Below are 72,089 nucleotides of genomic sequence, written 5' to 3'. Positions count from 1 at the left end.
CTTTGGGATTGAAATGAAAGCTGACCTTTTCCAGTACTGTGACCCTACAAAGGATAGTACTTTGTCCACCAAATACTCCTCAATAAAGCTGCTGAAATCTAAGAGAATTAATTAAACTTTATAATGAAATTCACCATGGTCTTTGATATGGTGTATAGGTCTGAAATTTTCCTTAATGTCTTCCTCCCTTCTCATTCAGAAAAATATTCTCCTACAATATTTCCTATTAACTTTGAAAATTTACGTTTACCTTGAAGTCTTTAATATAGCCAGAATCCACTTGTATATATGAGTTTACTTAGGTAAACATCTTTATCTTTTCACTTAATGAACCAATTTTCTTAAACCACCCATACTCTGCTTAATTCTGGTGTCATCTTTATCAAGAGTTAAACTTTCACATTCAAATCAATCCATCTTTGATTGCTCTACCTGATTCATTGTCCTGCGGACTATTCTTGAGGGCTAGTAAATACATGTATTTTACCAAGATTTCAAGTGTATCTTAACGTTTGGCAGGGCAAGTCCTTCCACTTTGCTCTTCTTTTGCCACGTTGACTTAGTCTCCAATAACATAATGTCATATTTGATTTCAGCCCTTTTCCTTGAACATATTTCATATGTAAAATTAGCAATAAATTTGCACATATTTTAACCAAATTTAGGTCACGCTGTACATTATTTTGAGTCTAGTCCTCTCACTGTCATTTCCTCATTTCATTTGGTATTCTTATACATCGCTGCTAATCATTCTCTTGAATTTCATCATAGTTTATATGTTCCATATTTTAAAATCCAATTTCTTATTGGCAGCCATTTAGATTGTTTCCAATTTTTCACTGTTATAACTTATGCTGTGGAGAACAGCATTGCTCATGCATCTTTTTAAACATCTGTGATTGATTTCTTAGGACAAATTGCTCGAAATAAAACTCCTTTATCAAAGTGTGTGCTGCTTTTTTGAGGCTTTCTCCTCATGCTACCTAATTGCCCTCCAGGCAGTTTGTCCTAAATTATACTTTTATAGGAAGAATATGGTAGTGCCCATTGCTCTGTACTCCCCAGTACTGAGAATAATGATTATTGCAATTGTTATAAAAGTGAGGAAAAATAGTATGGGGACCTAGTATATTTCTAGTAGATGTTGAACATTTTAAGAATATTTATTGGCCGTTTGAGTTTATGTGTGCATTTATTTCCTCTATTCAGCTTTCTTCAGAGATACGCATATATTTCTTATTTATTTTTAAGAGATTTTGTTTACAGTGTTTAAGGGATACTATGATATACTCCCAAACACACACGCACAAACATATGTTCCTACTGTATTTTCTAGTTTATGATTGCCATTTGTTCCTGTAAGATATCCTTTCACATCAGTCCTAAAATTTTGTCTAATTGGGTTTGTCATTTTTTTCCTTTTTCTCTTTGTGTTGATATTTAGAATGCTGTTTTCTTTTCTGAGATCTGTTGATATGAACCATATTTTCTTCTGATGTGTGTAATGCTTTTAATATTTAAATGATTTCAATCTCAGTTTCATTTTTATCTCATATACAGATTTTCCCCCCCAATTTTCTCTACTTTTATCATTCAAGTGTTACTTTTTACATTTGCACTTAAGTTTCATTACCTGTTCACAATGCTCAGACACACAGCCCTACACTTAACTTTATCATGTCTCTGGGGCAATCTTCTGGGTCAACATCTCCCAATCTTGAATTATTCAACTTATTTTTCATTTAACCAGAACACATCTTTGAAAAGTTACTTTTTTGGAATGTTAAAGCGTTTCATCCCTACCAACATGGCCACTCATGGCACCACTTCACCAGGAGTGAAATCTATCACTCCTGGTCACTTCCCACCAAGTCTGTAGACATTCATGGGTTGTCTTTTGGCAACTGTATTAGAGTGGAATCTGAGACTCATTTTGATTTTTTAAATTTGTCTGTTTATCCACTGGCAACTTTTCCCCTACCTCAATGCCTGTAATTATTTAAAAACTTATAATTTACAAGTTCCAGGATATTTATGGGTACATACTTGTTTTCCCTCCATTAAATTAATAATCTGTTATCTTTTTCTGATCTCTTTTTGATCTTGATAGACCATATTCAGCTCAGCAAAGTTATCTTCAATTCATTCTTCCACATATCAATCCCTCCATCTACCCATCCATTCAACATTCTATCCATCCATTAGTTCAACCATATTTACTGTGTGCCTGTTACATTCTAGGGGCTGGAGATATCCTAGGCCAGGGTTTGTCAACCTCAGTACTGTGAACACTTAGGACAGGATAATTCTTTGTGGGTAGGAGCTGTCCTGTGGATTTTAGGCTGTTTGGCAGCTTTTCTGTCCCCCACCAAGTGGATGCCAGTAACATCCCTTCTCTCCCCAAATGGTGTTTACCAAAAATATTCCCAGAAGTTGCCTGAGGTCCATTTGGGTGCAAAACTGTGCCTGATTAGGAAAAGTGCACTAGTGAATAAAACAGAAGACCTGCCTGCCCTCCTGGGTGATTGAGAAGAGACAGGAAATAAGCAATCACGCCAATCCATTGTAAGCTCTCTGAGAGCAGTGCTATGGGGAGACTCAGAGCCGAGCCTGGCAGCAAGATGTCTGTGAGCAAGGGCTAAGGCTCTGAGGGAGCCAGGAGGAAGTGAGGTCACTGGTCAGGGCACAGCTGTGCTGAGCCCCAAAAGGTAGGGCCTGGTGAGCCCCAAGAGGGAAAGTGCCACCACAGATGGGGGGAGGTAGGGAGGTGGTCCCCGAGGAGCCAGAAACCTCCTAAGGGTGGCCTGTGGGCTGGGCCAGGGCTGTGGATTTCCTTTAGAAGAGAAAGGAAACCCCTAAAGGCTTTAGATCAGGGGAGTGGCACTTAATTCCTTGATTATTGTTTTATTGTTTCTTTTTTGACCTTTTCCTATTTCTTAACTTGCTATTATATTGGGGATGGATTTTCTGGCTCTGTTTTTCCTGTTTATGTATGCATTAATACTTTTAGATCCTTATCCCAAGGCTTAGGGTAATTTTGTACACTCATGTTCTACTTGATTATTCAGCTTCTGAATATCGAATTGAACAGTCCTTGCCCTTGTTTCGTTTTGAAATTCAGCAACCATGTCTTCTCGTTTCTGCTGGCCTTTTCTGACCTAGGATAGCTTCATCTCCATGACTGTCTGTATGGTTTCCTGTGCATCACAGGGCTTTGAAGGATGTGAATAATGGGATTCAGATTTGTCACATTTCCTTGTGTTTCTCTTAAAGAAACTTTACAGAGATCCCTGTATCAATTTCTCCATTTTCCCCCTTATTTCAAAGATTTAAAAAAAAAAATTTTCTTCCTCTCTTTTTGTTCTAATTTTTATTTTTTTATTTAGCCATGCCACAAGACATGTGGGATCTTAGTTATACCAGGGATCAAGCTTGTGCCCCCTGCATTGGAAGCAGAGTCTTAACCACTGGATCACCAAGGAAGTCTCTTATAGCTGTTTTTTAAAGGAAAATTCTAGATTATACTTTTAAAGAAAAAAGTCTATGCCCTTCAAACAAGGACTCAGATTTTATCCAGCTTCTTTATTGATAGGAGAAAGTTTAAATTTATGGTATATTTAATTTTCAGTCAGAATCTTTATTTCTGTGTGGCATCTCTGTGGCTTTGGAGTGACACAGTGGTGTGGTGGGGACACAGCCGTCAGAATGTCTTGTGGGCAACTCCCCTGCAGCCCAGGTCGATCACTCTCGGAGGTGTTCTTGGGTCCAGGTATGCTGTCCAGACCCTCCCTTCCAGCTCTGGCCTCTCTTTCTTCCTTCCTGGAGAGCTTTTTTCTCCTTTCTTTGACTCTGCCCCATCTGCAGAGTATGCATCAAAATGTATTTATCTATTTATACACTTACTTTTAACAAATTTCTTTGGAATACAGCTTATTTATAATATTGTGTTAGTTCCAGGTGTACAACATATGACTCATACACATACTATCCATTCGTTCTCAGGTTCTTTTCCCATGTAGGTTGTTACAAATTACTGAATAGAGAGTGGCTTAGGAAAGCAGTAGGTCCTTCTTTATCTGTTTTATATATAGAAGTGTATGTGTGTAAATCTCAAGCTCCTAACTTATCACTCCCTCCCAGGTTTCCCCTTTGGAAACCATAAATTTGTTTCTAAAATCTGTGAGACTGTTTCTGTTTTATAAACCAGTTCATCTACATCATTTAAAATATTAGATTTTACGTATGAGTGATCATATATTTGTCTTTGTCAGTTAGACTTACTTCACTTAGTATCACAAAATCTAGGTTCATCCATGTTGTTGCAAATGGCATTATTTTATTCTTTTCATGACTGAATATTAATAATATTCCACTGTATGTACGTATCACATCTTCTTTATCCATTCCTCTGTCAATGACGTTTAGTCAAAGACATGTTCCCATGTCTTGGCTATTGTGAATAGTGTTGCCATGGGCTCCTGTCTTACCTTCCTGACTTCGAGCATCTAGAAGTGTTTTCTCTCTTTTTTATGCTATTATTTCAATGGTTATATGAAAGGGTGAGAATTAGACTTGTGCCCACTCTGCTGCTTTACCTAGAAGTGTCTTGATCATTATCCATCTGTTCATTTCAGTGGGTAAAACATTTCACACAGAAGTGGTGAAGCTACATATCCTTCAGTGTGAAGTCAAGTGGGCCTTGGGAAGCACAGGAATAAAGCTAGTGGAACTAATGGGATTCCAGCTGAGCTATTTGAAATCCTGAAAGATGATGCTGTGAAAGTGCTGCACTCAATATGCCAGCAAATTTGGAAAACTCAGAAGTGGCCACAGGACTGGAAAAGGTCAGTTTTCATTCTAATCCCAAAGAAGGGCAATGTCAAAGGATATTCAAACTACTGTACAATTGTGCTCACTTCGCATGCTAGCAAGGGGATGCTTAAAATCCTTCAAGCTAGGCTTCAACAGTACATTAACTGAGAATTTCTTGATGTACAAGCTGGATGTAGAAAAGGCAGAGAAACTAGAGATCAAATTGCCAACATCCATTGTATCATAGAACAAGCAAGCAAGGCAATTCCAGAAAAACATCTTCTTCTTCACTGACTACAAGAAAGCCTCTGACTGTGTGGATCACAACAAACTGGAAAACTCTGAAAGAGATGGGAACACCAGACCACCTTACCTGTTTCCTGAGAAACCTGTATGTGGATCAAGAAGTAACAGTTAGAACTGGACATAGAACAATGGACTGGCTCAAAATTGGGAAAAGAGTATGTCAAAAGAGTATGTATATTGTCACCCTGCTTATTTAACTTCTGTGCAGAATACATCGTGTGAAATATCAGACTGGATGAATTACAACTTGGAATCAAGATTGCCTGGAGAAATGTGAACAACCTCAGATATGTAGATGATACCACTCTAATGGCAGAAAGAAAAGAGGAACTAAAGAGCCCCTTGAGGGTGAAAGAGGAGAGTGAAAAAGATGGCTTTAAACTCAATATAAGAACTGAGATCATGGCATCTGGTTCCATGACTTCATGGCAAGTAGATAGGGAAAAAGTGTAAATGGTGACAGATTTCATTTTCTTGAGCTCTAAAATCACTGAGGACTGTGACTTCAGCCACGAATTAAAAGACACTTGCTCCTTGAAAGAAAAGCTATGACAAACCTAGATGTTGTATTAAAAAGCAGAGACATCACTTTGCCAACAAACATCCACATAGTCAAAGCTATGATTTTTCCAGTAGTCACATACATCCATGTATAGATATGAGAGTTGGACCACTGACAGCTGAAGAACTGATGCTTTCGAATTGATGTGCTGGAAGACTCTTGAGAGTCCCTTGGACAACAAGGAGATCAAACTAGTGACTCCTAAAAGAAATCAACCTTGAATGTTCATTGGAAGGACTGATGCTGAGCTAAAGCTTCAATACTTTGGCCAGTTGATGCGAAGAGCTGACTCATTGGAAAAGACCCTGATGCTGGGAAAGATTGAGGGCAGGAGGAGAAGGGGATGACAGAGGATGAGATGGTTGGATGGCATCACTGACTCAATGGACATGAGTTTGAGCAAACTCAGGGAGATAGTTGGAGAAGGCAATGGCACCGCACTCCAGTATTCTTGCCTAGAAAATCCCATGGATGGAGGAGCCTGGTAGGCTGTAGTCCATGGGGTCACTAAGAGTCGGACACGAGTGAGCGACTTCACTTTCACTTTTCACTTTCATGCATTGGAGAAGGAAATGGCAACCCACTCCAATGTTCTTGCCTGGAGAATCCCAAGGACAGCGGAGTCTGGTGGAATGCCGTCTATGGGGTCGCACAGAGTCGGACACGACTGACGTGACTTAGTAGCAGCAGCAGCAGGGACATAGTGAAGGACAGGGAAGCCCGGTGTGCTACAGTGCATGAGGTCACAGAGTCAGACAGGATTTAGCAACTGAACAAGTGGAACTCTGTCCAGGTAACTGACTGTGTCATTTAGCACAGTTGAAATGATATTGCTTATATGTGGACTTAAAAAAGAAAAATGACACAAAGGATCTCATTCACAAAACAGAAAGAGACTCACAGACATGGAAAACAAATTCATGGTTACCAGAGGAAAAGGGAGGGAGGATATATAAAGACTTTGGGATTAACACATACACACTACTGTATATAAAATAGATAAATAACAAGGGCCTACTGTATAGTGCAGATAACTATACTAAATATTTGTAATAACCTATAATGGAAAAGAATTTTAAGCTTATATATATATATATATACATGTATATGTGTGTGTGGGTATACTTATATATATCTGAATCACTTTCCTATATACCTGAAACTAATAATATTGTAAATATTGTAATGATGTAATCAACTATACATCAATTAAAATAAAAGAAATGCAAAGGAACAATTCATTGAGCAGATTGGTTGCCAAGCTGCAAATCTCAAAAAAAAAAAAGAAAAAACAACCACACTCTGGGAACAGGCTCACCTTTTCAGTACAGAGGATGGGACAAAGGATGGTGGTCATTCCTGTTTGCGCAGAACTGAAAGGCCTTTGCTCACTGCAGGCTGTTAGACTGGCAGAGTCCTGTGTGGCCAGCATTTCAGGTCATTCATTTCCCTGTTCTTCTCCATTATTTTGCTGTTGTGAGCACTGTATATTTCTTACAGGTTTTCCTCCTTACAATGAAAATAGAATTTACTTATGGTTATAAATAATATTTTAAAAAATTAAATAGAAGAAAGGTAAAACAATCTTTGTCCAGAGATAGACATTTTCTAAAGTTCTTTTCAGATATTTACCAAAAACTGTTCTCCCAAAGCTATGTTAATACGCTTCTGCACAGCAACTGAGTCCCAAGTCATTAAGATGAAGGCTTCAAACCTCATGAACCTTTAACCAGCTCCCATGTCTGAGGCTCCGTAAGCAACATAATAGGATACTGAGAAAAGAATTAGGCCTGGATGGTTTGGGGGGACAGGTTGCTGGATCCCTAATGAGTTTTTAGCTTCTTTAAATGTTTTAGATATGGAAACTATCTCTGCATTACTTTTCTCTGGAATATCTTTCCCAGTGCTGTTCACTTGTGAAGTTGTCTTTGAGTTTAGTCATGCCGGAGAGAAACATTTGTCAAATACACAAAATTCATTTGCTCTTGTGCAGAGTCTTGCTAGGGGAAAAACTGCTGTTAATGAATGTGAGAATTAGAAGGATAAAAAAATTGGGTACTTAATGTCTTCAATCACATAAAAGAGAGAAATCAGGATTGTGATGAGTGTGAGTTTTATAACATATTAAGCCACTAATTAAAATATTATGTTCTGGGTGAAATGTATATAAACAATAAGACACACATAGCAGACACGTTTTAATTTCCTAAGAAACAGACAACTTTGTCTGATAATCAAAGACTGTGGTGGCTGAAGCTGAGCTCTGGGGTTTCCAGCTTCTGTTAGGAACAGGCCTTGGCTTCCTGTGGTGAACTCTCAAAGGCATATTAAGAAACCGTCCCAACAGAAGACTGTGAAATTCAGGAAGTCAAGAGTGGCAGAAAAGGAATCCTTGGACACTGCATCTTCTTCTAAAATCATGGGCTTTTTTCCTTAATTAATTTAGGGCTTTCTTATTACCAACCAAATATACACAGCCCTCCTGCCCCATCAGGACAGAGGGCATCCTGTAGGTGAGCAAATGTAAAGGATGTGAAATCAGTTAGCACTAATTAACATAATCTTTCCATTTTAAGCCACCTGCCAGTTGAGATGTTTAAAGGTCTGAGAACAGTGGATAAGCACCCTTTGTCGTGGTTCTGGGAGGTAAATTGCCCAATTAGTGAGCCAGCATTTGGCTGCCATGGTTAAGGATGCACTGACCTTTCTGGCATGCTGATTTTCCACCTCCTTCTGACTTTGCAAAAACACCTTCTTTGCTATTGCCTTAAGTCCTATGTTGAGTGACTGTTATATTTGATTCTGTTTGCAGGCTTACCTTTTGCTAAGTGAAGAGAGTCAAGAGATGTTGGCCCCTTTTCACCCCAGAGGGTGAAGGTGAAAGAAGAGGGAGTGTGAGAAATTGTGGGAGCGAGAAAGCAGGAAGGAGTCAGCCTCCGTGAAATGTTACTGGAAATGCCAGGAATCTGGCATCTTCAGAAGAGCCTCTGTGTTAGTTATGGTGAGAATGAAAATACTATAGGTCTTGGATTTTTTCTATTATTTCTGTGATGCAGCTGTTTAATGACAATGGTTGCTCATTAGTTGATGATAGCTTAATGAATTCAATGGATACTTTGCATCAAAATAGAAATGGAAGGATTGATTATCTGCTACATAAATGAATACTAATGATATGCTATCTCAAACAGACTTAAATCTAAAAACCTTTGTCTGCTAATTGTCAGGTCTGTTCTGCTTCATCCCTAAGAGTCAGGCTAGGAAAATGAAGAGGTAAGGCGGCTTGGTGCTCCACGTAAGATGTGTACAGGTCAGTCTGTCTGTCTCTCTTTTCTCAGAACGTATATTCTTTGCTATCTGATATCTACTCACTTGAAGAAGAGAAACTTCTGAAGGTGGGGATTAGTTCTTGTGGCATCCCCTTACTTCTTTCACTATTTTGTTTCTCCATATTACATAATCATCTCAGCAGCTAATGAAAGCCAAGATACTTTTTCCATAAAAACACGGACACCCAAAATATTTGCACACAATATCTAGGGATTCAAGGACTCCTAAAGCTCATCCATAGACCTCAGCATAGAACACCTGTTTGCAGAGTAAGTCAGATTTCTTAAAGTGGATAGCAGACACAATGTCTGCTCGTTTCAGCTCAATTTTGACTGATGGGCATATGTTAGCTTTGGAATTGAGAAATTCATTCTTTCTTTTCTCCCCATACTGATAAACCTAACAATACCCTCTGTATTCTACTAAAATCTGCATAGATCTCTGGGATATATAGTCATTCTGAATAATGGCAATTTACTGTGTCAATTCACTGATTCCTAAATGTCCCCTTCCAAATGAAGTCACTGCAGAAACACATGTGCTGGCAGCCTACTGCAATTTCTAGAATTCTAAGGCTCTGTCATTATGCTAAACTTCAGATGCTTCTAATTGGATATACAAATTTCCCTATTTATTTTTTCATTTATGTAACTCTTAAATTGCTTTAAGCAGCTGTTCCATGCCATTCTAATACTAAGTCCAGGGCATAGAGGTGCAACCATGGTCCTCACCATCCAGGAACTTAGCATCTGTAATGAACACTGACTTGAGATTTGTTGAATCAAGAAATTAGCATTTTATTATGGGCTTATTGACCAATGTCTCACCCCAGCATTAGGAGAGATTCTTTACTTCATCATGATAGAATGATACTCATCATTCTAATCTTAGAATGCCTTGCCCCTAATAAGCACTCTGATGATATGAGATGACTGATCAGAAACAAGCCATTTACTACACTGGCATATCTCAAAATAATGGTCAGTTTCTAAGATTTAATGCTATATTCTCACCAGAGTTGGTGTGTGAGTAAAAGACAAAGAGCTGGTTTTGAGGCTGATGCAGAGCTCTTCCTTCAGAATAGAGTTGATTTCTTGAAAAGACAATCAGAAATGCTAACTTGCCAAAATATGCCCAGGTGTTATGAGGTATAGCTCTAGGTATTGATTGAAAGTAGAGAAATTCTGGGTTCCAAGCTGACATGGAAGTTGCTTGAAAGACATCACTCCCAACCTCACCACAAAACTGGGAAGACAAAGAGGGATGGGATGGAGAGGGAGGCTGGAGGGGGGATCGGGATGAAGAACACATGTAAATCCATGGCTGATTCATGTCAATGTATGGCAAAAACCACTACAATATTGTAATTAGCCTCCAACTAATAAAAATAAATGGAAAAAAAATAATAATAAAAAAGAAGAGTTGAACAAACTGAAAATCAGCAACTCATTTTATATCCATCAGAGAATTGATGTCACAGGTAAACTGATGCCCCCCAAACTGGAATGATAGGAATATATGGAAAATCAAATAGAGAAGAAGTCCAGGAGCAGAGCCCCAGGCTAAAACCAGAAACTTTAACCTGTGATCTGCACATCACTGGAGGATCCATGTGGTCAAGTTAGAAACTCCAAGAGACTCACTTTTGTAGGGTTCCCACTCTCATGAGTTTACCTCCAGAATTCCTTCTGGGTTCTCACAGGGGAGATCAGAAGAAAATACCCCAGAGTTTCAGGCAGGGGGAAAGAAAAGCAATCATTCTGAAATACACCCTGACTTTCTGTTCTCTTAATAAGGCCTATTTTCATGGGAAACTAATTTACTAGGGCCCAATTTACTTGGATTTTGGTCAAACCTAATCTATCTGGGGGGTGGTAAATACCTAATTCCAGCTTCATCTAGCCTTTATATGGGGAAGGAAAATACCCAATTCAGGCTTATTAAAAAGACGGAGACCTAATATAGGACCATATAATGTTTTCTTTCTTACTGTCACCATAGGGATTTTGTACAATAATATAAGATTTTGGCTAAGAGGGTTTTTAATAAAAATCACATGATCACATTAACAGATGAAGGAAAAAAAATTACAAAAATCTAACACATATTCACAAAAACACTCCCTAGCAAACTAGGAATAGAGGAAATTTCCTGAATATAAAAAAGAATATTTACAAAAAAAATGTCACCTGTAAGCTGACATTTTACCTTAGGGTGAAAAGCTAGATGCTTTCTCCCTAAGATCAGCAACAAGGTAGGGGTGTCTCCTCTTACCACTCCTATTCAACATCACAGTGGAAATCTTAGTTAACGCAATGAGACATGAAAAAAAAATTTGAAGGGTACAGATTGGAAAGGAAGAAATAAAAGTGTCTTTGTTAACAGTTAAGATATAAAATATTAAAAACTAAACAAAAAATTACAAAACTATCCCATTATGCAATAAATGACTAATTACACTTAAAAATTAACAAAATACATAAAAATTCAGGACCTAAAAACATTAAATTTCAACCTACTCATTCTTTGTCTATTTCAACCAACTGTATTATTTCCTAAAAATCTGCTAAAGAGACATTGTTTCTTTGAAGATAGTTGGAATGCTACATACAGGCTGAAGGGAGTGTGTGGCCATATATGTAGGTTTAATTTCTTTTCAGTAAAGAGAGCCTGCTGTTAAATTCAGGAAAGATCTTTTCTGAAACTCCCAATAAGCAGAAAGTAAAAGATGGACACTTGTAATAGTGTAAAAAACCTAGTAATCAAATAATTTTGGAATTCTTTAAGTTGCTTTTGATTGAATACAACAAAGACTTTATTGAACGTGTTTAAGGAAGAAAAGGGAACTTATAGTGAAGTAGCACACCCTCAGAAAAACAGCTGAGACCTAATTAGGAATGGAACTGAATAAATACATCACTGGAACCTTGAGATCCCCATGATACTCTATCCTAGCTCATTTCTGCTTTATTTCTCTTATTCTGCAGACCTCCCTTGGATTAGTTCATGTATGGAAATACTGATTCTCCCACGTTCAGCTCCTGAATTTGTATGTTATTGATTTAGTCACATTCAGAAACCAATTAGCCATTTTCTGAATCTCAGTTAAATGGATTACCTGAAGAAATAGACAAAAGTGTGAAGGAAGGAAGTTCAGTGAGATGCTGTTTCAGACCTACTGGAACGTTCAGCTGTGAAGACTGACAATAATTAATCTTGGTGTGGATGTCTGGCAGTGACAACTCCAGCAGGGCGCCAATGGGAAAGTAGAAATGCGTCTGAAAATGGCGCTGCTGCTCTGGTCAGCGGACACTTTCTTAACTCAGCAATTCCATACCTGAGTATTTGTTCACGGAAAATGATACCATATGTCTACATAAAAGTTTTCAAGAATGTTCATAGCAGCATTTATTTATTATATAGTATCCCCAAATTGTGGATAGTCTAGATTCTCACTGATAGTAGAATAAAGATCTGTAAATTGTCCGTTCCATGGAACAGAGCAATAGGCAGGAATATATACTAACACATACAATAACATCTGTGGACTCCAGAAATGTTAGGCTGAATGAAAGAAGCCAGATGTAAAGGGATCTATGTTTCTTTATTTTTACAAAATCATAGAATAAACAAAACTAAACTGTGTTCATAAAAATCATAATGGTGGTGGTGGCGAACAGGAGATCCACTCAAAGAGAAGCCAGGACTTTTCTGAAGTGACGGAATAGTATTATACACTGACTTGTATCTTAGCTGCACAGATTGTACATTTGTTAAACCCCATCAAACTGTAGGCTTAAGAGCTGTGCATTTTATTACATGTAAATTATATTTCAATAAATTAAAGTCAGCAACGTATTAGGTTGAACAATATGAAATTGTTTCTACAACCATTTTGGGTTACAAAATAGAAATTTGTATGTAGTCCAGTCTGTTAGTAACTTTGACCTCCTAAAAAGATGTGAAAATCATCTTTGAGACTTTTCTGAAACTATGATAGAGGAGATAGGAGAAGGACAAAGATGTGATCTAGAAAAATAATCAAATTGTACTAGCAGCGTATCTCAGGAATTCATTGGGGCAGAGCAGGGAAAAGGTGTATGTTCTCCTGTCCCCTTCCTAGTTGTGAGTTCACATATACATATGTGTGTGAGCTTGCAGGCATGTGTATGTATATAAAAATGCCTTATGTGTATACACTGTGTGTGTGTGTGTATTGGCTAAGTTAGGAGTGAACTTCTCTTACCTGTCAAGACTGCCATACTGCATATGGAATATTGCAAGCTGGGCTTTCCACAAGTTTCAAGGCAGACTTAACAATTAACCTGAGTTAACTGTCTTGTGTCTGCACTGCGCTTTGCTTAAGCAGTTCGTGGCAACCTTCTGAGTACCCGGAACTGGTTGCTCCATATAAAAATGACTTTTGTTCTGAAAACTACAAAACTCACTTTTGCTTAGACTGTGATTTTCTACTGGCTAAGACCTATTCTAACACTATAAACCTGAAATCGATTTACTGTGAGTTTTCAACAAGTCCTTCTCAGATTCCCAGGGACCCCACTGTTCAAATGCACATGAGGAAAACATTGAGAGGAAGCTGTTGAAATACTTTGGATTATTGGGAAACTGAAAATAGTAAATAGTTAATTGAGTAGAAAATAGGTTTGCAAGGTTTTATGAGCTGGAGATAAAAGTTGATAGGCTGGAGTCTAGAATCGCACATATGAGAATTTATACTGTTCAAACTCAACTAAATGGCCTGTGACTGTTGCGGGTCAGTTGTGAGTCTGGCAACGGACCTTGGGAAGTTCTGCTGAGCACACTCTGTGAGATGACCACTGTGGACACTGTGGACAGACCCCTCCTCTCCCTGTGATCACCGTCCATTCTTAGGTGAGTGAGAAAAAGCCCATAGCGGCAGAAGCATGTAGCACAGTGGCAACTGCGTTACTCTACTGGGGTGTCTGCCAATTGTGAAGAAGTCTTATTCTGGGCAATAAATGAGATCTCTATGCTGGGAAGTGATTGAATCTATCATTGCTTCCGATAAATTTGGCTTTACAAAACCTGCTGGTGTTTCCTCATGAAAATAAAACAAGAAACCAAATAATTATCTAAATAATAAAGACTTAGGGAGCAAAGAAGGGCTTCCCAGGTGGTGCTAGTGGTACAGGGCCTGCCTGACAATGCAGAAGACTCAAGAGACCGGGGTTAAATCCTGGGTAGGGGAGACGCCGTGGATGACAGAATGGCTACTTACTCCAGTATTCTTGCCTGGAGAAGCCCCATGGACAGAGGAGCCTGCCAGGCTATAGTCCACAGGGTTGCAAAGAGTCAGACATGACCGAAGCAACTTAGCACACATATAGCAATTATAAAGTACTTCTATCTAAGTACTTTAGATACGAAAACTCATTTAATCAGAATAGCCTGTGAGATTGGCATCCTCAGTTCACAGACAATAGAACTGAGTCACAGAGAATTTAAACAACTTGGCTGAAATAGGACAGCTAGTAAGTTGCAAAATTAGTAGCGGGACTTCGTAGCCTTGTAATCATTCTATAGTAATTCAGAACGTCTATGTAGACCAGTTAGCTGGAGTGTGATTTGTATTCTTGTATTAACACATCACCTGAAACATGTACGCATGTGTATATGGATGTTCACATAAGTCTACACACACATGAGCAGGCATACATACATTCATACATAATTTCACAAGATGCAAAGTTTCATAAGAAAAAGCAAGAACTCCCTTTGGCTCAGATCTAAGACTGAATGCTTGCTCTGTATTTGCCAGTCAGGAGAACTTAGGTGCAAGAATTCAACTCTGAAGCTCAGTGTTTCTCATATAGAATTTGGGTTTAATAATGCTTTCTTTGAGGGAGTAAGGAACGTATCTGGAACTAAAATGCATTTTAAAAGCTGGCAACTTTTTTTATTTTGTTATTCATATCTTATTAATGATAATTTGGGGGATGCTTGGCTTATTAGAATTGGGCCTTCCAATCAACTTTTCTGCCCAGATTAGCCTTCTTTTTCTTTTAAATCTTTTTCCCTAGTAGACACATTTTCAGTGGTTTCTTAGATCTAAGAAGTTGGAATACCTCTTCAATCTCCTGCTGTTACCTGCCTGAACTTCATTTATGAAGAATGAGACCAGCAATGAAATTAACTCATCACCATGTTCTCTGAGGCTGTACAGATTTTCCTAAATCTTCCCAATATGAACTGGGTTGTTTCTGGGCCTGACTGTTCAAGAGCAGGGTGGGGGGCAGGAGAGGCTGAGATAATAAGATCTAGGCCAACCTCAAAACAGAAAACTTCACAGAAGCTTTTTTTCAATGACTTTTAGTTTCAACTCTGGATTCCAGAGTATACTGGGTCCCTAGTATAAGAATAAGTCCCATTTTCCTTTTGGATGTCATAAGCTGTAGCACTATCATTGTGGAACAAGGCAAAAGAAAACTACACACACACACAGACACACACAACACAACATCTCATCTTCACCCACTATTCTGATCATTGCTTTGTTACTGTCAAATTAGAAAATGGAATTTGATTTTCTGTTAAGTGTTTTTATGTAATGTTTTGGCAGTCCTACAGCTGGAATAGGGCCGTGGCCTAGAAGGAGATCTGTCCTGTGAGTTGCCCCCAAATAACCCAATTTCTACTAAGCATTTCAGAACTAAGCCTCCTAATCACAGTTGTCTTCTTTGTGTTTATACTATTTGCATGGCATAAGTTTCATTAAACTGAATATAGGAAGGTGTAAAAAAATCTTAGAAAGCCTCCCAGCCTGCCACGATTTCTCTTTGCTAGGTTAGTCCTTTCTCTCCTATATTTTCATGGCTCCCATGTTAGATCCTTTATTATGGTCTACTCTGTGTCAGCACTCCATCTACTCATTATCATTTATATATCTTTTTTTTTTTTTAACTACCCTGCAGTTGTTTTCAGGCTTGGGGTAGGAGTCAGGCCTTGCCTTTTTTAAGGTCTCATGTTTACCAGCATCATGCTTTATAAACAGTGGGACTTAAACATAGTAAAGTATCATTTCTCTTTCTTTGAAGATATCATTTTGCCTGATTTTTCCACACCTGATCTCTTGCATCAGAGGACCTTTTCATCCTGCAATGCAAAGGGAATGTCCAAAGAAATCAGGAGCAAATGATGACTTGTGAAAAGCCAGTTGGATAGTGTGAAGGGAAACAGCAATAAGATTCTAAAATACCATGACAAGAATCATGAAGATAGTTATGCTCAAAACACTGCAGGGAAGAAGGGCTATTGCTGGAAAAAACAAGGCCAAGACTTGTTGCGTTTATGCATTTTCACTGCCAATGGTGTTTGTTAAGCACATTTATCATTTTCTGTGCTCTTGAAGGCAGCATCCTGTCTGTAACAGTCAGCATTGCTACTTGCAGAAGGCTTTCCTTTGCGGAAACAGGCACTTTGCTGGGGTGGCTTTACAAGCCATCTTTACAAGTGTGTCAATTTCAGATTATTGTTCATTGTCTCCGTGAGTCATCTGCATGTGGATCCCATGTGTGGTTGAGAAACTGGATGCGGCAACTCTGTGTTAAGTTGCTTCAGTTCCGTTCGGCTCTGTGCAACGTTATGCCCTGGAGCCTGCCAGGTCCCTCTGTCCATGGGATTCTCCAGGCAAGAATACTGGAGAGGGTTGCCATGCCCTCCTCCAGGGGATCCTCCTGACCCAGAGGTGGAATCCATGTCTCTTATGTCTTCTGCATTGGCAGGTGGCTTCTTTACCACTGGTGCCGCTGGGGAAGCTGAATACGGCAGCTGAGGTACCAAAGCACTGTGTGCTCACATAGTGAAGCACGTGGCCTTCTCATTTTTTTGTTGTTATAATGTAGCTTCCCTGGTGGCTCAGCTGGTAAAGAACCCACCTGCTGAAATGCAGGAGATTTAGGAGACACGGGTTCAATCCCTGGGTCAGGAAGATCCTCTGGAGAAAGAAATGGTAACCCGCTCCAGGATTCTTGCCTGAAAAGTCCCATTGACAGAGGAGACTGGAAGGCTACTGTCCATGGCGTCTCAAAGAGTCAAACGCAACTGAGCATGCAAGTTCATTGTTATGGTTATGAGGATTCCAAGCGGGACTTTCTGAGGCAGGTGTGAGGGCATCTTCTCATCCATTTATTCTTTCTCGTCCACAGTGGCCAGTGGCTGGCAGAGTGCTAGTCTGCCCTGTGCTAAGTAAATATTTGCACTAAATAATAGAATTTAAGCATATGTGCCATACTTAATACTCCATGCCAAGAATACAAAGTCTTTACTTTCAAATAGGTTTTTGTTTAGGGAATAAAGAGATAGGCTTATTGTTAATTGCAAATGGAAGTGAGATCCAACGGGCCCATAAACTCAAGGCAGAGACATCCTTGATTAGTTTAACATGCTATAGAGAAATAATCCATTGGGGACAAGAAAGGATTTTTCATCAGATCAGAAAGCATGAGCAGAGTCACCGCTGTGTGAAGGAGCAAGTGTTTCAGGGACAAGAAAGCTGTTCAGTCTGGTTATAGCATCATCCGTTTGGGGGAGAGTGTAGCCACAAGAGAATGTGCAATCCGGGAATGCATGCTCTTTCTGTTCCAGGTTTGAACTTTGTTCTGAGAGTGACAGGGGTTCAGTGAAGCAGAGCAGTGTGGGTATCTATTCCAAGATGCTTTCTCTCCGGAGAGTGAAACATGACCTGGGGCTGAAGCATGGAAAAGGAAGTCTGAATGGGGCTCCCAGCCACTGGAACAGGTGCACTTGTGATGTTAACAGTGTCTCCTTTAGTGAAACGCCAGACCAGTAGCCAGCAACTTCTGCCAAATGTCACAGTGAGCTCAGATCCGCAAGAGATAATTCCAGGGTAGTTTATCTATGTTCCCTAAATGTTTACTGTAAAAATTTCCCAAAATGCAAAAAAATTAAAGAAATGATTAAAGAAAGTCCAGGGTGGAATGTGGAGGTGGGAGGGAGGTTGAAGCGGGAGCGTCATATATGACTGATTTGCCTTGTTGTGCAGCAGAAACCAACACGGCATTGTAATTATCCTCCAGTTAAAATAAATAAATAAATAAATTAATTAAAACAATAAATTTAAAAATTCATTAATCATATAGATTTAACAATCTTTGTATTTTTGCTGCATTTGCTTTATTCTTGTTGTGTGTATATATTGTCTGGGCAGTCATTTATTTTATATTATGTCTCCTCTCTTTCCAATAAACCGGAATTAGGTCTAAAGATTGTATTACACTGAAATTAAACATTTTTGGCAAGGAAATTGTGTTATAAATTGCTATAACTATATAATGGCTATTTATATAACTATATAACTGCTGTAACTAAAACATACTATAAACTGCATTTTATATTAATGAGAAAAGAAGTAGTGATAGGCTATCATTTGGCTGTATTCATTTATGTCTTTAGCATTTCTCAGATTTATGTATAAAATATACAAAGCTTAGCTTACACTTTTCCTAGTCAGACCTGGCTCCTTTCAGTGGGGAATTTTATTTACAAACCAAGATCTGTGGGTTTGGGGTATACAGTAGGTGACATTGCTTTTAAGCCCATTCTGTGATTAGTTAAAAATACATATATAACATAAAAATAATGTATTTATATTCCTAATTTAAATTTAACAGCACAGTTTATTTTTGTAGAATTTCCTTGATTTGCTATCTCTTGTCTGCAGTGAAATACTTAGGTTCTTCACAAATTGGTATTTTTATTTATTTACTTTTCCTGAAAATATACATGCTAAATATAATTGTACTGTTGTTATCAATGAAATCATTCAATGAGGTTTTAAGATTTATTTGTAGTTCTCTTTGTGTATTGAATATATCCTACTAAGAATGTTAGAATGCAAAAGTCAGAATATTGTATTACAAAAATCTTGAAATAATTATTTCTTATGTAATTGTGTTACCAATTTGACCTATATAAACTAAATGTTATGTTTTGGTTTTGTTTGTTTTTCAATGTTATGTTATTCTATTTTCCTTTTTGATTTTAATTTACCAATTTTTGATTATGTAAAATATTCATTCCATTTAAAAATTAAAAATATAAAAATGGTATATTCAGAGAAGTCTTTTCATCATTTACCTTCTGACTCCCATGATTACTTTCTTCTTTATCCACACAGAACTTAATTTTTGCAAAAATAAACAAATAGGTACATTTATATTTTTCTTTCTGTTATGACACATGAAGAATATCACTGTTTTGCACCTGGCTTTTTCACTTAAGAATTATATCCTTGTTCACACAAGGCTTCATATTTATGAGTTTTAAAATCAGGTTCTATTCCTAGAGGAAAATTTTTGGGTCAAAGTGTTTATGAGTATGTGATGTGTTTGTGTGTGTGCATATGTGATTTTCAGAGATATTGCCAAAATATCCTCCATAGGGTTTTTTCCACTTTGCAATACATAGTTGTGCCTGTTTAACCACACCCTGACGATGAGTTTTGCACAACTTTTGGAAGTTTTCCTGATCTGACAGATGCTAATATGTTCTAAGTGCCATTTAGGTTTTTATTTCCCTAATTAGGAGTTAATATGGCATCTTTTGAACTTGTTTCCTCTTTTTCATTGAGGTACAGCTGATGCACAATACATATGTTACAGGTATACAATACAGTGATTCCCAATTTTTAAAGGTTATACTCCATTTATGATTATTGTAAAATATTTGCTAAATCTCCGGTGTTGTGCAATATATCATTGTGGCTTATTTTTTACCTAATTGTTTGTACCTCTTACTGTCTCAACCTTATATTTTCCCTTCTCCCTTCACTCTCCCCACAGGGAGCTGATGATTTGTTCTCATTATGTGTGAGAACTTTCTGCCATAAGGTTGGTGTCATCTGCATATCTGAGATTGTTGATATTTCTCCTGGTAATCTTGATGTCAGCTTGTGCTGGAATCAAACCCATAGATTATCCAATAAGTTATGAGACATAGACTTTAAACTAACTGTAATCAATCTGTTAAAGAGTACAAATAAAATATAGATAGTCTCATTAGATAGCTTAAATCCAAAAGAAGAGGTTGACTATGGATTTTAGAACTTAAACATAGAAGAACTGAAATTATGAACACAATAGAGAATTTTAAGAAAATAGTAGATGAAGCTGAAGAGAGAATTATAGAATTAGAAGATAAATTACTGGAAAACATCCAGACTGAAGCATGGAAAAGAACAGAGAAAACAGAAAAACTATATAAAACAAAAGGAACATATTTAAGAAGTCAAACGTATGTATAATATTTGTCTCAGGTGGCAGCGGCAATATTAAAAGAGGCAGCAGTTGAATGTTTTCCCCAACTGCAAAAATATGTCAACTCACGGATTGGAGGATTACTACAGAACTCATGAAGAATTAAAAACCAAACTAAGCCTGAAGTTTATCATAGTAAAACTCCTAGAAACAAAGGTAAAAAAGAAGTTATTCTAAACAGCTAGAAAGAAAAAATCAATCCAAAGTTGCAGTAGGCATAAGAGTCTTGGATTCCCCAATGGCTCAGATGGTAAAATATCTACCTGCAATGCAGGAGACCTGGGTTCGATCCCTGGATTGGGAAAATCCCCTGGAGAAGGAAATGGCAACCTACTCCAGTATTCTTGCTTGGAAAATCCATGGACAGAGGAGCCTGGTAGGCTACAGTGCATGGGGTCGCAGAGTCAGACACGACTGAGCGACTTCACTTTTCTTTACTTTAAGAGTCAGTGCAAAAAAAAAAAAAAAAGAGTCAGTGCAAACCTCTCAAAAGAAACTACACAAATCAAAAGATAACAAATCATGTTTCAGGTATAGAAAGAAAATAACTTATTACAGAATTTAAATACAGTAACAATGTCCTTCAAAATTATAACGAAATCAAGAAAACTCCAGGGAAACAAAAACTAAGGTAATCTATAATTGTTTGACGTGTACTAAAATGTCTTCCTTAGGCTAATGGCAAATATGTCTAAATAGACAATCAGAGATACAGGAACTAAATACCAATATCATAAGGGATGCTGGACTCCAAATAATTTGGAGAAATAAAAATCTTCCATTTGCAGCCATCAAATGCTCTACTTCATTTTATTTCTGCATTAGCGATGAAGCCACATGTGAATCCAAAAGCTTGTGGAATGTTATGAATATCCTTTGTGTTACAATGAAGACCTTGAAGGATGGTAGAGGAGGAGGGAGAGAGAAGGAACTAACAGGATGGTTATAAAAGGAAGGGAGTGATGAGAAGTATTCCAAAACAAGGGATCTATTTACAGAATTAAAGTTGGGAAATTTTCAAAATTCTTATTATTACAACTCACTTTAAGTGGAGTTAGGAATTCGATTAATGTATATAGTAACTTGGATACTAAATAAATAAGTCAAGTCACCTAAGGATGACTATATGAGTGCTACAAGCACATGTATGAAATTGAATTTGTGAAAACATTTCTGAGGGTAGAATAGATTATATTTTAATAGTCAATAGTTATTAATTTTTTTTCTATAGCCCCCCGATTTTAAAACAGAAAGCCTGGCATTAGAAATAATGGCATTTTCCTGTTTCAGTCAGTACATTTTAATGAAATTGATTTTAAAAAGGCATTTTTTTCCTGAAAACTTATTGTATGTTAGACATTGTTCTAGTTATAGGAGATATAGAAAAATCTACATTTTTTCTTTATTCTCATGAAATTTATAATCTGGTGAAGGAGTTATTAAAATAAGAAAAACCTACAGCACCATGTGTTACAAGTTTATAGTAGAAGACCACTTTTGTAATACAATAACACAGAGAGGTTGCCTAAGCTGTGTGTTTTGGAGGAAGGGTTTTGTTCATTGAATCTCAGGTGAGATAATGTTTCAGAGAAATGTTAATACATGGGGGAGAGGCAAATGCCAAAGAAAGGCAATGCCAAAGAATGTTCAAACTTCCACACAATTGCACTCATCTCACATGCTAGCAAAGGAATGCTCAAAATTCTCCAAGCCGGGCTTCAATAGTATGTGAACTGTGAACTTCCAGATATTCGAGGGCAGAGGAACCAGAGATCAAATTGCCAACATCCAGTGGATTATAGAAAACGCAAGAGAACTCCAGAAAATACATCTACTTTTTCTTCATTGACTACAAGAAAGCCTTTTACTCTGTGGATCACAACAAACAGTGGAAAATTCTTAAAGAGCTGGGAATACCAGACAACCTTAAATGCCTCCTGAAAAATCCATATGCAGGTCGAGAAGCAACAGTTAGAACTGGATGTGAACAACAGACTGGTTCCAAACTGGGAAGGTAGCATGTCAAGGCTGCATACTGTCACTGTGCTTATTTAACTTATATGCAGAGTACATTGTGAGAAAGGCTGGGCCAGATGAAGGACAAGCTGGAATCAAGATTGCCAGGAGAAATATCAGTAACCTCAGATATGCAGATGACACCACCCTTATGGTAGAAAGTGAAGAAAAGAATTAAAGAGCCTCTTGATGAAAGTGAAAGAGGAGAGTGAAAAAGTTGGCTTAAAACTCAACATTCAGAAAACTAAGATCATGGCATCCGGTCCCATCACTTCATGGCAAATAGATGGGGAGACAGCGGAAACAGTGACAGACTTTATTTTGGGGGGCTCCCAAATCACTGCAGATGGCAGTCATGAAATTAAAAGATGCTCACTCCTTGGAAGAAAAGCTATGACCAGCCTAGACAGCATATTAAAAAGCAGAGACATTACTTTGCCAACAAATGTCCATCTAGTCAAAGTTGTGGTTTTTCCAGTAGTTACGTATGGATGTGAGAGTAGGACTATAAAGAAAGCTGAGCACTGAAGAATTGATGGTTTTGAACTGTGGTGTTGGAGAAGACTCTTGAGAGTTCCTTAGACTGCAAGGAGATCCAACCAGTCCATCCTAAAGGAGATCAGTCCTGGGTGTTCATTGGAAGGACTGATGCTGAAGCTGAAACTCCAATACTTTGGCCACCTGATGCTAAGAGCTGACCCATTAGAAAAGACCCTGGAGGAGGAGCCAAGATGGCGGAGGAGTAGGAAGGGGAGACCACTTTCTCTCCTACAAATTCATCAAAAGAATATCTGAACGCAGAGCAAACTTCACAAAACAACTTCTGATGGCTAGCTGAGGTCATCAGGCGCCCAGAAAAGCAGCCCATTGTCTTCAAAAGGAGGTAGGAAAAAATATAAAAGATAAAAAGTGAGACAAAAGAGCTAAGGACGGAGATCCGTCCCGGGAAGCAAGTCTTTAGAGGACGTTTCCAGACACCGGGAAACCCTCGCACTGGCGGGCCTGGGGGAAGTGTTTGCATCTAGGAGGGCAACCTGACTGGGAGGGAAACAATAAATAAAACCCACAGATTACGTGCCTAAAAGCAACTCTCAGCAGAAAAGTGCCCCAGACACCCGCATCCGCCACCAGCAAGTGGGGGCGGCACGGAGAGGAGCGGGCGGCATTGTTTGGGGCAGGGTCCGGGCCTGAGTGCCCTGAGGACAATCGGAGGGAGCTTTTGTGAGTTGCCGGCTTGAACTGTGGGAGAGCAGGGAAGAGAGAGAAAATTGACCGGCCCGAACTCGCTACCGGCCGTTCGCGGAACGGGGGGACCGAAAGAGTCTGGAAAGGGGCTCGCAGACTGCGGGCCGGCCCGGACCCGCCGGAGGCGGGAGCAGGTCGCGGCGAGACACAGCGCGCAGGCACCCGACCGACGCGGGCGGGGACCGGCTGGGGGCAGAGGGCAGAAGGCGCATGCACCCGACTGGCGCCGGCAGAAACCGAGATTGGGACCGTGGGAGAGGGTGCGCCGCACCCGGAGAGAGTGCGCCGGTCAAGCTTCTGGCTGCCTGGACCGCTCTGACGGGGAAGGCACACGAGCGGACGCAGCCTTTTGTTCAGCGCTTTTGTGGATCACCCGAGGGCTGGAGCTGCCCGCGGCGCGCTCCATGAGGAGCGGCCGGGATCCTGAGCAGCGCAGACCGAGAAACCAGCACCAGCCCCTCCCCGCAGCGCAAGCCCGTCCCCATAGCGCCAGCCCCTCCCAGCAGCGCGACGGAACTAGCTACCTGAATAAGAGTCCACCTCCGCCCGCCTGTGTCAGGGCGGAAATGAGGCTCTGAAGAGACCGGCAAACAGAAGCCAAATAAACAAAGGGAACCGCTTCAGGAGAGAGCGGTGCAACAGATTAAAATTCTTGTAGAAAACACCGATTACACCGGGAGAGGCCTGTAGATATCGAGATCTGTAAGCTGGAACGAGGAGATATCTGAAACTGAGCCGAACCGACACTGACCGCAACAGCTCCAGAGAAATTCCTAGATATATTTTTACTTTTTTTTTTTTTAATAAGAAAAAAAATTTTTTTTTAAATTTTTTCTTTTTTATTTTCCTTTAAAATTCCCTATTACTCCCCCATCATTCCTTAACTTTCATTTTCATAGATTTTTATGATTTTTTTAATTAGGGAAAATTCTTTTTTTTTTCTTTCTTTCTTTTTTTTTCCTCCTTTTTCTCTTCTATTTTCTATTTTTCTTTTTCTCTTATTTCTTGTAAAGTCCTCTAGTACTACTCTACTACTCCTTAATTTTCATTTTCAATACACTATAACCTTACCAAAAAAAAAAAGAGAAGCCCTATTTTTTAAACTGAACTTCATATATATTTAAAAAAAATTTTTTGTGTGTGTGTTTTGGTTTTTGTTTTTAATATAGTATTTTTAAGAGTCTAATCTCTACTCTAGATTTTTAATTTTTGTTTTTCAATATATGATATAAATTGTGAACATTTAAGAATTCAATATTCAGTTCCCATTTTTATTCAGGAGTGTGTTGATTTTTCTCTCCCAATCTTGACTCTCTGTTTTCTACCTCAGAACACCTCTATTTCCTCCTTTCTCCTTTTCTTCCCAATCCAATTCTGTGAATCCTGGTGGGTGTCTGGGCTACGGAGAACATTCTGGGAACAGACAACTGCATAGATCTGTCTCTCTCCTCTTGAGTCCCCCTTTTTCTCCTCCTGCTCAACACTATCTCCCTCCTCCCTCTCCTCTTCTTCATGTAACTCTGTGAACCTCTCTGGGTGTCCCTAACGGGGGAGAATCTTTTTGCCGTTAACCTAGAAGTTTTATTATCAGTGCTGTGTAGTTGGAGAAGTCCTGAGACTACAGGAAGAATAAAACTGAAATCCAGAGGCAGGAGACTTATGCCCAAAACCTGAGAACACCAGAAAACTCCTGACTACATGGAACTTTAAGTGATAAGTGACCGTCCAAAAGCCTCCATACCTACACTGAAACCAACCACCACCCAAGAGCCAATAAGTTTTAGAGCAAGACATACCAAGCAAATTCTCCAGCAACACAGGAACATAGCCCTAAACGTCAACATACAGGCTGCCCAAGGTGACACCTAACACATAGACCCATCTCAAAACTCATTACTGAGCACTCCATTGCTCTCCAGAGAGAAGAAATCAAGTTCCACGCACCAGAACACCGACGCAAACTTTCCTAACCAGGAAACCTTGACAAGCCAATCGTCTAACCCCACCCACTGGGTAAATCCTCCACAATAAAAAGGAACCACAGACCTCCAGAATACAGAAAGCCCACTCCAGACACAGCAATCTAAACAAGATGAAAAGGCAAAGAAATACCCAACAGGTAAAGGAACATGAAAAATGCCCACCAAGTCAAGCAAAAGAGGAGGAGATAGGGAATCTACCTGAAAAGGAATTTAGAATAATGATAATAAAAATGATCCAAAACCTTGAAAACAAAATGGAGTTACAGATAAATAGCCTGGAGACAAAGATTGAAAAGATGCAAGAAATGTTTAATAAAGACCTAGAAGAAATAAAAAAGAGTCAATTAAAAATGAATAATGCAATGAATGAGATCAAAAACACTTTGGAGGGAACCAAGAGTAGAATAACGGAGACAGAAGATAGGATAAGTGAGGTAGAAGATAAAATGGTGGAAATAAATGAAGCAGAGAGGAAAAAAGAAAAAAGGATCAAAAGAAATGAGGACAACCTCAGGGACCTCTGGGACACTGTGAAACGCCCCAACATTCAAATCATAGGAATCCCAGAAGAAGAAGACAAAAAGAAAGGCCATGAGAAAATACTCGAGGAGATAATAGCTGAAAACTTCCCTAAAATGGGGAAGGAAATAGCCACCCAAGTCCAAGAAACCTAGAGAGTCCCAAACAGGATAAACCCAAGGCGAAACACTCCAAGACACATATTAATCAAATTAACAAAGATCAAACACAAAGAACAAATATTAAAAGCAGCAAGGGAGAAACAACAAATAACACACAAAGGGATTCCCATAAGGATAACAGCTGATCTATCAATAGAAACCCTCCAGGCCAGAAGGGAATGGCAGGACGTACTGAAAGTAATGAAAGAGAATAACCTACAACCTAGATTACTGTACCCAGCAAGGATCTCATTCAGATATGAAGGAGAATTCAAAAGCTTTACAGACAAGCAAAGGCTGAGAGAATTCAGCACCACCAAACCAGCTCTTCAACAAATGCTAAAGGATCTTCTCTAGATAGGAAATGCAGAAAGGTTGTATAAACGTGAACCCAAAACAACAAAGTAAATGGCAACGGGACCACACCTATCAATAATTACCTTAAATGTAAATGGGTTGAATGCCCCAACCAAAAGACAAAGATTGGCTGAATGGATACAAAAACAAGACCCCTATATATGCTGTCTACAAGAGACCCACCTCAAAGCAAGAGACACATACAGACTAAAAGTGAAGGGCTGGAAAAAAATATTTCATGCAAACGGAGACCAAAAGAAAGCAGGAGTCGCAATACTCATATCAGATAAAATAGACTTTCAAATAAAGGATGTGAAAAGAGACAAAGAAGGACACTACATAATGATCAAAGGATTAATGCAAGAAGAAGATATAACAATTATAAATATATATGCACCCAACATAGGAGCACCACAATATGTGCGGCAAACACTAACAAGTATGAAAGAGGAAATTAATAGTAACACAATAATAGTGGGAGACTTTAATACCCCACTCACAACTATGGATAGATCAACTAAACAGAAAATTAACAAGGAAACACAAACCTTGAATGACACAATGGACCAGCTAGACCTGATTGATATCTATAGGACATTTCACCCCAAAACAATCAACTTCACCTTTTTCTCAAGTGCACATGGAACCTTCTCCAGAATAGACCACATCCTGGGCCATAAAGCTGGTCTTGGAAAATTCAAAAAAATTGAAATCATTCCAGTCATCTCTTCTGACCACAGTGCAGTAAGATTACATCTCAATTACAGGAAAAAAATGTTAAAAATGCAAACATATGGAGGCTGAATAACACGCTTCTCAATAACCAACAAATCATAGAAGAAATCAAAAAAGAAATCAAAATATGTATAGAAATGAATGAAAATGAAAACACAACAACCCAAAACCTATGCGATACTGTAAAAGCAGTGCTAAGGGGAAGGTTCATAGCATTACAGGCTCACATCAAGAAACAAGAAAAAAGCCAAATAAATAACCTAACTCTACACCTAAAGCAATTAGAGAAGGAAGAAATGAAGAACCCCAGAGTTAGCAGAAGGAAAGAAATCCTAAAAATTAGGGCAGAAATAAATGCAAAAGAAACTAAAGAGACCATAGCAAAAATCAACAAAGCTAAAAGCTGATTTTTTGAAAAAATAAACAAAATTGACAAACCATTAGCAAGACTCATTAAGAAACAAAGAGAGAAAAACCAAATTAACAAAATTAGAAATGAAAATGGAGAGATCACAACAGACAACACTGAAATACAAAGGATCATAAGAGACTACTACCAGCAGCTCTATGCCAATAAAATGGACAAATTGGATGAAATGGACAAATTCTTAGAAAAGTATAACCTTGCAAAACTGAACCAGGAAGAAATAGAAGATCTTAACAGACCCATCACAAGCAAGGAAATCGAAACTGTAATCAAAAATCTACCAGCAAACAAAAGCCCAGGACCAGATGGCTTCACAGCTGAATTCTACCAAAAATTTAGAGAAGAGCTAACACCTATCTTACTCAAACTCTTCCAGAAAATTGCAGAGGAAGGTAAACTTCCAAACTCATTCTATGAGGCCACCATCACCCTAATTCCAAAACCAGACAAAGATGCCACAAAAAAAGAAAACTACAGGCCAATATCACTGATGAACATAGATGCAAAAATCCTTAACAAAATTCTAGCAAACAGAATCCAACAACATATTAAAAAAATCATACACCATGACCAAGTGGGCTTTATCCCAGGAATGCAAGGATTCTTCAATATCCGCAAATCAATCAATGTAATACACCACATTAACAAATTGAAAGATAAAAACCATATGATTATCTCAATAGATGCAGAGAAAGCCTTTGACAAAATTCAACACCCATTCATGATTAAAACTCTCCAGAAAGCAGGAATAGAAGGAACATACCTCAACATAATAAAAGCTATATATGACAAACCCACAGCAAGCATCACCCTCAATGGTGAAAAATTGAAAGCATTTCCCCTGAAATCAGGAACAAGACAAGGGTGCCCACTCTCACCACTACTATTCAACATAGTGTTGGAAGTTTTGGCCACAGCAATCAGAGCAGAAAAAGAAGTAAAAGGAATCCAGATAGGAAAAGAAGAAGTGAAACTCTCACTGTTTGCAGATGACATGATCCTCTATATAGAAAACCCTAAAGACTCTACCAGAAAATTACTAGAGCTAATCTATGAATATAGTAAAGTTGCAGGATATAAAATTAACACACAGAAATCCCTTGCATTCCTATATACTAACAATGAAAAAACAGAAAGAGAAATTAAGGAAACAATACCATTCACCATTGCAACAAAAAGAATAAAATACTTAGGAGTATATCTACCTAAAGAAACAAAAGACCTATACATAGAAAACTATAAAACACCGATGAAAGAAATCAAAGAGGACACAAACAGATGGAGAAACATACCATGCTCATGGATTGGAAGAATCAATATTGTCAAAATGGCTATTCTACCCAAAGAAATCTATAGATTCAATGCAAGCCCTATCAAGCTACCAACGGTATTTTTCACAGAACTAGAACAAATAATTTCACAATTTGTATGGAAATACAAAAAACCTCGAATAGCCAAAGTAATCTTGAGAAAGAAGAATGGAACTGGAGGAATCAACCTGCCTGACTTCAGACTCTACTACAAAGCCACAGTCATCAGACTGGCACAAAGACAGAAATATAGATCAATGGAACAGAATAGAAAGCCCAGAGATAAATCCACGAACTTATGGACACCTTATCTTTGACAAAGGAGGCAAGGATACACAATGGAAAAAAGACAACCTCTTTAACAAGTGGTGCTGGGAAAACTGGTCAACCACTTGTAAAAGAATGAAACTAGAACACTTTCTAACACCATACACAAAAGTAAACTCAAAATGGATTAAAGATCTAAATGTAAGACCAGAAACTATAAAACTCCTAGAGGAGAACATAGGCAAAACACTCTCCGACATAAATCACAGCATGATGACCCACCTCCCAGAATATTGGAAATAAAAGCAAAACTAAACAAATGGGACCTAATGAAACTTAAAAGCTTTTGCACTACAAAGGAAACTATAAGTAAGGTGAAAAGACAGCCCTCAGATTGGGAGAAAATAATAGCAAATGAAGAAACGGACAAAGGATTAATCTCAAAAATATACAAGCAACTCTTGAAGCTCAATTCCAGAAAAATAAATGACCCAATCAAAAAATGGGCCAAAGAACTAAACAGACATTTCTCCAAAGAAGACATACAGATGGCTAACAAACACATGAAAATATGCTCAACATCACTCATTATCAGAGAAATGCAAATCAAAACCACAATGAGGTACCATTACACACCAGTCAGGATGGCTGCTATCCAAAAGTCTACAAGCAATAAATGCTGGAGAGGCTGTGGAGAAAAGGGAACCCTCTTACACTGTTGGTGGGAATGCAAACTAGTACAGCCGCTATGGAGAACAGTGTGGAGATTTCTTAAAAAACTGGAAATAGAACTGCCATATGACCCAGCAATACCACTCCTGGGCATACACACTGAGGAAACCAGATCTGAAAGAGACACGTGCACCCCAATGTTCATCGCAGCACTGTTTATAATAGCCAGGACATGGAAGCAACCTAGATGCCCATCAGCAGATGAATGGATAAGGAAGCTGTGGTACATATACACCATGGAATATTACTCAGCCATTAAAAAGAATTCATTTGAACCAGTCCTAATGAGATGGATGAAACTGGAGCCCATTATACAGAGTGAAGTAAGCCAGAAAGATAAAGAACATTACAGCATACTAACACATATATATGGAATTTAGAAAGATGGTAACGACAACCCTATATGCAAAACAGAAAAAGAGACACAGAAGTACAGAACAGACTTTTGAACTCTGTGGGAGAATGTGAGGGTGGGATGTTGCGAAAGAACAGCATGTATATTATCTATGGTGAAACAGGTCACCAGCCCAGGTGGGATGCATGAGACAAGTGCTCGAATCTGGTGCACTGGGAAGACCCAGAGGAATCGGGTGGAGAGGGAGGGGGGAGGGGGGATCGGGATGGGGAATACGTGTAAATCTATTGCTGATTCATGTCAATGTATGACAAAACTCACTGAAAAAATAAATAAATAAATTATTAAAAAAAAAAAAAGAAAAGACCCTAATGCTGGGAAAGATTGAGGGCAGGAGGAAAAGGGGACAATAGAGGATGAGATGGTTGAATGGCATCACCGACTTGATGGAAATAACTTTGAGCAAGGTCCGGGAGTTGATGATGGACAGGGAAGGCTGGCATGCTGCAGTTTATGGGGTTGCAAAGAGTTGGACACAACTGACTGACTGAACTGACTGGGGGAGAGGGATCAGGCAAATCGGGGGACTTTGTGTGGTAGTAGTGGGATGTTATTGGCAGACAGAAGAGCACCTGCAAAGGCAGACAAGTGTGAAAGTGTGGTTTGAGGCAATGGCCAGAAATCCAGTGTCTGTTCATGCATGAGCAAGTGGCTGGATAAGAGTGTAAGAGTCTTATTGTTAGACTTTACCTCATTTGTGCATTTCTGAAATGACATTCTGGTCATTGCATGGGGACTATAATCTGGAAGAAGACAGCAACAAAAATAATGAGGTCTTAAAGTTGTGAATAAAAACCATGATGGGGGCCAGAATTCTAGATCTCTGGCCAGGACAAAAATTAGAGATGCCTTACTTTTTATCCCACTTATATAATCCATTGTGTCTTATGCCTGAATTACCACTTAAACAATTAAAGGCAGATATCTGACAATTTCACTTATTACAGACTATTCATTTTGTAAAGAATCTGCCTGTAATGCGGGAGACTCAAGTTTGATCACTGAGCTGGGAAGATCTCCTAGAGAAGGGAATGGCAACCCACTTCAGTATTCTTGCCTGAAGAATTCCATTGACAGAGGAGCCTGGCAAGATAACACATGTATCAATAGAAAGCCAGATTGTAAAAAATGCATAAAAACTTATTCAATCAAATTGCCTTTTCAGAATCAAAATGGAGGGGTGAGGAACTGTGTAAGTTGATAATTATGTTGCTATGGTTACCTTTCCTGAGTAGAACAATGCTATTGAATTGCTGGTTATTTTACCTTGACTTCAAGTAACATTTAATTTATTGGAAAAAGGCACTTGATTTGCATCCAGATATTTTAAAAGTCATTATTTTCATGGCATTTTGGTGTAACTACACAAATAAAAAATGGAAACTAGTTGTTTACAGTTAACAGATGTCTTAAAAGTTAGTGTATATTTACATTTCAAGCAAATGATGCTAGATGGTTTAGGTTTCTATCTGTTTGAGGGAGATTACCATGGAGCTAGTAATGGAACTATGTCAAGGTTGAAACTTGGACAGAATTAGCACCGTGACATGTCACCATTGCCCTTGAAACATACATCAAGATCAAGTTAATTAGAATGCTTGAGACCTAGTTTTCTAGTTTGCATAGCATGGATAACAATTTTCATAACATGTAGTAAGATATGCAGTAATCAGGGAATCTATTATTCTAAACTGTCATTTCTGCGGTTACAGCTACTGAAGTTACATCCATAGAAAATAGAAGAAAATCGCCAGGCTCCATTCATTTGCAAACTTAGTATTAATGGTTAAATAGTTACACAGTGTTGATTGAAACATCCAAATGGAAAAAGGGTATTCTAAGTTGTTTGTTGTTAAATTTATGTGGCTGACAGCATGATGGAAAAATCTTGCTTTCCCACATCAGTTGACTACCATCATAACACCAGTTAAATACACATGTATTGAGCTTTACTTTGTTTATGGCATATGGCAAACACTGAAGGAATAGAGTTTGATATTCTGTGGTACTTTCCTTCAAGAGATACTGTGCCAAGTAGGGAGCATTAGGAGAACATGAGCAGTGCCATGCCAAGTCATGTTGCAGCCTGAGGTAAAAGAAAATTCAGTAATATATATAAAATACTTACATTTCATTTATTACGGTGATTAATTTTATGTGTAGACTTGATTGGGCACCAGGTGCCTAGATATTTGATCAAGCATTATTCTATGTGTTTCTGTGAGGGTGTTTTTTGATGGCATTAACATTTAAACCATTAGATTGAGTAAAACAGATTGCCCTCCCTAATGTGGGTGGGCCTCGTCCTATCTGTTGAAAGCTTGAATAAACAGAGCAGAACTAAACAGAACTGCCTTCAAAAATGGAATGTCAGCTTTTTCCTGCCGGTGAACTGAAACTGAACATCCGTTCTTTCTGCTGTCAAGTCTGCGGGCCTCCACGCTGAACTAGGGCGGGTGCTCCTGGCTCAGACTGAAAATGCAACATCAGTGTTCCTGGGTCTCCAGCCTGCAAACACTGGGACCTGTCAGCCCTCATAATGATGTCAGCCGATTCCTTGTAGTAAATCTTACTTTCTTTCCATGTTGATCCTGTTTCTCTGGAGAACGCTGACTGATAAGTCGTCATAATTGTGGATTAATATTGATTTTCAGAAATAGTAAACAATTATATATTTTGATTACTGAGTTTTTAGTGCCCAGGATGAACTCTTTTCTCGCCTCACCCTAGTCCTGGCCCTGCACATGAGAAGTGAAAGTTCACCTCCCCGTCACACTGCCTCTTCAGAATCTTAGAAGCTCTCCTTGCCTTTTCCATGCACTACACTCTTTAACATTCCTCACATCGCACGGGTGGGATCATCTCTTCTTTCTTGCCTCATTGCCAATGTTTCTAAGTCTCACTCAAATCATTGCAAATGTTTACTGCTTATTTTCTTCTGGGCACATAAAGCTTCAATCCATCTTTCCAAAATGATATTCTGATTGCATCAATATTCTGCTTTAATGCTTCCTTTACTCACCATTGCCCATATTCGTAACACATACAGAAATTATGTCTCTAACTTCATTTTACATCTTTTGTTCTTCATAATATCTCAGTTGGCTTCAAGTCACTTGCCAAGACCAAACAGGTAGCATTCTTTTAACTGTCAGCTCCCTGGGTACGCAGGTTCACCCACTGGGCATCTGACGCATCCTACTTTCACCATCCTGCCTAATGTTATTACAGATTGTAATTTTACTCCCTTTGCTTCAGAGATCTTAACCTCTACTTCCTATGTTCTCATAGTAATTATTATTATCTTAAAAATAAGTACCTCTCCCTTTAACATTTTAACTATACACTTAGAAATCATCTCCCACATTAAACTGCTGGAAAATAAAGTGCCTCCCGTATGTATGAATCTTTACACCTATTTCAGTATTGAGCCTTGTGGAGATTGGTTGTTGACTAAATGACTACTCCAAAGGAATAAATTATAAGTGTCATGAAAGAGATATGGCCATAAGAGTTTCTGATCATGCAAGAAATAAATCAGGGCAAAACCTCCAGAAATTAGAAACCTTCAGGGATATGGTGCCTGAAATTTGGCAAGTCTGGTGCTAAACTGTGGCTATATATTGGAGGTTCTATAGCCATGCATTTTATACAGTGTTATAGTAAGAAATGACTCACATTATTTGTTTTGTACGCAGTAAATTTATATATTCAAATGTCTGTTTAAATTGAAAGATATATTTAAAAGAAAGAGAAACTTGGGAAACTTTTATCCGATCGGCATGGAATTCTAATTCTTTAATTTCACATTTACTACACTTTGTTCCAAGAAATTGAAATCTCTGAAGCTCTAGTCATGCAAATCCTGGACTTAATATTATTATTAAAGAGTGACATCACTTATCTCCTATCTATTCCAGTTTTGCACCTGACTCAGTCTTCATTGCCTTGAAATATTTGCACCCGCACTGCTTCCAGCAAGTTCCTTGCTCCTGCTTGTGCTTAGTTTGCTTTCTAAGCTCTTGTCTTAGAATCTGAGTATGAATAAGTCTTCCTTTGTAACTCCTCCCCTACTGTGGCTTTATCTTCCACAGGGACACTCTGGGATTATATCTTTTTCTGTGATGCTAAATTCTAGCCAAGATAAAGGTAATGCCCCTGGCTTTTGTCATCTGGCTTTTGTTTGGCCAGGGAAAAAGAAATTTTCCTCTACCCTTCTAGGTTCTTCTGGCTGGTCTAAGAATTAAATTGACATGAGGCAGATTAACATGGGAAAATCAAACAGAAGTATAATAACATGTATACACGAGAGAGTGCTGGGAAGACTGAGTCACTCGCCAAAATGGCTGAAATCCTCATTTTATACTTAGCTTGAAAAAATAAGAGTTAGGTTGAGGGGTAGTGGTTTGGGACTTCGAAAGGAAATTCACAAGGAGATGGAAAGCATATGTTTAGTAAAAAAATTTTGCCAGACCAGGCAGAGACAACGGGACACAGAGAATAATATTTAAAAAGCAGACTTTGCTCGGTTCCCCCCATCCACATACTAGCTCATACTAATGATTATATCTCTCTTCTTGGGTCAGGTCCTCTTACCTTCATTCTTTAGGCAGATGTGTGTGTATGCTCAGTCATGTCGGACTCTTTGTGACCCTGTGGACTGTAGCCTGCCAGGCTCTTCTGTCCATGCTATCCTCCAGGCAAGACTACTGGAGTGGGTTGCCATTTCCTCTTCCAGGGGATCTTCCCAACCAGGAATCAAACTTGTGTCCCTTGCTTCTAGTGCATTGGCAGGTGGATTCTTTACCTCTAGCACCACCTGGGAAGCCCCTAGGCAGAGGGCAGTAGGTCATAGATTCTTCCTGAGTCTTTTCAATCTTGGTTGTTTTGAGCTCGAAATAATTCACTTACCATAGAGACGTTTTGAGGTGGCAAATTTTGCTTCCCCTATAGTTCTAAGTTTAATCTTGTTTGTAAATCGCAGATAGCCATTGAGTAATTGACTCACAGATTCCAACAAATCCCCTATATATTTCCAAACTGGATTCCTTTCATTTGAAAGTTCTAATTCGTCTTAAAGAGGCCAATTTTTCCCCTACTAAAATTTTATATACTGTACCTGTCATTTCTTGAGAAAGTAAAAACTCATCCAGTTTCTCCAGTAAGAATTTCAATTAGTGAAACTATTTGCAAACCTTGTTTTCTTGACCTTTTGAAACTCCAGCATCTGCAATTGTGAAGATTCTATAGGCAGCAGTATATACATTGTCTCACCATTTGCACTTTCTTTTTGGTTGTACTGTCTTTGTTGCTGTGCAAGGACTTTCTCTAGCTGCTGCAAGCAGCAGGATGCTCTTCGTTGCGGTGCATGGGGCTTTCATCGTGGCGCTTCTTTTGTTGAGGAGCACAGGCTCGAGGCGCACAGGCTTCAGTAGTTGTGGTGCATGGGCTTAGTTGCTCTGAGGCATGTGAAATCTTCCCAGACCAGGGATCGAACCCATGTCCCCTGAATTGGTAGGTGGATTCCTATTCAACGTACCACCAGGGAAGTCCCAAGTATGCACTTTTATACGTCTCTCAAATATATATAATTAATTCCACTCATAGCTTGTAGTTGCTCAGTCGTGTCCGACTCTTTGCGACCCCATGAACTGTAGCCCTCCAGGCTCCTCTGTCCATGGGATTCTCCAGGCAAGAATACTGGAGTGGGTTGCCATTTCCTTCTCCAGGGGATCTTCCCAACCCAGGGATCGAACCTGGGTCTCCCGCATCACAGACACATGCTTTACCCTCTGAGCCACCATACTAAAGGGGAAAAGTCATTTATTTTACACCTACAAATTCACACCTCAAAATAGTAATTTTTGTTTGTATAGCTCTTAGTATTTTTTTAAAATAGTAAGCAAGTCATAAACACTATCCCCAAATTACAAAAGAGATTAAGAGTCTTACAGCTCAGATCACACAGGAGATAAGAGACAGAACTGTAATTGCAGCAGTGCTATGAGTCCACTGCAATATTGTTCATAAAATACTATTGTGTGATCATTTCCTTGAGGGAAACAGGAAATCTGAGATCAGAAAAAAAAAATTAGAATCCGTGTCTTTCAATATTTGTTGACTGCAACCACTAAATCATCTTCCACCACAAATGCTGACCTTTTAAAAAGCAAACTGTAAATTTAAAAAGTCCTTTATAAAAGTCTTATCACAGGATGCATCATTTTGTTGATATAATCTTGCAAAAGATGTTTGTGGGGTGAAGGACTCAGTTCTTTCTTGGAGGAGTCATGCAAACAGTTGATAAGATCCTTGTCTGCTCACAGGCTCCTTGCTGGAATTCGAATTGGTCTTGAAAAGGTGATCACTGCTCCAGAAGACAATCACTTCACCTGCAGGACACCTGGCCTTCAAATTCTGCCTTACAATAAATGAAAATGTCTTCCTTGCTGTACTTCCATATGCCTGCTCTTTAAATATGTGAAGGCCTTGAGCCAATTCCATTCTACTTTAGGGTTTCCAAGTCTTGCCTGTCTTTCTTCTGGACACCATCACACTGGTTGTCCTCTCTGGGAAGTACTGTGTGACATCAACAACATAGTATTTATCCCTGGAGGCAATCCTGGCTAAGAGAAGAGGTAATTGCTCTGTAATATTTGCTGACTTGACTTGCCAATCTTTGCATCTCCAGGCTCAGAGGTAATTCCTTCCCCTGGTGACATGATGCTCTCTCAACCACAAAGTCCTGAACCAATCATGATCCTATGGGTGTGTCCTATTTATTACCTTTCTGCAGGTTTGGCTCCAAGAATATTTATCAGCTCCTGAATTGCTAACTCCTATGCAAACAAGGCAAGAATACACAGAAAAGCTGTACAGAAAAGATCTTCATTCCCCAGATAATCATGATGGTGTGAACACTCACCTAGAGCCAGACATCCTGGAATATGAAGCCTTAGGAAGCATCACAATGAACAAAGTTAGTAGAGGTGATGGAATTCCAGTTGAGCTATTTCAAATCCTAAAAGATGATACTGTGAAAGTGCTGCACTCAATATGACAGCAAATTTGGAAAACTCAGCAGTGGCCACAAGACTGGAAAAGGTCAGTTTTCATTCCAATCCCAAAGAAAGGCAATGCCAAAGAATGCTCAGACTACCCCCACAATTGCACTCATCTCATGCTAGTAAAGTAATGCTCAAAATTCTTAAAACCAGGCTTCAGAAATACATGAACCATGAACTTGCAGATGTCCAGGCTGGTTTTTGAAAAAGCAGTGAAACCAGAGATCAAATTGCCAACATCCTCTAGATCATCGAAAAAGCAAGAGAGTTCCAGAAAAACATCTATTTCTGCTTTATTGACTATGCCAAAGCCTTTGACTGTGTGAATCACAAGAAACTGTGGAAAATTCTGAAAGAGATGGGAATACCAGACCACCTGACCTGCCTCTTGAGAAATCTGTATGCAGGTCAGGAAGCAACAGTTAGAACTGGACATGGAACAACAGGGAAAGGAGTACATCAAGGCTGTATATTGTCACCCTGCTTATTTAACTTATATGCAGAGTACATCATGCAAAATGCTGGGCTGGATGAAGCACAAGCTGGAATCAAGACTGCAGAGAGAAATATCAATAACCTCAGATTTGCAGATGAAACCACCCTTATGGCAGAAAGTGAAGAAGAACTAAAGAGCCTCTTGATGAAAGTGAAAGAGGAGACTGAAAAAGTTGGCTTAAAGCTCAACATTCAGAAAACAAAGATCATGGCATCTGGTTCCATCACTTCATGGCAAATAGATGGGGAAACAGTGGAAACAGTGGCTGACTTTATTTTTTGGGGCTCCAAAACCACTGCAGATGGTGATTGCCGCCATGAAATTAAAAGATGCTTGCCCCTTGGAAGGAAAGTTATAACCAACCTAGACAGCATATTAAAAAGCAGAGACATTACTTTGCCAACAGAGGTCCGTCTAGTCAAGGCTATGGTTTTTTCAGTAGTCATTTATGGATGTGAGAGTTGTACTATAAAGAAAGCTGAGCACTGAAGAATTGATGCTTTTGAACTGTGGTGTTGGAGAAGACTCTTGAGAGTCCCTTGGACTGCAAGGAGAACCAAGCAGTCCATCCTAAAGGAGATCAGTTGTGGGTGTTCATTGGAAGGGCTGATGCTGAAGCTGAAACTTCAATACTTTGGCCACCTGATGCGGAGAGCTGACTCATTAGAAAAAACCCTGATGCTGGGAAAGATTGAGGGCAGGAGAAGAGGATGACAGAGGATGAGATGGTTGGATGGCATCATCGACTCAATGGACATGAGTTTGAGTAAACTCGGTGAGTTGGCAGTGGATCGGGAGGCCTAGTGTTCTGCGATTCATGGGGTCACAAAGAGTCGGACACAACTGAGTGACTAAACTGAACTGAACTGAACTGATGCAAACAAGAAAGCCACTACCATCCCAAAGTGTTCAACAATAAATATTTTTTCAAAATCAACATCATCCCTGAGTATTTACTGACAGCTTACAACATGGCAGTTTCTGCTGAGAGAAACACACCAAAGCTTGCTGTGAAATCTAGCACTCAACGGTTTAGTTGGGAAATGTATCCCACAGTAACTCTGCCTCCAGGTTGTCCAATGCCTCATCATAGATAGAGCTAAGATTCTACAGGTCCTCACCTTTTTAATAGAATTAGATGTTTCCAATAAGTGAAGGTTATAGCTATTAAATTCTAGACAGGGTTAGGAAAATCATCCAGGTCTGTGTTTCCTAAGGGTATGTATGGTGTAACCGTTCCTCTATTCCTAAATATGTGATATCCACAGAGGTTAATAGAATATTTTCTTTGGAAAATTGAGGTTATGACTCTTGCCCCTTTAGAAGATTTGTTTTTGTACTCAAACTCACTGTAACTTATTGATTTGTTATACTAAAAATAATTTTTAGGAAAGGATTAGTCTAATGACTAAACAAATCATGTCAAAAATTTAATTCAAGTGAATATACAAGAAAAGTTTTAGTAGAGAGATATATATATCCAGGAGATGCCATCATCCTTCTGGCTTCTCCAGACCATCTAAGTTAAGTCACTGAAACTCTGTGGGCTGTTTCTCTCATGTTCACGTCTTTACCACTTGTATGTTCAAAATTCTCCAGTATACACCTCAAGGTGAGACTTTGTAAAATTGAAATATAGTTGATTTACAATATTGCACTGGTTTCATGAGTACAGCAAAATATAAATATATATTTAAACAATATATACTCTTTTTCATGTTCTTGTCCATTATAGGTTAGGACAAGATATTGAATATAGTCCCCTGTGCTATAAAATAGGTCCCTATTGTTTATTTTATATATAGTAATGTGTATCTGTTAATGCCAAACTCTTAATTTACTCCTCCTCCCAAATTTCAACTTTGTTTTTCTTCATTTGCTAAGTTGTGTCCAACTCTTTGCAACCCCATAGACTGCAGCACACTAGGCTTCCCTGTCCTTTACTATCTACTGGAGCTTGTGCAAACTCATGCCTATTGAGTCAATGATGCCATCCAAACATCTCATCCTCTGTCACCCTCTTCTTCTGCCCTCAATCTTTCCCAGCAGCAGGGTCTTTTCCAATGAGTCAGCTGTTCATATCAGGTGACCAAATAATGTAGCTTCAGCTTCAGCATCAGTACTTCCAATGACTATTCAGCGCTGATTTCCTTTAGGATTGACTGACTTGATCTCTTTGCTGTTCAAGGGACTCTCAAGAGTCTTTTCCAGCACCACAGTTCAAAAGTATCACAAGTGGTTGTCTGCGGAGGCCTTACATTTAGCTGAGAAAAGAAGAGAAGCAAAAGTCCAATGAGAAAGGGAGAGATATATCCATCTGAATGCAGAGTTCCAAAGAATAGCAAGGAGAGATAAGAAAGCCTTCTTAAATGATCACTGCAGAGAAACAGAGGAAAACAATAGAATGGGAAAGACTAGAGATCTCTTCAAGAAACCTGGAGATACCAAGGGAACATTTCATGCACTGATGGGCACAATAAAGACAGAAATGGCAAGGACCTAAGAGAAGCAGGAGCTATTAAGAAGAGGTGGCAAGAATGCACAGAAGAACTGTACAAAAAAGGTCTTAATGACCCAGATAATCACGATGGTGTGATCACTTGCCTAGAGCCAGACATCCTGGAATGTGAAGTCAAGCAGGCTTTAGGAAGCATTACAATGAGCAAACCTAGTGGAGGTGATGAAAATCCAGTTGAGCTATTTCAAATCCTAAAAGATGATACTGTCAAAGTGCTGTACTCAATATGCCAGCAAATTTGGAAAACTCAGCAGTGGCCACAGTACTGGAAAAGATCAGTTTTCTTTTTAACCCCAGAGAAAGGCAATGACAAAGAAAGTTCAAAGTTCATACAGTTGTGCTCATTTCATATGTTTGCTTCAAGTTAGGCTTCAACAGTACATGAATATAGAACTAGATGCACAAGTGGGATTTAGAAAAGGCATAAAAATCAGAAATCAGATTACCAACCTTTGCTGGATCATGGAGAAAGCAAGGGAGCTCCAGAAAAACATCTACCTCTGTTTCATTGACAGCACTAACGCCTTTGACTGTGTGGGTCACAACAAACTGTGGAAAATTCTTCAAGAGATGGGAATACCAGACCATCTTACCTGCCTCCTGAGAAACCTGTATGCAGGCCAAGAAGCAACAGTTAGGACCAGACATGGGATAATGGACTGGTTCCAAATTGGGAAAGGAGTATATCAAGGCTGTATATTGTCACCCTGCTTATTTAACTTCTATGCAGAGTACATCATGCGAAATGTGGGGCTGAATGAATCACAAGCTGGAATCAAGATTGCCAGGAGAAATATCAACAACCACAGATCTTCAGATGATATCACTCTAATGGCAGAAAGTGAAGAGGAACTAAAGAAACTTTTGATGATGGTGAAAGAGGAGAGTGAAAAAGCTGGCTTAAAGCAACATTCAAAAAACTAAGATCATGGCATCTGGTCCCATCACTTCACGGCAAATAGATGGAGAAAAAGTGGAAACAGTGACAGACTTTATTTTCTTAGACTCCAAAATCACTGTGGATGGGGACCACAGCCATGAAATTAAAAGGTGCTTGCTTTTTGGATGAAGAGCTACGACAAAAGTAGACAGTGTATTTAAAAGCAGAGACATCACTTTGCCAACAAAGGTCCATATAGTCAAAGCTATGGTTTTTCTGGTAGTCATGTACAAATGTGACAGCTGGCCCTTTCCCCTTGGGTAACCATAAATTTGTTTTCTCTATCCATGAGTCTGTTTCTGTCTTGTAAGTTCATTTGTATCATCTTTTTAGATTCTACATATATGTAATATCGTATAAGATTTGTCTTTGTATAACTTACTTCATTTAGTGTGATAATCTCTAGTTGCATCCATATTGCAGTTGGCATTATTTTGTTCTTCTCTATAACTGCATAGTATTCAGTTGTATGCATGTACAGCTCTGCTTTTAATCCATTCATCTCCTGATGGACACTTGGGTTGTTTCCATGTCTTGGCTATTGTAAATAGCGCTGCTATTAACACAGAGGTGCCTGTATATGTTTGAATTAGAGTTTGCCCAGATATTGCTCAGGAATTGGATTGCAGGACCACATGGTAGCTCTATTTTTAGTTTTTTAAGGAACCTTCATGCAGTTCTCCATAGTGGCTGCATCAGTTTACATTCCTACTAACAGTGTTGGAATGCTCCTCTTCAAGCCGAGATGTTTATGGACAGGAGACTTAAATGTCCATGTCTGGGGTTGCACCAGAAAACTGCATGTGGATGATATCTCATCACACTCATGTCAAACCGTGGGCTCCACATCCTACTCATTGGCTCCCTTTCCTGTGTTCTCCTCATTGGGAAAGTTACCAGACCGGATCCTAAGACTTCCCATCTACTTCTCCTAGTATATCACTTCTCAAATTGCTCAGCATGTCCTAGTATTTATCTCACACAAAAATCCCTTGCGCGTTACTCTCCTCTCTCACAAAAACACAATCCTAGTTCAGGTCTTTATTTATGCCTTCTCGCAGAGTATTTTTGGAGAAGGCAATGGCGACCCGCTCCAGTACTATCCCCTGGAATATCCCATGGACAGAGGAGCCTGGTAGGCTGCAGTCCATGGGGTCGCTAAGAGTCGGACATGACTGAGCGACTTCACTTTCACTTTTCACTTTCATGCATTGGAGAAGGAAATGGCAACCCACTCCAGTGTTCTTGCCTGGAGAATCCCATGGACGGGCGAGCCTGGTGGGCTGCCGTCTATGGGGTCGCACAGAGTCGGACACGACTGAAGTGACTTGGCAGCAGCAGCAGCAATGTTTTTTGTTTGACCTTCTCTCAGTCTGTTCTCAATTTTGCTGACAAAATGATGTTCGTAAACTACAGGAAAAAAACATCATCTCATGCTTTGCTTAAAAATTGTCCATTTCTCCTTCATTGCCTTTTTCTTCAATACCATATTTTTAGTGTGATAAAATGTATGTAACATAAAATTTACCATCTTGACCATTTTTAAGTGTACAGTTCAGTGAGTGGTATTAAGTACATTTATATTGTGCAGCCATCACCACCACCCATCTCCAAAACTCATCTTTCAAAACCAAAACTGTACTCCTTAAATAGTAACTAACCAGTCTCCTCCCAGCTCAGTACCTGGCAACCACCATTCCACTTTCTGCCTCTGTGGATATAACTACTTAGTCATATATTAAGTAGAAGGGCTTCCCAGGTGTTATAGCGGCAAAGAACCTGCCTGCCAATGCAGGAGACATAGAGACATGGGTTTTGATCCCTGGATCGGGAGGATCCCCTGGAGGAGGGCATGGCAGCCCACCCCAGTATTCCTGCCTGGAGAATCCCATAGACAGAGGAGTTGGCAGGCTACAGTCCATGGAGTTGCAATGACTCAGACAGGACTGAAACGACTTAGCAGGCACACATGCATGTAAGTAGAACTGTGCCATATTTGTCTTTTTGTGACTGATTTATTTCACTAAATATAATATCCTCAAGTTTCATCCGTGTTGTAGTGTATGTTCAAATTTACTTTCTTTTTAAGGATGAAAATATTCCATGGCACAGATATACCAAATTTTGTTTATCCATTCATCCATCAATAGGCACTTTAGTTGCTACCACATTACCACTGTTGTAAGTAATGCTACTGTGGGCATGAATGTACAATATCTTTTTGAGACCCTGCTTTCGGTTCTTTTGGATATTTATCCAGAAGCAGAATTGCTGGGTCACATGGTAATTATATGTTTAATTTTTTGAGGGATCTCTGCACCTCTTTTCACAGCATTTGCACCATTTTGCCTTTCTCCCTGCTCCTGTCTAGAAGGAAGGAGGAGGAGACAACAGAGGATGAGATGGTTGGATGACATCACTGACATGAGTTCGAGCAAGCTTCTGGAGTTGGTGATGGACAGGGAAGCCTGCAGTCCATGGGGTGGCAAAGAGTGGGACATGACTGTGTGACTGAGCTGAGCTGACACTTAGACCAGCAGCACTCAGGGTTCCCATTATTCTATATCCTTGCCAACAGCCAACACTAGTGACTTTTTCTTTTTCTTGATAGTAGCTATCAACATGGGTGTGAAATGTTATTTCATTGTGGTTTTGATTTACTTTTCTCTAACAATTAGTGATGTTAAACATCTTTTCACATGCTTATTGGGTATTTGTACATCTTTGGTCAAATGTCTATGTAAGTCTTTTGCCCAGGTTTAAATCAGATTGTGTTCATTTTTAGGTATTTTCTATATATTCTGGATATCAATGCCCTATCAGATATATGACTTGTGAATATTTTTTCCCATCTAGTGTGTTGCCATTTTATTCTATTAATAGTGTCTTTGGATGCATAAGTTTTTATTTTTGATGTAGTACCATTTGTCAATTATTTTTATTGCTCATGTCTTTAGTATAATATTCAACAAATCACTGACAAATCCCATGAAAAGCTTTGTCCTAACAATTTTATTACTGTAGCTCTTATCTTTAGGTCTTTGATCTATTTTTGGTTACTTTTATATATGGTGTTAGTTGAAGATCTATTGTACACTGAAAGTAGTGCTTCCCCCAAACTGTATGTTGAAATCTTAACATCAAGGTAATGATATTAGGAGATAGGACCTTTGGGAGGTGATTTGGGAGTCCTCATGATTGAGATTAGTGCCCTTATTAAAGAGGATCCAGAGAGTTAGCTTGTTCCTTCTGTCACCTGAAGTTACAGAGAAAAGATGGCCATAAAGAAGTGGGCTCTCATCAGACAGCTTGATCTAGGATTTCCCAGCCTCTGAATCATGAAAAACCAGTATAGGCTACTGGTTTATGGTATTTTGTTATAGAAGTCCTAACAAACTAAGTGTATGGATGTGAGAATTGGATTGTGAAGAAAGCTGAGCACTGAAAAATTGATGCTTTTGAACTATGGTGTTGGAGAAGACTCTTGAGTCCCTTGGACTGCAAGGAGATCCAACCAGTCCATCCTTAAGGAGATCAGTCCTGGGTATTCATTGGAAGGACTGATGCTGAAGCTGAAACTCCAATACTTTGGCCACCTCATGTGAAGAGTTGACTCATTGGAAAAGACCCTGATGCTGGGAGGGATTGGGGGCAGGAGGAGAAGGGGACAACAGAGGATGAGATGGTTGGATGGCATTACCGACTCGATGGACATGGGTTTGGGTAAACTCTGGGAGTTGGTGATGGACAGGAAGGCCTGGCGTGCTGTGATTCATGGCGTGGCAAAGAGTCAGACATGACTGAGTGACTGAACTGAGCTGAACTGAACAAACTAGGATGGTGGTGTAAAGACTCTTCTTTCTCCATGGAATGGTCTTTAGCATTCTTTCTGAAGATAATTTGACTATATATTTGAAGATTTATTTCTGGTTTCTCAATACTATTTTATAGGTCTATGTGTCTGTCTTTATGCCAACACCATACCGTTTTGAATACAATAGCTTTGTTGCAAGTTTTGAAACCAGGAAGTGTGAGTCTTCCAACTTTGTTATTCCTTTTCAAGTTTGTTTTGGCTATTTGGGGACACTCTATATTCCGTATGCATTCCAGGATGGATTCTAATTCTGTCAACATGTCATTGGGATTTTGATAGAGGTTGCACAAATTTGCAGATCAATTTACATAAGTAGACAATTAATATTAAGTATTTTAATCCATGACATGGATATCTTTTCATTTATGTCTGCTATATTTTTTTCAGCAATGTTTTATAGTTTTCATTATAGAAGTTTTACCTCCTTTATTAATTCCAAAGTTTTACATTTTTGGATGCTATTTTAAATAGGTTTAATAGCTTTCTTAATTTCTTCTTCAGATTGTTTATCCTTAGTGTGTAGAAATCCTACTGATTTTTATGTGTTGATTTTATATTCTACTGCACTATGCTGTGTTTTGTCTATCAGCTGTGTCTGACTCTTGTCAACTTCATGGACTGTAGCCTGCCAGGCTTCTCTGTCCATGGGGATTCTCCAGGTAACCTAGAGTGGGTTGCCATGACTTCCTTCAGGGGATCTCCTGACACAGGGATTGAACCCAGGTCTCCTGCTTTACAGGCAGATTCTTTACCATCTGAGCCACCAGGGAAGCCCTGCTATTCTGCTACTTTGTTGAATTTGTTTATTAGATCTAAAATACTCTGTGTATGTGTATGTGTAATCTTCAGCATTTCCTACATATAAGATTATGACATCTGTGAACAGAGACGATTTTGCTTCCTATCCAATTTGCATTCCTTTTATTTATTTTCATTGACTGATTGCTCTGGCTAGAATTTCCAGTACCATCTTGACTAGAAGTGATGAAGGTGGCATCTTTGCCTTTCCTTGATTTTATACAAAAAACTCAGTATTGCTCTTTTAAGTTTGATGTTGGCTGTGAGTTTTTTATATATAGTTTCTTTTTTTTGTACTGTGATAATTTCCCTCTATTCTTAGTTTGTTAAATGTTTTATCATGAAAGAGTGCTGAATTTTGTCAAATGCTTTATCTGCATCAATTAAGATGATCATAAAGTTTTTTCATTTATTTTGTTAATGCAGTGTATTGCATTAATCAATTTTCACATGCTAGACCATCCTTACATTCCAAGAATAATTACCACTTAACCATGATGTATAATCCTTTTTATATGATGATAAATTTAGTGTGCCAGTATACTGCTGAGGATTTTTGCATCAGTGTTTGTAAGGGACACTATGTGCGCTTAGTTGCTTAATCATGTCCAACTCTATGATCCCATGGCCTGTAGCCCACCAGGCTCCTTTCTCCGTAGGGACTCTCCAGGCATGAATACTGGAGTGGGTTGCCATGCGCTCCTCCAGGGGATCTTCCCAACCCAAGGATCACACCTAGGTCTCCCGCATTGCAGGTGGATTCTTTGTCATCTGAGTCACCAGGGAAGCCCCTAAGGGACATCGGTCTGTAGTTTTCTGTTTCAGTAGTGTCTTTGTCTGGCTTTGTATCAGGGCAATGCTCATAGAATGAATTCTACTAAGCACTTAATGTTATTTATTTATGTGCTTAGTAGAATTTCCTCATAAAGCTGTCAGATCCAGGACTTTCTGTGCTAGGAGATTTTTGATTACTGAATCAGTCTTATGTTCTATTTCAGGTTTCTACTTCTTCATGATTCAGTGTGGTAAGTTTTGTGTCTAGGAATTTGTCCATCTCATAGAGGTTATCTAATTTATTGGTGTACAGTTGTTTATAGTGGTATCTTATAATCTTTTTTTTTCTTTAGCATTGGTAATATCTCCACTTTCATTTCTGATTTTTAGTAATTTGACTTGTCTCTTTTTCTTTCTTCATTCATCAAGCTGAAAGTTACTCACTTTTATTAATTTTCTTCAAAGAACCAACATTTGGTTTTGTTGAGTTCCTGTACTGTCTATATTCCACTGGTCTATATTCCACTCCTTTCTGTGTTTTGTGAAAAGTTTTCCTTTTATTTTAGTTTCAAAGGGTTCATTAACAAAAGAAACCACTCATTACACAGAAATAAACAATTTAATTTTAATGCACATTATTTGACTTAATCTCAATATACAGTTATTAAAAGAAAATAAATGGAGATAATAGAAATAACACTTTATACATCACCAACTTGGGCCAGCAACAAACATCCAGACTTGAACAGCACTGGGAAGTCCCCTGTTAACAGTGATCTGGAGTCCCAATTCGTAAAGGGTCTGGGGGTATGTTCATCCCATGGGTGAAACTTCAAACTGCAGTTTTGGGGGCTCCCACTTATAATGCTAGACTGCAAACTGATATCACCATCAGTTTGCGTGCTGCAAAAATGCAGCTCTGGTTTAACTTTTATAATGCTATTTGTTTCATCTTAAGAGCCATAAGACTTCTTAGACCCCTGGGGGTTGGCTAGACTTCCAGTGGATCAAGAATTCCAAGACCCACTCCTTTTCTTATCCAGAGTACCAACTGACTTTCTGTGTTTGCAGGCAGGTATGGAATCTGGGTAGTATCCAGCATCTGTTTTCCTGCTTCTGAAGCCTGAACAAGACTACTTCCATTTTAATTTTTCTAACACTCTGTTGTAATCCTTATTATTTTTCTCTCTGCTGGCTTTGGGTCTTGCTTGTTCTTCTTTCTCTAGTTTCTTAGCTTGTGAAGTTAGGTTATTGATTTTAGATCTTTCTTATTTTTTAACATAAATATTTATAGTTCTAAATCCCCTTAGCACTGGTTTTACTTCTTTCCATAAGTTTTGATATGTTGTGTTTTCATTTTCATTTCATTGTCTCAAGAAATTTTCAATTTTCCCTTCTGATTTTTTCTTTGATTTACTGGTTGTTTTATTCAATTTCCACAAATTTGTGTATTTTCCAGTTTTCCTTCTGTTATTGATTTCTAACTATTCTATCACTGTCAGAGAAAATGCTTTGCATGATATCTTTCTTTTTTAATATATAGAGATGTAATTTGTGGTCTGACATGAGTCTATCATGGAGAATGTCCCATGTGCATGTGACACAAATGTGTATTTGTCCAGTTGTTGTTGGATAGAGTTCCATATATGTTAGATCTAGTTGGTTTATTCTTCCTATTGACTTTTCATTAATTTTAAACTCTTTAGGTTGACATTCAAGTTCTCTCAGTTTTTAACTATCTATGAGACTCAGATTCTGCCGTTCCCAAACTCATTCTGTAGAACAACCAGGAGAAATCTTTGCCAATCTGTGGGTTCCATGCCCTTTCACCCACTGTTTTCTCTACACAACATATCCTTTCTTCATTCTCTATTCACCAATTCCAAATCTTCTTTTAAAATCCAGAACATGTGTATCTTCCTCAAGGAAAGCTTTTTGAACTTGTTCAGTCTAAGTTAGGAGTTGCTCCTTGTGTTACGGTAGCGTTTGGTGTCCCCCTCAGTTAAGCATATATCACACTGTGCTGTAAATGTTTAAAATGTCCATATCTTTTAGAATCTTTTAAAATTTCCCCTGGTAGAATCAAGCTGGTCATGTGGCAGGAAAATATGTTTTCTGAATTTGTATAGAACTTGACTTAATTTTTCATTTTTAGCTACTTAAATGACCTGCCACAAATGGTGATAGTTTGAAAGACAAGGGCAGTATAATTCAATACAATTCTCACTGCTTGTTTTATACACACACACACACACACACAGCACAATGGAAATGTTTAAAAAGTTTAAAGAATCAAAGACTAAACCTCAGTCCTGCTTCTCCCTCTGCTCAAAACTTCTTTGGCTCTGTGCATATGTTTCCTGAATGAAGGCCTTCCGTTGGTCACTGCTCTTCCTTGGATCACCATGTTGATATTGGCCAGATTTATTTCTGAGTGCCTCTGGGGTTCTCATATGATGGGTTCATCTGCTCATTGCTCACTTATTAGAAAAGACTGTCATACTATGGGATAGCTGAGAGTTCAAGATTATTTGGACTCTGGACATATAGTTTTCCCATTTAATATTGCTGTGAAATGGAACATTAAGCTTGATATAGATCACATTTCAATATCATCTCTAGCTCTCTGACACTGGCATAAGTAGCCTTTGTAGAATGTGGCCTGCTATATAACCAGTGATCTGCGAAAGGACGCCACTGAGGAACGAATCATCACTGGAGCCAAGGCATATATCATCTGCTGGAGACAAATGGCATTGGCTTTAAGAAGGAACAGAAGTCTTGCTTCACTGCCTGGTGTGAGGAGCCTGACCCCCTCTCCAGCCCTGTCTCTTAGAACTGGTCACGAGAGACAAGATGGGTGAAGGATGGGTTCTTCAGATAGTCATGTAGGTAGTACTGAGGCATGCACTCTTGATATTCTCACACTCTTTGGGGAATCAAACTAAAACATGCACTTGATGGGTTTTGGTACCTGTGCTAGTAACTTCCTAGTATGGGATGTTGAGAAGCTGGAGACACTGGAAGTGTTCTTGACTTGATAATCTGCAGCATCATGAGGCTGGAATCCAGCAAGTGTTTATGATTATATCACTAGGATTTTCTCTTCTGTTCTCCACATTTCCCCCTAAAATGTCCTACCTCTATCTTATCTACTCAGGAGGATGTCTTAGTTTCTCGGGGACAGCCTTTCCTTTCTCTGACTCAGAATGCTTACAACATACTTGCAGGGAGAAATACTGCCTTTCACGTGGCATAGCAATTCTGAATAAAAGAAGCCCCAAAGTAAAAATCACCAGCAATAATGTCAAATTTAGTGGATTAAAACAATATCAATGTATAATTTCTCCTATTTCTGTGAGCTTGCTGAGCCCAGCTCAGCAGTCCCTCTGGCCCACCTGGCATTGGCAGGGATGCTCCTGCCTTCATAGTCAGCTGGAGCCGCAGGTGGTCTGGGACTTTCCAAGCAGCCTGATTCACACATCCAGCAGTCTCCACTCACACCTTCCAACAGTATCAGCTCACTTTCTTAGAGTCTGGAGGCTGGGACTTAGGAGAGTAAAAGTGAAAGCCACCAGGTGCGTTAAGGGCTAAACCTAAAGCTGATGTGGTGTCAAATCAAAGTCCACCAGGTTCAAGGTCAAGGGGAGGAGTTCACACAAACAAGTCAGGGAGCAGTTGTCGGAAGCTGCATTTAAGGACAATCGCCCACACTCCAGTTCATTCCAGACACTTCTCCAGAATACCTTTGATGGGTCCTGAAGGTCTCAATCCCAGGGTGAGAGTGGGGAGCAAGGTGTCAGTCTGTGTGTGTATGAAGACCTACCTTAATCTTGTACATAAAGAGGTTGGGACAAGAACTGTGCCCACGGCATTGTGCTATCACTTCATCAAATGCATCTTTTGCTGGATGCTTCTCGCAAAAACATAGGAAGCACCAGCTGCAAAAAGCTTTCCCTGATATTTTTAAAGGAGGACCTAACTTCACTTTGAAGAAATTTCCTGTCCCAAACCAGTGGTTTTCCTTCTACAAAGAAACCCTGAGGCAAGAAGAGGCTGGTGACGTGTACGGGCTAAGGACACCGTGTCTGCTATGCCCCTTGCCTGGCTCTTCCAAGCATCAGAGATGCAGTCAGAGTGAGCTGAATTTCTTCTCTTTGTCTTTTTTTCTCACATATGAAAGTAAAGAGACTTGGCTTATATTCCATAAAACTGTCAAGAATGGATCCTGTACTCAACATATTGTAATAATCCAGAAGGGAAATGAACCTGAAAAAGAATATATACGTGTGTGCATATATAAATATATGCAGAGAGAGAATTATCATTATCATATATAGAATTTTATAATATAGAATAATAATTATAAGTATATATATACACTGATTACATATATAAAATCAATATATATATATATGTGTGTATATATATATAGTGAATTACCATACTGTACACCTGAGGCTAAAACAATATTATAAAGAAACTGTTTCAATTTTTAAAAAAGGGATCCTATTTGCCAGGTTTTACTTTGACATCATAGTCAATAAGTTGGGTGGTTTTGCCCAAAGTCTTCATCCAGGTTCAATTGGCTTTGTGTAGAGAAACACGTGGGAGTGACCAGCTGGCTTATTTTTCCCACAAATGCTTTAGCATGATCTAGTCACAGATTTAGTGTGAACTCTGGCAGGGTAAGGAACTTTCAGTCCAGTTTTTGAAAAATGAACTAGACCTATAAGGCATTCAAGAGTAGATGTTGTTTAACATTGCGCCTCAATGAATAATTCAGCTAGTTTGCACCATAGTTACTTGTGCACGATGCGTGCACATGCTTTGAAAGTATTTTTGTAACTTTGCCATATTGCCTATCAAATAGATTCTGAAAATCAAATACATTCTGAAACTGAAATGCCTTGTGTAAACGTATGTCAGTGTTGGAAGACTATGTGAGTCACAGCTGTGTGACCTCCTGGGCAAGCTTTCCCACTTCTATAGGCTATTTTTACACAACTGTGACTAGAAGACTGACTCTCCCTTTTTTAATGGTTTTGAGAGCAAATTTTTCTCACATTGACAATATATGTTTGGAAAAGAATAAGTTTCTTGGTTGCAAAGAAGACTGTGTTTTCAGTTTACACCTTTATTGTCAACTCATGCTTTAAATTTAGGATTTGTTGAGCAACCTCATTTAATTATTTATACTAGTTAAGAAACTCTTTCATCAGGAGTGAGCAAGTATGGGTGAATGATAACTAAGTATAGATATGGTGGCTTACAGGCTTCTGGAGGCTGAGAACCGCACACTTTGCTATATCTGCAAGCTGGACACCAAGGAAATCTGTCATGTGCTCCTTGAGTCCAAAGGCCTAAGAACTAGGGAAGCCAAAGGTGTAAATGCCAGCTGAGTTGAGTTGTCCTGACTTGAGCTGTGAAGCAGGAAAAAGGGTGACTTCTTCGTTCCTCCACCATTGTTCTATTCAGGCCCTCAGTGGACTGGGTGATGCCTTCCCATCACCCATGAGGATCGCCTTCCCATGAGGAGGGCGATCCACTTTACTGAGTCCACAGATTCAAATGCTAATCTCATCTAGAAACATTCTTAAGACACACCCAGAAATCATGGTTAACTGGGGCATCCTTTGTCTAGTCCAGCTTACACATTGAATTGTTGTTTTTGTTCAGGTGCCAAGTCATGTCCCAATCTTGCGACCCTGTGGACGGCAGCATGGCTGGCTTCTCATCACCTCCCAGGCTTTGCACAAGTTAACGTCTATTGAATTGGTGATGGCATCCAGCCATCTCATCCTCTGTCACTGTCTTCTCCTCCTGCCTTCAATCTTTCCCAGTATCAAGGTCTTTTCCAAGACACATTGAATTAATAGGGGATTAATAGGGAAGCTCATGTTCGCCATCTCACAGTGCCTGACATAGAGGGCATGCTTAAGACACTTGGATAATAACCAGGCACCTGGACCACATTGGCAGAACCCATACACTGGCACCGCAACCTATTTCCCACTGAGCGTGTCACTTACCACACGCACAGAAGCGGCTCAGTAACTAGTTCAGGACCTGCATTTCCTTCTGTGCTATGGCTTTGTATTGGATATGAACAGATGTGTCCCCTTGTAGGGGAGCTATAACAGTTGTGTTTTCAAATCTATGCTATTTATGCAATATACAGCTATCTTGAGATAAATATTTGATTGATTATTTCACACACAAAAAATCCTTACATCAGATAACAAACATGCTAACTGATGTGTTGCCAACATATCTCTTGCTCTCTGTGGACAGTAGGGAAAATATAATCTGATAGAGATTTCCCAAGTTATTTTTTAGGCTGTCTTTGTTTCTGACTTTGATCTTCGTATATTGATATTTGCTTAAGTGATTTATATCTCGGGAAAATTCTTACCCCTCTGCAGACATTTGATATATTTGAAGAAAACTATGTACAATATAATTTTAATATTATCTGAGTATAAGAAAATTTTCACAGATAGAATGTTTGAATGATCATAAATCAAATTGAGACTTTTAAAAATCTTATAAAGAAAAATATACTGCAATAAACTTGCATCTTGTTAAGACACAAGACCATTTTAATTCTTCATCATCTGTGATTAGTGCTATTCTCAAATCCCTCTCTTCTTTTATTTAGAGCAGTATCTTGTCACTCTGGCTTGTGTAATAGAGGAATTGGCTGTAACCACAATTCTCTTTTACTCTTTTCAACAACCTATCACCCATCAGTTTCTCTGGAAAGCCTCCAGGTAAAGCCTGGTTAGTTTGTGAGGGTTAGTCTCTCAGCAAAATCTAGGGCAAACTAGTACTTCAGTCAGCTCAAGAAAACAGGAAAAATAAATGCAGAAGTAAAAGATGGCTTTATTCAGGCCAGTGTTTACATAATCATGAAAGTTTATATGCAGTTTTGTTTTGGATTTTGACAGAGCAAGCTTGACAGGGGATATGTTTGCAATCTTATGAAATGTGAAGCTAACAAACATATCAAAAATTTGTAACAAGCCAGGGACTGAGCAGAGCTAGATTTTATCACTGTAACCTGGGATGCGAGCCTCCCAGGGGGATGGGTACCTGGCAAATTGACATGTAATTCACTCAGCCTCAAAGCTGATTGACTCAGACAAGTGTTGGGTTTCTAGCTTTAATTTTTCAGTTGTTCCCATGAGGAGACAGGTAACTCTGTAGCCAGGGATTCTAGGATGATGGAGAGTGGCCAGAAGGGCACCGGATGTCTATGGGAATAGCAAAGGGAGTTTGCTCATGGGATCTGTTGCTAGGATCTTTCCTGGATCTTCACTGGGATGGCAACAGCCTAGCACTTGCAAGGAGAATGTGATAGAAGGGATCTAGCTCTTGTGCAGGTGGGGAGGGCTCCCACACCACCTGTTTCACACAGGCATCTTAGAGTTCCCTCCTGGCCCTTCATCATTGCCTAGACCTAAACCATCCATCACTTTGATCTTCAGGACAGTCTTATGGTAGTTATCACTCCAGAGGGCATCAGGGCTTAGGAATATCAAGGATGTTGCCTAGCAAAGAGGTGTTAGAGTCCCAGGTAGGATCCCACTGGTTCTTTTGTTTGACTCCTGCTTCTCACTCTACTCCAATGCTTCTTGAAGCTCTCAGTCCAGTATCCAGAGGTATTCAAAGCACCAAATGCATTTCCATTTAAATGAAAATTCTAAGTGTAAATAAAGATGATTTCTGTATTGCCCTCCATCTGGATTACCCGTGCCACAGCTCTGCTTAATTAGCAGAAGTAATTTAAAGGTGACAGTCACATGGGGAATATACTGATGAGTAATTTTGATTTTTGTTATCTTTCTAAGATGTTCAAGATCTGGAGAGTTTTAAATGGTAATGAAAAATGCACAACCAAAAATTATTGTGATTACTTTTTTTTTTTTTTTTTGGGAGAAACGATGCCATTAGTTCACATGAATGCTCTGTTTAAAAATAGAGGCAAAGAATGAAGGAAAAAACCCAGGAAGGTAACCTTTAATTTGAAATTGGATGCATTGTGATGCTTATGCTGTAAAAATCTGATGCTGTATTAATGTCCTCACATATATTATCTTAAATTGTACCTTTCAGTTATAATGGCTGCTCCAATAACATAATAGCCACTCACCTGTAATTATAAGTTTTCAAAGCCTGAAATGATTTCAATTGTTTTTCTCTGTAGTTTCCATGCACAATGGCTTTGAGCAGCTATGAGTTCCAAGTGGCTTATCCCAACTTTCTCTGTTTCCGTGTACGGTCTCACTTGGGTGTAACTTTGTCCTGGGTGCACGCAGAGCCCTGGGGCGGGGCCAGGGGCTTACCAGATGACCCTTCAACCGCCAGGACTTTGGTGACTTGTTCCCACCCTTCCCTCCATGCACATCTGAAGCCCGTTTTCCTCTTTTAATGGGCTTAACCTAAGTTCTGCCCACTTTCAAGTGTTCAGGTTCTGAATCTCATCATGAGACACCTCTAGGCCACTCTTCCTTCTGCCCCATGACCAGGCCCTGAGAAGGGGCGGTCCTACAGGGGAGGCGAGGGGGCCAGCACGCCATTCCTCATCAGGCTCGGAAGTTGCTTCTAGAAGACCTGCCTGAAAGATGCAGAAAAGCCTCTGTCACTGCCACTCTTTTCCCTCCTTGACCCCTGTTCCCACTCATATCCCTAATTCTGCCACAGGAAGGGAAGGACAGATCCCACGGGAGAGACTCCTGGAGAGAAAAGTGGAAGGGGCTCTGCTCAGGTCCCAGAACCTCCTCCCGGGACCTCCTGGTGCTCTGACAGCTTCCAGAGAGCCCAGGTACTGTCCTAGGACACGCTGTGTGGACCCAGGTCAGGTTGGGATGCAGGACTTCTTAGGTGTGGTTAACAAGCCATAGCTAAGTGAGGTGGGGAAGGTTAGTGTCTCACATTCGTGGCAAGAGTGTGACTCCCCTACCTTTTCTGGCACCATGTGACACATTGGATGTGTAAGGACACACGCATCGATGTGTATGCATGTACACCAGTGATGATGAATATACCACACAGCCAATTTCAAATGGAACCGAACTGCAAGAGACATTCCCTCCTGATTATCACCAAGATGCAAAAAATAGAAGTAGTTTTGTGGTCAGGGAAGATGAGAGTTCATTAGAACTGAATCTAAAGCTTTAATACTTTGGCCACCTGATGCAAAGAGCTGACTCATTGGGAAAGACCCTGATGCTGGGAAAAATTGAGGACAGGAGGAGAAGGGGACACCAGATGGTTGGATGGCATCAGTGACTCAGTGGTGATGAATTTGAACAAACTCTGAAAGACAGTGAAGGACAGGGAAGCCTGGCATGCTGCATTCCATCGGGTCGCAAAGAGTCGGACATGACTGAGCGATTGAACAGCAACGGAGGTGGGAGCTGGAAAAGAGACTGTGGAAGAGGCACACGGAAAGAGAATCAGGTGAGGTGTGATGTATGTCTGCAGTTCTCAACTTATCAGGGAGAAACAACATCTCCTGTAGGGCTTGTAATGGTAGAGTCTGCTGGGCTCTCCCTCAGAGTTTCTGATTTTGTAGGTCAGAATGGGATGCAAGTTTTGTGCTTTGATGCTGCTGGGGTGGTGACTTCCCTTTGAGCATCACTGACTTAAGTTGCTACTACCCACTCCCCAGGTGATTTTATCTGCAGAGCTGGAGGCAAGAAGGACCTGGAGAATATCCTTGAAACTTGGGCCTTGATTCTGAGCAAAAGAAGATCAGTACCTAGGTCTCCTGTGGAAGTTTGAAAGCATCAGGACTTCCTGGGCATGAGGATGGCAAAGACACAGTAAAATTCTACCACCAAGAGAAGGGACAATAACTTCCACCTGTTTCTTGGGGACCTAATGTGGTTGTATGAGGTCCTGCAGCTGCTCTGGGATGATGGGATCAAGACTCTTCTCATTAGAACTGCCCTCTCATGGGCCATACACAGTGTGTGGTGGGTGGTGAGAGACCTTCTCCAGCAGATGTTGATGGGGGTTTGGTCAAACAATGTTAGGATAACACACACCAGGAGAGCCTGGCTTAGTGCCCAAGACTACCCAATATGGCACATGTCAGAGTCAGCACCAGAAATGAGGGGCCCATAGGACCTCAGCATCTCTCCACATCAGCTCTGGGCTGAGTTGCATACACAATGGAGATTATTTCTTTTTCCTATCAAGCTGTGTCCATTCAGGTAAGATTTCTTCTCCCTCGCTCTTGCCTCCTCATGATAAATATGTGAAGATTCTGTGGAATTAGGAGCCATAACAAGAAAAGTGAAGGAATGAAGAAAAGTACTGGGCATAGTAATACATAAATTGGACTAAAATCTGTGTTGGAAAGAAGCTGAGCTTTTAAACAATGACCAGTGTTACTAGGAGCTTCAAGATTATTTTCTGCTGCTGATTTAAGGAACAGGAACCCAGAAAGGAAATAAACCTAGTTTTATGTTCATATGCAATTGATTTGACTTTGACAAGGGGTAGAAAAACCAAGAAGAACTTGACAATTGACCATTGATTTCTATTTATCATTTACTCAATAAATCTATAGTGAGTGACTAATCTAGGTGGTAAATTACTGCAAGGGCTTTGCCTAATCTCAGCAGAAGAGTAATATATTATAAGATATTGAACGGCTTTCTAGGAGAGCCATGCTTGAAGATCACACCAAAACCGAAGGTCTAAAATCACATTGCAAACCAAGTCTCATGCATATTCTACTCCCTGCTCTGTGTGACCTCAAATCTCTTACTTTTGTCTGTTCCACAAACACCCAAGTACTGGGTAAAGGATATAGTTTCTAGAATCACTTCCAGGGCTGTCTCTGGAAAAGGGAGGTAGTTACTCCCACTGCAAGCTCTTGCCCCCAGGGCATCTGATGTCTGTTCATTGGATGACTGGCTTCATAATATCAGCCAGCTTGGGACAGGCCATCTGCCTTTGTTTTGGGGAAGGGATTGTCTGGCATCTTGAACAGGGGGGGGTGGTTCTCTGCCTCCCTTGAAGGTGGGAAGTTCACCCATAAAAGTGCTCCCAGGCAGGGTGGCCTAGAGGCAGGCATGTGACCACCAGCACCTCCAGTGAACAGATCGGTAAGCAGGTGGAGGTTGGGGCTCTTCACTATCACTTCTGATCCTGCTGTTGCTCCCTCTTAGAAGGAAGACCCTGGCTGAGGTCTCTCTCTCTCTATCCCCCTCCCTCTGCGTACTCACCTCCTTGGTGGAGCCCAAGAGTGGACCACAGAGTCGGGTCTGGGTTGAGGCTCTGCCATGCAGAGGCTGGGTGGCTCTGGACGCTCCTTGGTTGAGCCCCGTTCTGCACCGTGAAGTGAGGGGACTGCCTCTGGTGGTCTAGGGAGGTCTCCTCAGTGTCAGCTCCTGGGTCTCTCCCGCCCCTCTCTACTGAGAGCTGTTATTGTTCATGTTAATGCCAAATGCACTGTGAAATGCCCGAGGGGGGACAGTGACCATGGATTCCCTGGAGCCTGCAGCTCCCTGTCAGCCCAAGGACTTATCATCATTTACTTAAAATTGTTATCAATCCTCAGTGAACACACTGGGTGGAATGAACTAGCAGACATCCGAACTCTGATCTTATTGGCTGGTTACACTGAGCACAGGCTGTAAGGGACTTGGTACCATACCTCGACTCCTTGGGAAAAAAGTGACAGCTGCTAGTTCTCTGTCCCTAAACCCGCAAAGCAGGCATGTGCTTCACGCTGGAGGGAATCACATATTCATTTAGGTGTTTTGCATCCTCAAGATCTCCCTGCAAAAACATTCCATACCTAGAAATATTTTTCCAAACTGAAATTGAATGATACTTACTCCCTTTTGTATGATCCACTGATTCCTTCACCCCATCCCCCTGCCCGCTCCCCCACAAAGAGAAGCAATAGACTTGTTTCCATGTCAGAGCCAAATTCTAGCTCATGCTTCCAAGTGGCTTTGTGGTTTTCCACTGTGCCTCTAATAGAATTTATTTGCTACTGCTGCATTGATGGGCAGTTGGTGCATTTCCAGTGCTGCTGTGGAGGGGCAATCATCTTAAGCAGGTATCAGAGACTGGGGGTCAAATCCTCCCTCTATCTTGTCCAATGCTAAGCTTTGTGCAACCCAAGGAGGGTCCCAGAGACTCAATCTCCCCCTCTGTGGAGAGGAACTTGCAGGTCACAAGACAGTTGACACAGAGTAATGTTATTCAAGTGCTTTGAAAGTATGAAATCACAGTGTCCTCTACTGCATTTAAAATGGATAACCGACAAGGTCCTATTGTGTAGCACAGGGAACTACTCAATGTTATGTGGCAGCCTGGATGGGAAGGGAGTTTGCGGGAGAATGGAGACATGTATATGCACAACTAAATCCCTTTGCTGACACTATCACAATGCTGTTATCAGCTATACTCCAAAATAAAATGAAAAGTTAAAAAAAAAAAATCACAGTATCCTGATATCTTTGCTGATCACAGCTTGTGTATTAAATAATGATCTCATTCTTCTTTCCAAACTTGTCAATTGATAATGGGAAAGGTGTGTTCAGAATAAACTAGAAGACTTTCGAAGGCTAGGACACACTTATAGAGGGCCTGGCTGTTGGGCAGGATGATGAGTGCCCTTGGCAGCTGAGATTTCTGAATGTTCCTGCTACTGGTGGGGAGTCTGAAGCCCTGGCTGAGTTTGCACAGGGCTGGCTGCACTCAGGCCAACAGGGTCTCTTTCTGGAGCAAATCAATACATAGGGAGTGGTTTTGAAAGGGCCCTGGTCATTGGCAGTCTATTTGCATTCCAATTGTTATTTCAGATTCTCTCCCACAGAGCAAATATCACCACAGGCAAGGCCATATCTTTTTCATATCTACACAGAAAAAGGAAGGAAAAAAAAAAAAAAAAAAGGACAGCTTAGCACCCTCAGTAAAAGACACAGAGATTCAAGAATTTGGGGAGTTTTTATGTTTGGTTCCCCTGAGAATTTAAGAAAAATAAAGCCAAAGGGAGAAAGATGCTTGGAGTGGCAGTGGAAATTCTGTTTTGAATTTGGTCCATAATCTACACACAGACTCCCCAAAAGACTGAAAACCCAGTAGGAGCTATGGACACCCCAGCTGTGCCTACGTGCTGAGTCGCTTCAGGTGTGTCTGGCTCTTTGCATCCCTGTGGACTGTAGCCCGCCAGGCTCCTCTGTCCATGGGATTCTCCAGGCACGAATACTGGAGTGGGTTGCCATGTCCTCCCTCATGACCCCAGGATCCAAGGGGCATCTCTTAAGTCTCCTGCATTAGTAGGTAGGTTCTTTACCACTAGCACCACCTGGGAAGCCCCAGCATCTAGCTGGTTTCTTCCCAATTCCTGTGATTTTCAGTTCAGGAACCTCAAATCAGCCTCCACATACCTGGAGGGAGAAATAAAACCTAACCAATGTTAGGCAGCTTGGTTTGTACGCTGCCACATCGACCTGTGCGTTTTTGTACCCCACACCTGACAACTAACTTTGAAATTTTTATTGAGGGGGAAGAAAGCATATATTGATAGCCATTTTGTAAAGTGCTGGGCAGTATTTATGTAACACTTCTTTTATTTTCTCCCATCATTCATAAGTTAGGTATTGTTACCAACATTTTACAAACAAGCATGGGAGCCTCAGCAATCAAGCTAATCACCTAATGGTGAAGAGATAAAACAAATGGTGGGTTTGAAGGCAGTTCTCTCTGGGCCTGGGCCAGTTCCCCATCTGCCTGAGGCTACACAGGGGGCATAGATGTGGAATAGATGCGAATACAACCACCCTGTGTCCTGCGTTTCTGGGTATAATAGGTTGGCTTCTTTGTGCCCTAGTGATCAGAAAGATCCAGTTCTTAGGAAGTATCCTTCATTTTTAAATAGCAATTTAACTAACTCCCAAATAGTTTAGTAATAGTAAAGAAGGCGGACAGTGTTTGAGTGCCAGGCATGTTCATATATACTCACCGAAAAAAAAAAAAATATATATATATATATATATCGTACAAAAAAAACTGCTGTGTCTTTATTTACCACCTTCACACCATTTTTAATTGGATTTTAAACGATGTTGAGGCCCAGCTGGGTTAGGTAATTGGTGCAGCTAGAAGCAGGCCCGTCTGAGGTTAAGTTTCATCTTCCCAACTTCCAGCTCACCCTGTTACCGAGAGTGGGGTCCTGCTGCTTGCAGCTCAAAAGCTAATAAAGAGGTGAGGTTGATGAAAAGGAAAGTTTGCTTTATTTTGGAGGCTGGCAACCGGTGCAGGGGGGAGGGTGAAAGCGTGTCCAAAGGCCAGCTCTCCCTCCCTCCCACCAGCAATCAGCAGGCCGTAGCTTTCAGAGGTGGAGGGAGGGGCTGCCTTCAAACCGCACAATCAGCTCTGACAGGTATCTTGAGATCGGTCTTTGGCGGTCTGATCAGCATAATCTTGATTGTTTTGGTCGTTTTGTTCCCATTTCTTTCAGGCTAGTTCTCAGAATCCTGGTAGTTTATGTCTTGCTACAGTCTGTCTGGACATCATGTAGTTAACTTCTTCCTGTGGTGGGATTTCAGTACCTACAAGATAGCTCTAAGAATGTGGCTCAGAAAACTATCTACAGCCCTTGCAGAAGAATTAAATGCCCTTGACTTTGCTTAATTACTAAATTATTATTGTTTTGTCCTGTTTGATTGCTTTCCTTTGCTTCTGAATTTTATCACTTCTCTGATTAAACTTATTTTTGGCTGAAGTTTTTCTGCAGATGAAAGGCAGGCTGAGGACATGGGAGGGGAGAGGAGGACCACAGGGTCCTGCTCTGTTTAAATTCTTGTTTTTCTCAGGTAGCTGTAAGAACTGTTTGTTTTATCTCCTCAAACCCTTCAGTTACTAAATATTTTTCTCAGCTTTACTGAGCTATAACCTATACAATTCACATACTGTACAGTGTAGTGGTGTTTGGTACATTCACAGACTCATGAAACTATTACCAGAGTCAACCTTAGAATATTTTCATCACCTCAAATCAAAGCAAAACCCTATATATTTACATAAGAAAAAAACTGAATATAATTTCTCAAATTATAAAAATAAAATTTTTATTTTTGCTAACTCCTAGTTTTATAACTTATGACTAAAAAGTTAAAATAGAATCATAACACCTATTACTTCCTGGCAGAAACCCCCAGTATTTGTGTTCTGCTCTCAGGGGACTCACAGAATATATATAAACGAAGCATGGGTTTTGATTCTGTTCTACTGTGGTTCTCACCAGTTAGCTCTGTCATTTCCCCTCCCTGCACCTCGGTTTCCCCATTCATGACCTGACTTTATGGTGCTCGAAGGGAAGCAGATGAGAAGCCCCTGCAGAGACTGACCCTGCCACACTGCAGGTCCGTGACCTCTCGTTTATCCGGTGTCTCAGAGCTCCAGGTTCTAGATGTTTATCGTTTCTAAGCCACCATCTCCATGAGATCCTCAGTTGTCACAAGTAAAGGATTCCCTGACTCCATAAGCTTACCCCAGGCCTCACAAACAGGTGATGAAGACAGACTTTGATGCCAGGATGGCGTCTAAGGGACACACACAATAGACTTTGGGTACCGAGACTGAGAAGGGAAGCTCAGTTCCAGCTTGGGGAGGCAGCAGAGCAGGTACTCTGATCTACTTGCTTATCTGTAGCCATGAATAGGACCTGATGTGTAGGAGCTGGGAGAAGAGAGAACCTGCTCTTTCATAGGAAACCTTGAGCTGGCTGTGAAGGCATAGAAGGGCAGTAACATCCAAAATATTTTCTTTGTCTCAAACGTGGTGAACATTTAAGTGGGCTAAAGGGTGACTTGACATTTACCTTTTATCTTTTTTAGCTTCCTTGGATGAGGCTCCTGGCTTGACTAATGTCTGGCTGTTGCCCTGGAGCCGTGGACTTTGTTAATGTCACATCAGTTCCCTCTGACTCTGAGGTCTTGCTTCTAATTAATTGAGACCCAATATCCTTGACTTCAAGTCCCATTACTCATTTCATTTTGGCATGAGGGCTTGTCACTACTTAGTGACAACTGAGTTGGGCACCCTACACATGAGCTGTGATGCTGAACCCCCTCCAAGTGAGGGGGTGGGCCTTCCGTATGTGTAAAGAGATACAGTGTCCGTGAAGATGTTTCATAAGCACTGCCCATCTCTTAAGGTGCTCAAATATAACAGTTTCTTAATGCACATTCCTCTTTTCCTTTTTCTAGTATATCCTAAGATTCCTCTGTCCTCTGATTTCACTGTTGGATTTTGTGAGTCCTTAAAAATGGGGCAATGACCATGGCTGTGATTTGTTTTCTCTTTATCTTGGAAATCCTGGGTATCCGACGTGCTGAGTGTCCTCCTTTGCTGACTGATGTGCCCAAGCTCTGACTGTCCTGGGCAGCTATGTTCGGGTGGAATCAGAAGGGAGACATGCCTGGTTGAGAATGAGATTGAGCTCAAGAGAAGGTCAGAGCACCCTGCCCGCCTCAGCAGTGCTCAGGTGGGAGCAGGGAAAGCTCTGGGAGCACTTGCTGAGCAAGCAGAATACAACCTACTGGGTGTTGTCCGGCTAAGCCTTCTGTTCAGCTAAGCCCTCCACGTCCCTGCAGAGACTGTGACTGGGGTTCACTAGCCGGGGCCTTGACGGGATGCTGAGAGCACCACCCAATTTGCACAATCTCTCCGGTTTCGAGGTTGTTCTGGGTTGGACACCATCCTGTGTCAGCAGTCACTGAGACAGGCCACCATGAGTTGTTGTGGTGGCCTTTAAAAATAGCCATAGAGCTGGAGTTCTTGAAACCCACATCAAGGAGCTGCCTTGATCAGAGACTGTCACTTCCTGTGACTCCAGGACAGCCATCACCAATGTGGGACTCAAACTTTAGGAAGCAGTGTGCCTGATGTCAGCTTAGCATCCTGAAGAGTGTATGGACATTGCTTCTCTTCTGGTTATTTTATTCCTGAGTACATCCTTACCTTCTTGAGTAGATGTCTGGGAAGATCTCTCTGATTGGGAAGATAAGATGGTAGCTGAGTAGTTGATTTCAATCTGAGATGCAAGTCTGTTCAGAATGAAGAGGAGAGAAGGATGGAGCAAAGAAGAAGAAAAGATTTATCTAAGAAAGAACCTGAAGTTTTCTAAGAAAATGTGCCCTTTTGAGAGCTAAGAACCAGAAGGTAGCTGTGGGTTTTATAAAAATTTCCTTTGTGTGTGTGTGTGTGCGTGTGTGTGTGTGTGTGTGTGTGTGTTTTGGCTGCACTGTGGAGCATGTGGGATCTTAATTCCCTGACTGACCAGGGATCTACCCTCACACCCTGTATGGGAAGCATTGAGTCTTAATCACTGACCAGGGAAGTCTCCTACAAATATTAGGCAAAGGAGACAGACCTCAGATTGTTTTTCTACACTGATTTGTTGTGGTTTAGAAAAACGAGAACTGTAAGTAGCCGTGCTTGGAAAAGGCAGTACTTCGTGTGGGAAGGGGGTGATGACGCTGACATTTGTACGCTGCCGGCAGCAGGAACAAATGGGAACTGGCCTTTGGAAAGCAATTTGGCCGTGTGGGTCAAAAGCCATTAAGTGCACATTTATTCTAACTCAGAAACTGCATTTGGATGCTTTTTCCCCTAAGGAAATTGTCCAAAAACATGGGAAAGCTGTTTGCACAAAGATGATATTGGAAGCATTCTTTTCATAATGTTTAAGAGAGATGAATTCCTCATCTATAGTTGAATGATTACATAAATACATATCATGCTTATTCACTGGAATTTTAAGCAGCAATTTACAAGAATAAATAGCAACCTTGAAAATGTTTATGATTTTATGTTAATTGAACAAGTAGATTACATCCTGCAGAATAATGGAATGAATGCCTATTACTAAAACAGAGTTATAAATTAACGCAGAAAAATTTAAATCTGTCATGTGACACATGCCCCTGTGTTTATAAGGCAGTGGGTCTGAAGTCATATTAACCACAGAGTAGGTTTTATTCCCCATCTTAACTAATTGAGGCACAATACTTGATAATTTAATATACCTCCAATCTTGGATAAATAAGCAGAGGTTCAGAAAGTTTGAGAATTTTTTTTTTTTTTTTGGTAACTTACCAGATTGCTAAGAAATTTCACTCTTAAATATCTTCCTAAAGTGGGGGAACACAATATATATTCATAAAAAGACTTGCCTGTGAATGTTCATAACAGGATTATTCATAATAGCTAAAAGGTAAAAGCAATCCAAATGTTCAACAATCAATGCATAGGTGAAGGAAATGTTCTGAATACCATCCAGTAATTAAAAAGAATGAAGTAGTGATACATGGTGTAACAGGGGTGAACCTCAAAAACATGCAAATTTAAAGAAGTTGAAGGCAAAGGATCACATATTTTTATAGATTTCTAAAATGTTTTTATAGATTATGATCCATATAAAGTTACCCTAAAATATTGGTTATGTTCCTCATGCTGTATATCACATCCTGTAACCTTTATTTTATATATAGTAGTTTTATCTCTTATGGGGGGTGCTCATAACCAGGACATGGAAGAAGCCTAAGTGTCCATCGCCATAGGAATGGACAAAGATGTGGTACATGTAGGCAATGAAATATTACTCAGCTGTAAAAAGAGAAATGAAAGAGTGCAATTTGCAGAGACATGGATGGACCTACAAACTGTCATACTGACTGAAGTAAGTGAGCAAGAGAACAAATGTTGTATATTAATGTTAACACATAGAATGTAGGACACTGACACAGATGGACGTATCTGCCAGGCAGAAACACAGAGTTGTAGAGAACACGTGTGTGGACACCAAGGGGGAAGGAGGAGCGGGGTGGATCGAGAGACTGGGGCTGACACCATGCACTACGACACTGTGTAGGGAAAGGAGAACCAAGGAGAGCCTTCTGCGTGGCTCAGGACCTCCACTCAGTTCCCTGTGGTGACCTGAACGGAAGGGAAGTCTAAAAACGGGGAGATATATGTGCATGTGTAACTGATTCACCTCCTATACAGCAGAAACTAACGAAACATGGAAAAGCAACTGTACTCCAAGAAAATATAATTTAAAAAAAGAAGGCATCGGGGCCTTAGTTCTACAGTAGCAAGGAAAAGAGTGTTGCCACCAAGCAGTGATCTGGACGGCCCCGAGCCTCAGGTGAGTCCTGTCTCTGGCTGACACCAGGGTTTTAGCCTGGTGAGACCCCGAGCGGAGAACCCGTGTGCGCCAGGCCCAGACTCCAGGCCCACCAGCAGCGACAGGGAGATGGCATGTGGGTGTTCTTCCATTACGATCGTGATGGCTGGTGATGCAGCGAGAGAATGCAGATGTGCCCTCACGGAGCCCCTGACACAGGCACCGGTCGTGTTCCACGGCAGAGCCTCCCAGAGGGGTTCATCTTCCTTGGATTTTAACGTTATTTTCCGTTTTCTATCTGTTTCCTGTGCTTCTTTGCTTTCCTTCCTGTCTTTAATTAATCAGTTTTCATCTCTTCACCCCTGCCACACCTTTTATTTCTTTCTACTGCTCTTTTATTTTCATTCTGCGAGAAACACACTCAACCAGCTCAAAACCAAGGAAGGGACTCAGAGACACGAATCACAGCGAACGTGAGACTTTTAATGATGGTCTTGCAATATTGTCTGCCTGGTGGACAGGCACACTCAGGACGCTTACAACAAGCAATTTATTCCCTAAAACACAGGTCCCATCCCACAGATCCTCCTTGGCTGAGTACTATGGGGTATACAATCTTCCCAGGCATTGCCTAAGTTTCATTATTTCCTCATAGGGTATCTTTCTTTCTCCCTTCACAAGTTACATCCGCATTTTTCAGCTGAGACTTTCTTGCTAGTGGATCCCTTCCCGAAACATCCAGTTTGCTTAGGGACCCTCCAAGTGCATGAACATGTCATGTCCGCAAGTTGTTAGGCAAGTTTAGAGCCAGGGCACAGGCAGTGGGTGGAGTCCTATCTCTTTAGGATCCAGTTTGATCTCCCTATCCCAACCCTAACTTTATCTAGAGTCCAGGGCTCAACTTTATTATATCCACAAGTTTAGCTGTTAGTACTTTTCCACTCAGAACTAGCTACTTTGTCTTGACAATGGACCTCTTCAAGTTTTTATTTCTTATACATTCTTACAATGGTTTAGACTTAAACAATCTTGACCTAATAGATTCAACTTAAAGTGAAGCAATATCCCCAAAATCATTTCATATCTTTCATATCAGTATGGTACAGTATTTTAATACTACTTTGCTTTTAATCTTTTCTAAATATTGACTCTAAGGACTTCTCTGGGGGGCCAAAGGTTTTGACTTTGCTTTCCAATGCAGGAGGTGCAGATCTGATCCCTGGTAAGGGAGCTAAGATGACACAGGCCTTGTGGCCAAAAGAACCCAAACATAAAACAGAAGCAACAAATTCAATAAAAACTTTAAAAGATGGTTCACGTTAAAAAAAAAAATCTTTAATATTATATAAATAAATAGTAACTTTATTATAGTCCTTATAATCAACAATTTTAGATGTATTCACATTTTTACTAATCCTTTATTTGCTCACTCTGGTACCTTGCATCCCCTCTCTTTATGTTGGTACAAGCTCCTTCTTGCCAAAGAGTAATCTTCAGTAAGAGGGATGGGGTTAGAGTGAGGCAAGGGGGTCTTTGAAAGTGAGGAGGATATGCAACCTCCAAATATGCCTCTTTGGCATAGGATTATTGTGAGCAACTGGAGATGCTGGAGAAGCTCTGAAAAGAAGGTAGAAGTTACCCATTTGTGAGCTCCGTCCTGGGGACGCAGCAGTAGTTTGTGGTCAGCTGGAGGTGGCCAGGCTGGTGGCACAGGTCAGGCTCAGAACTAAGGAGGACCTGATTCAGCTCTACTGCCCCAGGAGGGCCAGGAGTGATGGGGCACATGGTCAGAGTACCTCTGGGAAGAGGGGCCAGATCTCTCAAGGGTCCCTTAAGAGCCACAGTCAGCGGGAACCTCCCTGGCAGGAAGGAGCTCTGTCCCATGCTGATTTCCACACGCTTCCTCTGTGAAGCCTGAATTAGCCCAGTTGGAAGAGAGAGAGTTGTTCAAACTATTGCACAATTGCACCCATCTCACATATTAGTAAAGTAATGCTGAAAATTCTCCAATTTAGGCTTCAACAGTACGTGAACCAATAGCTTCCAGATGTTCAAGCTGGATTTAGAAAAGCCAGAGGAACAAGAGATCAAATTGCCAACATCTGTTAGATCATTGAAAAAGCAAAAGAATTCCAGAAAAACATCTACTTTTGCTTTATTGACTACGCCAAAGTCTTTGACTGTGTGGATCACAACAAACCGTGGAAAATTCTGAAAGAGATGGGAATACTGGACCACCTTACCTGTCTCCTAAGAAATCTGTATGTAGGTCAAGAAGCAAAAGTTAGAAGTGTACATGGAACAACAGACTGGTTCCAAATCAGGAAAGGAGTGTGTCAAGGCTGTATATTGTCACCCTGCTTATTTAACTTATATGCAAAGTACATCATGCAAAATGCCAGGCTGCATGAAGTGCAAGCTGGAATCAAGATTGCCAGGAGAAATATCAATAACCTTAGATACGAAGATGACACCACCCTTATGGCAGAAAGCAAAGAAGAACTAAAGAGCCTCTTGATGAAAGTGAAAGAGGAATGTGAAAAAGCTGGCTTAAAACTCAACATTTAAAAAACCAAGATCATAGCATCCAGTCACATCACTTCATGGCAAATAGATGGGGGAACAATGGAAACAGTGAGAGACTATTTTGTTGGGCTCCAAAATCACTGTAGATAGTGACTGCAGCCAAGAAATTAAAAGATGCTTGCTCCTTACAAGAAAAGCTATGACAAACCTAGACAGCATATTAAAAAGCAGAGACATTACTTTGCCAACAAAGGTCTATCTATTCAAAGCTATGGTTCTTAACAGTAGTGATGTATGGATGTGAGAGTTGGACGAAAAGAAGATTTGGGCACTGAAGAATTGATGCTTTTGAACTGTGGTGTTGGAGAAGACTCTTGAGAGTCCCTTGGACTGCAAGGAGATCAGACAGTCAATTCTAAAGGAAATCAATCCTGGATATTCATTGGAAGCTGAAGCTGAAGCTTCAATACTTTGGCCACTTGAAGCAAAGAACTGATTCTCTGGAAAAGACCCTGATGCTGGTAAAGATTGAGGGCAGGAAGAGAAGGGGATGACAGAGGATGAGATGGTTGGATGGCATCACTGACTCTATGGACATGAGTTTGAGCAAGGCCCAGGAGTTGGTGATGGACAGGGAAGCCTAGCATCCTGCAGTCCATGGGGTTGCAAAGGGCTGGACATGACTGAGGGACCTGACTGGAAGAGAAATCTACATTTGTATAGGAGATTTATATTAGACAAGGGGACTTACCAGGAAGAGATATCACCAGAGCAGTCAGAGACTTATCTTTGCTCACTAAACGCTTCCTCTTCCCACCTTCTGGAACACCTTCCCCCTGTGAAGCCCCAGACCCCTGCCCATTTCCTTAGCTCCAAAATCTACCTGAGCCTCAGTGGTCTGTTGGCCTTTTGAGTCTCAGATCTTTTTGGGCTCCTGTACATACATGCATAACTCAATTTTTTTTTTTTCCCTTTCCTGTTAATCTGTCTTACATCAATTTAATTTTTAGATTAGCCACAGAACCTGGAAGAGCAGAAGAGAACATTTTTACTCCCCTATAGCACTCAACTTGGGCAGAGTCTTAAGAGGGTAACAATAAGCTCAGTAATCAAGATAAATAATATATTAATTCAATGTGTTGAAAATCATAATTAGTGCAGTACTTTTATGTTGATGATATAAAACATAAAAACTGTGGAGGGCCTTGTGGGGATCCTGGGCCCAAAAGCCTTTCTGTGTCCCCCATTTCTTGATTACAGAAAATAGTCTTCATGACTGATGCCAGCAGGGCCCTGTGGGACTTCTGTGCATGGAGGTCTTTTGGTCCCTCATTTCTTGTAGGCAAGACTCTAGGCTCACTGTGACCTTCTCTCAGTTCTAAATGGCAGAACAGTTGCTAATCAAAGGAGGAACAGCAAGGAAACCACCTGAGGCAAGATTAAAGGACCGCAGAGGCTCATAACAATTAGGAGAGGGAGGGCCCTGCACACACCCTCATCCTGTCAGCTACCCCACCCTTTTGAAACTATGCAGAAGAAAGAATAGACTGTTAATGCCTTGATCCTTATCACATACGCCCGCTTGATGATATAACCTTTCCCTACACACCATAGTTCTTGAGGCAAGCACCTACTGTTCTCCTTAGCCTGACAAAGTAATAAAGACATCCTTTCTTTCTCCATAACTGTCTCCATATTTCTGTTTGGCATTGGTGCACAGAGAACCAAGATTTTTGGAAACCTGACCTTTCCTAGTTCCAAATGCAGGTTCAAATAGTTGTTAATCAGAGAAGGATGGGGATACAGAGACAAGGGAGGAAGGAAGAGTCAAGAGACAATGCTGCAGCCCCAGAGCAGTTCCTCCTGGAAGGTCAAGGGATGCACACAATATCTTTGAGATGTTTTGCTACCCTTACCAGTATTGATCTGTACAGTTTTAGTTGGCTCTGTCCTTAAAATATGTCATTTCTAGTCAATCTAGAAAGGTCACAATGTTCAACTTAACATCTTTATGACTTCTTGATCCTCTGATTAAGTTGCCACTCTTTTTCATGCCCTCTGGCCATTTTACAAAGGATGAGATATGCGCCAAAAACTGGTGGTCTACCTGTTGTTTTTCCTTCAGATATGAGGGCCAGGAGTTAATGGCTGTCCTGTCCTGTATCTGGGCATTTTATGATCTTGGCGGACCTGCTCTGAGGCTGCAGCATTGTCTCTTGACTCTTCCTCCCTTGTCTCTGCATCCCCTTCCTTCTCTGATTAACAACTATTTGAACCTGCATTTGGAACCAGGAAAGGTCAGGTTGCCAAAAATCTTGGCTCTTTGTGCACCAATGCCAAACCAAGGACGCCTTCCTCTGAAAGTTAGGAACCATGGGTATCAGTTCAGTTCAGTTCAGTTCAGTCACTCAGTTGTGTCAGACTCTTTGTGACCCCATGAAACTCAGCACGCCAGGCCTCCCTGTCCATCACCAACTCCCAGAGTTTACCCAAACCCATGTCCATTGAGTCGGTGATGCCATCCAGCCATCTCATCCTCTGTCATCCTCTTCTCCTCCTGCCCCCAATCCCTCCCAGCATCAGGGTCTTTTCCAATGAGTCAACTCTTTGCATGAGGTGGCCAAAGTATTGGAGTTTCAGCTTCAACATCAGTCCTTCCAATGAACACCCAGGGCTGATCTCCTTTAGGATGGATTGGTTGAATCTCCTTGCAGTCCAAGGGACTCTCAAGGGTCTTCTCCAACACCACAGTTTAAAAGCATCAATTCTTCTGTGCTCAGCTTTCTTCACTGTCCAACTCTCACATCCATACATGACCAGTGGAAAAACCATAGCCTTGGCTAGACGGACCTTTGTTGGCAAAGTAATGTTTCTGCTCTTTAATATGCTGTCTAGGTTGGTCATAACTTTCTTTCCAAGGACTAAGCATCTTTTAATTTCATGGCTGCAATCACCATCTGCAGTGATTTTGGAGCCCCCCAAAATAAAGTCTGACACTGTTTCCACTGTTTCCCCAACTATTTCCCGTGGGTATAGCTTTAGGTTAATGGAGCGAGATGTTTATTGAAAACAAGACTGCGGTTTCAGATTCCTACACTGGCTGAGTAGGATTTTAAAAAGCTCAATCACACTTCCTTTGAACCATTACTGCAAGACTCCTCCTTATCCACTCCATGCAAGAACACACGGTTTCGAGGGTATTGATCGGCTGTGGCCCCTTTGCCTGGCAAAGCAATAACGCTGTGCTTTTCTAGTTCACCCAGAACTCTGTCTCTGAGGTTCAACTTGATGTTTGCCAGATTCACTTCAGTGACTAAATATCCAAATTTTAAATAAAGACAGGCTGCTTGAAGCCATGTAACTCAGATTGGGACTTGAACCCAGCCCAAACCTATGGCCTTCCAACTGAGATCACACACCTGGTTTCAGGACTTAATGAAGCT

At 40.3% G+C, this 72,089-nt stretch overlaps 1 long non-coding RNA gene across 1 annotated transcript; it reads right to left on the bottom strand.

The window, feature by feature from the left end:
- Positions 1 to 22,087: 22,087 nt before the first annotated feature.
- Positions 22,088 to 41,194, bottom strand: LOC122674901. Its single transcript, XR_006335078.1, has 3 exons — positions 41,155 to 41,194; positions 27,246 to 27,252; positions 22,088 to 22,232 (listed from the first exon to the last, which is right to left on the bottom strand). It is a non-coding gene; the product is annotated as an uncharacterized LOC122674901 (long non-coding RNA).
- Between the last annotated feature and the right edge of the window lie 30,895 nt (positions 41,195 to 72,089).

This window comes from Cervus elaphus, chromosome 18 (assembly GCF_910594005.1).
Source record: "Cervus elaphus chromosome 18, mCerEla1.1, whole genome shotgun sequence".
In the NCBI taxonomy this organism is placed as follows: Eukaryota; Metazoa; Chordata; class Mammalia; order Artiodactyla; family Cervidae; genus Cervus; species Cervus elaphus.
This window is presented reverse-complemented; position numbering and strand designations above follow the sequence as displayed.